This window comes from Camelus bactrianus, chromosome 11 (genome assembly GCF_048773025.1).
Source record: "Camelus bactrianus isolate YW-2024 breed Bactrian camel chromosome 11, ASM4877302v1, whole genome shotgun sequence".
In the NCBI taxonomy this organism is placed as follows: Eukaryota; Metazoa; Chordata; class Mammalia; order Artiodactyla; family Camelidae; genus Camelus; species Camelus bactrianus.
In genome coordinates, this window is record NC_133549.1 from 3,323,704 (window position 1) to 3,395,792 (window position 72,089).

Sequence of the window (72,089 nt, forward strand, 5' to 3'; positions counted from 1 at the left end):
TCCCCATATATATGTATGGAGTGTAGTTTGCAACTGAAAAGGAACTTTGTGTTCCCAACAATCTAGTTGAAGGACGGCTTTCACACACACTTATCTCTCAGAACTGAGCATGTGGAGAGACGTTCGTTCATCTAGCACAAAGGGAACGGGTTGCAGGAGAAACTTTTACTCTAGTTTTTCAGTGTGTTTCCTAGTGCCGGTTTGAAGTTCCTGCAGTTTTCACTGTAAAACCGAGTTGGAGCTAGTACCTCCCCATATATATGTATGGAGTGTAGTTTGCAACTGAAAAGGAACTTTGTGTTCCCAACAATCTAGTTGAAGGACGACTTTCACACACACTTATCTCTCGGAACTGAGCATGTGGAGAGACGTTCGTTCATCTAGCACAAAGGGAACGTGTTGCAGGAGAAACTTTTACTCTGGTTTTTCAGTGTGTTTCCTAGTGCCGGTTTGAAGTTCCTGCAGTTTTCACTGTAAAACCGAGTTGGAGCTAGTACCTCCCCATATATATGTATGGAGTGTAGTTTGCAACTGAAAAGGAACTTTGTGTTCCCAACAATCTAGTTGAAGGACGGCTTTCACACACACTTATCTCTCAGAACTGAGCATGTGGAGAGACGTTCGTTCATCTAGCACAAAGGGAACGGGTTGCAGGAGAAACTTTTACTCTAGTTTCTCAGTGTGTTTCCTAGTGCCGGTTTGAAGTTCCTGCAGTTTTCACTGTAAAACCGAGTTGGAGCTAGTACCTCCCCATATATATGTATGGAGTGTAGTTTGCAACTGAAAAGGAACTTTGTGTTCCCAACAATCTAGTTGAAGGACGGTTTCCACACACACTTATCTCTCAGAACTGAGCATGTGGAGAGACGTTCGTTCATCTAGCACAAAGGGAACGGGTTGCAGGAGAAACTTTTACTCTAGTTTCTCAGTGTGTTTCCTAGTGCCGGTTTGAAGTTCCTGCAGTTTTCACTGTAAAACCGAGTTGGAGCTAGTACCTCCCCATATATATGTATGGAGTGTAGTTTGCAACTGAAAAGGAACTTTGTGTTCCCAACAATCTAGTTGAAGGACGGCTTTCACACACACTTATCTCTCAGAACTGAGCATGTGGAGAGACGTTCGTTCATCTAGCACAAAGGGAACGGGTTGCAGGAGAAACTTTTACTCTAGTTTCTCAGTGTGTTTCCTAGTGCCGGTTTGAAGTTCCTGCAGTTTTCAGTGTAAAACCGAGTTGGAGCTAGTACCTCCCCATATATATGTATGGAGTGTAGTTTGCAACTGAAAAGGAACTTTGTGTTCCCAACAATCTAGTTGAAGGACGGCTTTCACACACACTTATCTCTCAGAACTGAGCATGTGGAGAGACGTTCGTTCATCTAGCACAAAGGGAACGGGTTGCAGGAGAAACTTTTACTCTAGTTTTTCAGTGTGTTTCCTAGTGCCGGTTTGAAGTTCCTGCAGTTTTCACTGTAAAACCGAGTTGGAGCTAGTACCTCCCCATATATATGTATGGAGTTTAGTTTGCAACTGAAAAGGAACTTTGTGTTCCCAACAATCTAGTTGAAGGACGGCTTTCACACACACTTATCTCTCAGAACTGAGCATGTGGACAGACGTTCGTTCATCTAGCACAAAGGGAACGGGTTGCAGGAGAAACTTTTACTCTAGTTTTTCAGTGTGTTTCCTAGTGCCGGTTTGAAGTTCCTGCAGTTTTCACTGTAAAACCGAGTTGGAGCTAGTACCTCCCCATATATATGTATGGAGTGTAGTTTGCAACTGAAAAGGAACTTTGTGTTCCCAACAATCTAGTTGAAGGACGGCTTTCACACACACTTATCTCTCGGAACTGAGCATGTGGAGAGACGTTCGTTCATCTAGCACAAAGGGAACGTGTTGCAGGAGAAACTTTTACTCTGGTTTTTCAGTGTGTTTCCTAGTGCCGGTTTGAAGTTCCTGCAGTTTTCACTGTAAAACCGAGTTGGAGCTAGTACCTCCCCATATATATGTATGGAGTGTAGTTTGCAACTGAAAAGGAACTTTGTGTTCCCAACAATCTAGTTGAAGGACGGCTTTCACACACACTTATCTCTCAGAACTGAGCATGTGGAGAGACGTTCGTTCATCTAGCACAAAGGGAACGGGTTGCAGGAGAAACTTTTACTCTAGTTTCTCAGTGTGTTTCCTAGTGCCGGTTTGAAGTTCCTGCAGTTTTCACTGTAAAACCGAGTTGGAGCTAGTACCTCCCCATATATATGTATGGAGTGTAGTTTGCAACTGAAAAGGAACTTTGTGTTCCCAACAATCTAGTTGAAGGACGGTTTCCACACACACTTATCTCTCAGAACTGAGCATGTGGAGAGACGTTCGTTCATCTAGCACAAAGGGAACGGGTTGCAGGAGAAACTTTTACTCTAGTTTCTCAGTGTGTTTCCTAGTGCCGGTTTGAAGTTCCTGCAGTTTTCACTGTAAAACCGAGTTGGAGCTAGTACCTCCCCATATATATGTATGGAGTGTAGTTTGCAACTGAAAAGGAACTTTGTGTTCCCAACAATCTAGTTGAAGGACGGCTTTCACACACACTTATCTCTCAGAACTGAGCATGTGGAGAGACGTTCGTTCATCTAGCACAAAGGGAACGGGTTGCAGGAGAAACTTTTACTCTAGTTTCTCAGTGTGTTTCCTAGTGCCGGTTTGAAGTTCCTGCAGTTTTCAGTGTAAAACCGAGTTGGAGCTAGTACCTCCCCATATATATGTATGGAGTGTAGTTTGCAACTGAAAAGGAACTTTGTGTTCCCAACAATCTAGTTGAAGGACGGCTTTCACACACACTTATCTCTCAGAACTGAGCATGTGGAGAGACGTTCGTTCATCTAGCACAAAGGGAACGGGTTGCAGGAGAAACTTTTACTCTAGTTTTTCAGTGTGTTTCCTAGTGCCGGTTTGAAGTTCCTGCAGTTTTCACTGTAAAACCGAGTTGGAGCTAGTACCTCCCCATATATATGTATGGAGTTTAGTTTGCAACTGAAAAGGAACTTTGTGTTCCCAACAATCTAGTTGAAGGACGGCTTTCACACACACTTATCTCTCAGAACTGAGCATGTGGACAGACGTTCGTTCATCTAGCTCAAAGGGTACGGGTTGCAGGTGAAACTTTTACTCTAGTTTTTCAGTGTGTTTCCTAGTGCCGGTTTGAAGTTCCTGCAGTTTTCAGTGTAAAACCGAGTTGGAGCTAGTACCTCCCCATATATATGTATGGAGTGTAGTTTGCAACTGAAAAGGAACTTTGTGTTCCCAACAATCTAGTTGAAGGACGGCTTTCACACACACTTATCTCTCAGAACTGAGCATGTGGAGAGACGTTCGTTCATCTAGCACAAAGGGAACGTGTTGCAGGAGAAACTTTTACTCCAGTTTTTCAGTGTGTTTCCTAGTGCCGGTTTGAAGTTCCTGCAGTTTTCACTGTAAAACCGAGTTGGAGCTAGTACCTCCCCATATATATGTATGGAGTGTTGTTTGCAACTGAAAAGGAACTTTGTGTTCCCAACAATCTAGTTGAAGGACGGCTTTCACACACACTTATCTCTCAGAACTGAGCATGTGGAGAGACGTTCGTTCATCTAGCACAAAGGGAACGGGTTGCAGGAGAAACTTTTACTCTAGTTTCTCAGTGTGTTTCCTAGTGCCGGTTTGAAGTTCCTGCAGTTTTCACTGTAAAACCGAGTTGGAGCTAGTACCTCCCCATATATATGTATGGAGTGTAGTTTGCAACTGAAAAGGAACTTTGTGTTCCCAACAATCTAGTTGAAGGACGGCTTTCACACACACTTATCTCTCAGAACTGAGCATGTGGAGAGACGTTCGTTCATCTAGCACAAAGGGAACGGGTTGCAGGAGAAACTTTTACTCTACTTTCTCAGTGTGTTTCCTAGTGCCGGTTTGAAGTTCCTGCAGTTTTCACTGTAAAACCGAGTTGGAGCTAGTACCTCCCCATATATATGTATGGAGTGTAGTTTGCAACTGAAAAGGAACTTTGTGTTCCCAACAATCTAGTTGAAGGACGGCTTTCACACACACTTATCTCTCAGAACTGAGCATGTGGAGAGACGTTCGTTCATCTAGCACAAAGGGAACGGGTTGCAGGAGAAACTTTTACTCTAGTTTCTCAGTGTGTTTCCTAGTGCCGGTTTGAAGTTCCTGCAGTTTTCACTGTAAAACCGAGTTGGAGCTAGTACCTCCCCATATATATGTATGGAGTGTAGTTTGCAACTGAAAAGGAAATTTGTGTTCCCAACAATCTAGTTGAAGGACGGCTTTCACACACACTTATCTCTCAGAACTGAGCATGTGGACAGACGTTCGTTCATCTAGCACAAAGGGTACGGGTTGCAGGTGAAACTTTTACTCTAGTTTTTCAGTGTGTTTCCTAGTGCCGGTTTGAAGTTCCTGCAGTTTTCAGTGTAAAACCGAGTTGGAGCTAGTACCTCCCCATATATATGTATGGAGTGTAGTTTGCAACTGAAAAGGAACTTTGTGTTCCCAACAATCTAGTTGAAGGACGGCTTTCACACACACTTATCTCTCAGAACTGAGCATGTGGAGAGACGTTCGTTCATCTAGCACAAAGGGAACGTGTTGCAGGAGAAAATTTTACTCCAGTTTTTCAGTGTGTTTCCTAGTGCCGGTTTGAAGTTCCTGCAGTTTTCACTGTAAAACCGAGTTGGAGCTAGTACCTCCCCATATATATGTATGGAGTGTTGTTTGCAACTGAAAAGGAACTTTGTGTTCCCAACAATCTAGTTGAAGGACGGCTTTCACACACACTTATCTCTCAGAACTGAGCATGTGGAGAGACGTTCGTTCATCTAGCACAAAGGGAACGGGTTGCAGGAGAAACTTTTATTCTAGTTTTTCAGTGTGTTTCCTAGTGCCGGTTTGAAGTTCCTGCCGTTTTCAGTGTAAAACCGAGTTGGAGCTAGTACCTCCCCATATATATGTATGGAGTGTAGTTTGCAAATGAAAAGGAACTTTGTGTTCCCAACAATCTAGTTGAAGGACGGCTTTCACACACACTTATCTCTCAGAACTGAGCATGTGGAGAGACGTTCGTTCATCTAGCACAAAGGGAACGGGTTGCAGGAGAAACTTTTACTCTAGTTTTTCAGTGTGTTTCCTAGTGCCGGTTTGAAGTTCCTGCAGTTTTCACTGTAAAACCGAGTTGGAGCTAGTACCTCCCCATATATATGTATGGAGTGTAGTTTGCAACTGAAAAGGAACTTTGTGTTCACAACAATCTAGTTGAAGGACGGCTTTCACACACACTTATCTCTCAGAACTGAGCATGTGGAGAGACGTTCGTTCATCTAGCACAAAGGGAACGTGTTTTAGGAGAAACTTTTACTCCAGTTTTTCAGTGTGTTTCCTAGTGCCGGTTTGAAGTTCCTGCAGTTTTCACTGTAAAACCGAGTTGGACCTAGTACCTCCCCATATATATATATGGAGTGTAGTTTGCAACTGAAAAGGAACTTTGTGTTCCCAACAATCTAGTTGAAGGACGGCTTTCACACACACTTATCTCTCAGAACTGAGCATGTGGAGAGACGTTCGTTCATCTAGCACAAAGGGAACGGGTTGCAGGAGAAACTTTTACTCCAGTTTCTCAGTGTGTTTCCTAGTGCCGGTTTGAAGTTCCTGCAGTTTTCACTGTAAAACCGAGTTGGAGCTAGTACCTCCCCATATATATGTATGGAGTGTAGTTTGCAACTGAAAAGGAACTTTGTGTTCCCAACAATCTAGTTGAAGGACGGCTTTCACACACACTTATCTCTCAGAACTGAGCATGTGGAGAGACGTTCGTTCATCTAGCACAAAGGAAACGGGTTGCAGGAGAAACTTTTACTCTAGTTTCTCAGTGTGTTTCCTAGTGCCGGTTTGAAGTTCCTGCAGTTTTCACTGTAAAACCGAGTTGGAGCTAGTACCTCCCCATATATATGTATGGAGTGTAGTTTGCAACTGAAAAGGAACTTTGTGTTCCCAACAATCTAGTTGAAGGACGGCTTTCACACACACTTATCTCTCAGAACTGAGCATGTGGAGAGACGTTCGTTCATCTAGCACAAAGGGAACGGGTTGCAGGAGAAACTTTTACTCTAGTTTTTCAGTGTGTTTCCTAGTGCCGGTTTGAAGTTCCTGCAGTTTTCAGTGTAAAACCGAGTTGGAGCTAGTACCTCCCCATATATATGTATGGAGTGTAGTTTGCAACTGAAAAGGAACTTTGTGTTCCCAACAATCTAGTTGAAGGACGGCTTTCACACACACTTATCTCTCAGAACTGAGCATGTGGAGAGACGTTCGTTCATCTAGCACAAAGGGAACGGGTTGCAGGAGAAACTTTTACTCTAGTTTTTCAGTGTGTTTCCTAGTGCCGGTTTGAAGTTCCTGCAGTTTTCACTGTAAAACCGAGTTGGAGCTAGTACCTCCCCATATATATGTATGGAGTGTAGTTTGCAACTGAAAAGGAACTTTGTGTTCCCAACAATCTAGTTGAAGGACGGCTTTCACACACACTTATCTCTCAGAACTGAGCATGTGGAGAGACGTTCGTTCATCTAGCACAAAGGGAACGGGTTGCAGGAGAAACTTTTACTCTAGTTTTTCAGTGTGTTTCCTAGTGCCGGTTTGAAGTTCCTGCAGTTTTCAGTGTAAAACCGTGTTGGAGCTAGTACCTCCCCATATATATGTATGGAGTGTAGTTTGCAACTGAAAAGGAACTTTGTGTTCCCAACAATCTAGTTGAAGGACGGCTTTCACACACACTTATCTCTCAGAACTGAGCATGTGGAGAGACGTTCGTTCATCTAGCACAAAGGGAACGGGTTGCAGGAGAAACTTTTACTCTAGTTTCTCAGTGTGTTTCCTAGTGCCGGTTTGAAGTTCCTGCAGTTTTCACTGTAAAACCGAGTTGGAGCTAGTACCTCCCCATATATATGTATGGAGTGTAGTTTGCAACTGAAAAGGAACTTTGTGTTCCCAACAATCTAGTTGAAGGACGGCTTTCACACACACTTATCTCTCAGAACTGAGCATGTGGAGAGACGTTCGTTCATCTAGCACAAAGGGAACGTGTTGCAGGAGAAACTTTTACTCCAGTTTTTCAGTGTGTTTCCTAGTGCCGGTTTGAAGTTCCTGCAGTTTTCACTGTAAAACCGAGTTGGAGCTAGTACCTCCCCATATATATGTATGGAGTGTTGTTTGCAACTGAAAAGGAACTTTGTGTTCCCAACAATCTAGTTGAAGGACGGCTTTCACACACACTTATCTCTCAGAACTGAGCATGTGGAGAGACGTTCGTTCATCTAGCACAAAGGGAACGGGTTGCAGGAGAAACTTTTACTCTAGATTTTCAGTGTGTTTCCTAGTGCCGGTTTGAAGTTCCTGCAGTTTTCACTGTAAAACCGAGTTGGAGCTAGTACCTCCCCATATATATGTATGGAGTGTAGTTTGCAACTGAAAAGGAACTTTGTGTTCCCAACAATCTAGTTGAAGGACGGCTTTCACACACACTTATCTCTCAGAACTGAGCATGTGGAGAGACGTTCGTTCATCTAGCACAAAGGGAACGGGTTGCAGGAGAAACTTTTACTCTAGATTTTCAGTGTGTTTCTTAGTGCCGGTTTGAAGTTCCTGCAGTTTTCACTGTAAAACCGAGTTGGAGCTAGTACCTCCCCATATATATGTATGGAGTGTAGTTTGCAACTGAAAAGGAACTTTGTGTTCCCAACAATCTAGTTGAAGGACGGCTTTCACACACACTTATCTCTCAGAACTGAGCATGTGGAGAGACGTTCGTTCATCTAGCACAAAGGGAACGGGTTGCAGGAGAAACTTTTACTCTAGTTTCTCAGTGTGTTTCCTAGTGCCGGTTTGAAGTTCCTGCAGTTTTCACTGTAAAACCGAGTTGGAGCTAGTACCTCCCATATATATGTATGGAGTGTAGTTTGCAACTGAAAAGGAACTTTGTGTTCCCAACAATCTAGTTGAAGGACGGCTTTCACACACACTTATCTCTCAGAACTGAGCATGTGGAGAGACGTTCGTTCATCTAGCACAAAGGGAACGGGTTGCAGGAGAAACTTTTACTCTAGTTTCTCAGTGTGTTTCCTAGTGCCGGTTTGAAGTTCCTGCAGTTTTCACTGTAAAACCGAGTTGGAGCTAGTACCTCCCCATATATATGTATGGAGTGTAGTTTGCAACTGAAAAGGAACTTTGTGTTCCCAACAATCTAGTTGAAGTACGGCTTTCACACACACTTATCTCTCAGAACTGAGCATGTGGAGAGACGTTCGTTCATCTAGCACAAAGGGAACGGGTTGCAGGAGAAACTTTTACTCTAGTTTTTCAGTGTGTTTCCTAGTGCCGGTTTGAAGTTCCTGCAGTTTTCACTGTAAAACCGAGTTGGAGCTAGTACCTCCCCATATATATGTATGGAGTGTAGTTTGCAACTGAAAAGGAACTTTGTGTTCCCAACAATCTAGTTGAAGGACGGCTTTCACACACACTTATCTCTCAGAACTGAGCATGTGGAGAGACGTTCGTTCATCTAGCACAAAGGGAACGGGTTGCAGGAGAAACTTTTACTCTAGTTTCTCAGTGTGTTTCCTAGTGCCGGTTTGAAGTTCCTGCAGTTTTCACTGTAAAACCGAGTTGGAGCTAGTACCTCCCCATATATATATATGGAGTGTAGTTTGCAACTGAAAAGGAACTTTGTGTTCCCAACAATCTAGTTGAAGGACGGCTTTCACACACACTTATCTCTCAGAACTGAGCATGTGGAGAGACGTTCGTTCATCTAGCACAAAGGGAACGGGTTGCAGGAGAAACTTTTACTCCAGTTTCTCAGTGTGTTTCCTAGTGCCGGTTTGAAGTTCCTGCAGTTTTCACTGTAAAACCGAGTTGGAGCTAGTACCTCCCCATATATATGTATGGAGTGTAGTTTGCAACTGAAAAGGAACTTTGTGTTCCCAACAATCTAGTTGAAGGACGGCTTTCACACACACTTATCTCTCAGAACTGAGCATGTGGAGAGACGTTCGTTCATCTAGCACAAAGGGAACGGGTTGCAGGAGAAACTTTTACTCTAGTTTCTCAGTGTGTTTCCTAGTGCCGGTTTGAAGTTCCTGCAGTTTTCACTGTAAAACCGAGTTGGAGCTAGTACCTCCCCATATATATGTATGGAGTGTAGTTTGCAACTGAAAAGGAACTTTGTGTTCCCAACAATCTAGTTGAAGGACGGCTTTCACACACACTTATCTCTCAGAACTGAGCATGTGGAGAGACGTTCGTTCATCTAGCACAAAGGGAACGGGTTGCAGGAGAAACTTTTACTCTAGTTTTTCAGTGTGTTTCCTAGTGCCGGTTTGAAGTTCCTGCAGTTTTCAGTGTAAAACCGAGTTGGAGCTAGTACCTCCCCATATATATGTATGGAGTGTAGTTTGCAACTGAAAAGGAACTTTGTGTTCCCAACAATCTAGTTGAAGGACGGCTTTCACACACACTTATCTCTCAGAACTGAGCATGTGGAGAGACGTTCGTTCATCTAGCACAAAGGGAACGGGTTGCAGGAGAAACTTTTACTCTAGTTTTTCAGTGTGTTTCCTAGTGCCGGTTTGAAGTTCCTGCAGTTTTCACTGTAAAACCGAGATGGAGCTAGTACCTCCCCATATATATGTATGGAGTGTAGTTTGCAACTGAAAAGGAACTTTGTGTTCCCAACAATCTAGTTGAAGGACGGCTTTCACACACACTTATCTCTCAGAACTGAGCATGTGGAGAGACGTTCGTTCATCTAGCACAAAGGGAACGGGTTGCAGGAGAAACTTTTACTCTAGTTTTTCAGTGTGTTTCCTAGTGCCGGTTTGAAGTTCCTGCAGTTTTCAGTGTAAAACCGTGTTGGAGTTAGTACCTCCCCATATATATGTATGGAGTGTAGTTTGCAACTGAAAAGGAACTTTGTGTTCCCAACAATCTAGTTGAAGGACGGCTTTCACACACACTTATCTCTCAGAACTGAGCATGTGGAGAGACGTTCGTTCATCTAGCACAAAGGGAACGGGTTGCAGGAGAAACTTTTACTCCAGTTTTTCAGTGTGTTTCCTAGTGCCGGTTTGAAGTTCCTGCAGTTTTCACTGTAAAACCGAGTTGGAGCTAGTACCTCCCCATATATATGTATGGAGTGTAGTTTGCAACTGAAAAGGAACTTTGTGTTCCCAACAATCTAGTTGAAGGACGGCTTTCACACACACTTATCTCTCAGAACTGAGCATGTGGAGAGACGTTCGTTCATCTAGCACAAAGGGAACGTGTTGCAGGAGAAACTTTTACTCCAGTTTTTCAGTGTGTTTCCTAGTGCCGGTTTGAAGTTCCTGCAGTTTTCACTGTAAAACCGAGTTGGAGCTAGTACCTCCCCATATATATGTATGGAGTGTTGTTTGCAACTGAAAAGGAACTTTGTGTTCCCAACAATCTAGTTGAAGGACGGCTTTCACACACACTTATCTCTCAGAACTGAGCATGTGGAGAGACGTTCGTTCATCTAGCACAAAGGGAACGGGTTGCAGGAGAAACTTTTACTCTAGATTTTCAGTGTGTTTCCTAGTGCCGGTTTGAAGTTCCTGCAGTTTTCACTGTAAAACCGAGTTGGAGCTAGTACCTCCCCATATATATGTATGGAGTGTAGTTTGCAACTGAAAAGGAACTTTGTGTTCCCAACAATCTAGTTGAAGGACGGCTTTCACACACACTTATCTCTCAGAACTGAGCATGTGGAGAGACGTTCGTTCATCTAGCACAAAGGGAACGGGTTGCAGGAGAAACTTTTACTCTAGATTTTCAGTGTGTTTCTTAGTGCCGGTTTGAAGTTCCTGCAGTTTTCACTGTAAAACCGAGTTGGAGCTAGTACCTCCCCATATATATGTATGGAGTGTAGTTTGCAACTGAAAAGGAACTTTGTGTTCCCAACAATCTAGTTGAAGGACGGCTTTCACACACACTTATCTCTCAGAACTGAGCATGTGGAGAGACGTTCGTTCATCTAGCACAAAGGGAACGGGTTGCAGGAGAAACTTTTACTCTAGTTTCTCAGTGTGTTTCCTAGTGCCGGTTTGAAGTTCCTGCAGTTTTCACTGTAAAACCGAGTTGGAGCTAGTACCTCCCCATATATATGTATGGAGTGTAGTTTGCAACTGAAAAGGAACTTTGTGTTCCCAACAATCTAGTTGAAGGACGGCTTTCACACACACTTATCTCTCAGAACTGAGCATGTGGAGAGACGTTCGTTCATCTAGCACAAAGGGAACGGGTTGCAGGAGAAACTTTTACTCTAGTTTCTCAGTGTGTTTCCTAGTGCCGGTTTGAAGTTCCTGCAGTTTTCACTGTAAAACCGAGTTGGAGCTAGTACCTCCCCATATATATGTATGGAGTGTAGTTTGCAACTGAAAAGGAACTTTGTGTTCCCAACAATCTAGTTGAAGGACGGCTTTCACACACACTTATCTCTCAGAACTGAGCATGTGGAGAGACGTTCGTTCATCTAGCACAAAGGGAACGTGTTGCAGGAGAAACTTTTACTCTAGTTTTTCAGTGTGTTTCCTAGTGCCGGTTTGAAGTTCCTGCAGTTTTCACTGTAAAACCGAGTTGGAGCTAGTACCTCCCCATATATATGTATGGAGTGTAGTTTGCAACTGAAAAGGAACTTTGTGTTCCCAACAATCTAGTTGAAGGACGGCTTTCACACACACTTATCTCTCAGAACTGAGCATGTGGAGAGACGTTCGTTCATCTAGCACAAAGGGAACGGGTTGCAGGAGAAACTTTTACTCTAGTTTCTCAGTGTGTTTCCTAGTGCCGGTTTGAAGTTCCTGCAGTTTTCACTGTAAAACCGAGTTGGAGCTAGTACCTCCCCATATATATGTATGGAGTGTAGTTTGCAACTGAAAAGGAACTTTGTGTTCCCAACAATCTAGTTGAAGGACGGCTTTCACACACACTTATCTCTCAGAACTGAGCATGTGGAGAGACGTTCGTTCATCTAGCACAAAGGGAACGGGTTGCAGGAGAAACTTTTACTCTAGTTTCTCAGTGTGTTTCCTAGTGCCGGTTTGAAGTTCCTGCAGTTTTCACTGTAAAACCGAGTTGGAGCTAGTACCTCCCCATATATATGTATGGAGTGTAGTTTGCAACTGAAAAGGAACTTTGTGTTCCCAACAATCTAGTTGAAGGACGGCTTTCACACACACTTATCTCTCAGAACTGAGCATGTGGAGAGACGTTCGTTCATCTAGCACAAAGGGAACGGGTTGCAGGAGAAACTTTTACTCTAGTTTCTCAGTGTGTTTCCTAGTGCCGGTTTGAAGTTCCTGCAGTTTTCACTGTAAAACCGAGTTGGAGCTAGTACCTCCCCATATATATGTATGGAGTGTAGTTTGCAACTGAAAAGGAACTTTGTGTTCCCAACAATCTAGTTGAAGGACGGCTTTCACACACACTTATCTCTCAGAACTGAGCATGTGGAGAGACGTTCGTTCATCTAGCACAAAGGGAACGGGTTGCAGGAGAAACTTTTACTCTAGTTTCTCAGTGTGTTTCCTAGTGCCGGTTTGAAGTTCCTGCAGTTTTCACTGTAAAACCGAGTTGGAGCTAGTACCTCCCCATATATATGTATGGAGTGTTGTTTGCAACTGAAAAGGAACTTTGTGTTCCCAACAATCTAGTTGAAGGACGGCTTTCACACACACTTATCTCTCAGAACTGAGCATGTGGAGAGACGTTCGTTCATCTAGCACAAAGGGAACGGGTCGCAGGAGAAACTTTTACTCTAGTTTTTCAGTGTGTTTCCTAGTGCCGGTTTGAAGTTCCTGCAGTTTTCACTGTAAAACCGAGTTGGAGCTAGTACCTCCCCATATATATGTATGGAGTGTAGTTTGCAACTGAAAAGGAACTTTGTGTTCCCAACAATCTAGTTGAAGGACGGCTTTCACACACACATATCTGTCGGAACTGAGCATGTGGAGAGACGTTCGTTCATCTAGCACAAAGGGAACGGGTTGCAGGAGAAACTTTTACTCTGGTTTTTCAGTGTGTTTCCTAGTGCCGGTTTGAAGTTCCTGCAGTTTTCACTGTAAAACCGAGTTGGAGCTAGTACCTCCCCATATATATGTATGGAGTGTAGTTTGCAACTGAAAAGGAACTTTGTGTTCCCAACAATCTAGTTGAAGGACGGCTTTCACACACACTTATCTCTCAGAACTGAGCATGTGGAGAGACGTCCGTTCATCTAGCACAAAGGGAACGGGTTGCAGGAGAAACTTTTACTCTGGTTTTTCAGTGTGTTTCCTAGTGCCGGTTTGAAGTTCCTGCAGTTTTCACTGTAAAACCGAGTTGGAGCTAGTACCTCCCCATATATATGTATGGAGTGTAGTTTGCAACTGAAAAGGAACTTTGTGTTCCCAACAATCTAGTTGAAGGACGGCTTTCACACACACTTATCTCTCAGAACTGAGCATGTGGAGAGACGTTCGTTCATCTAGCACAAAGGGAACGGGTTGCAGGAGAAACTTTTACTCTAGTTTTTCAGTGTGTTTCCTAGTGCCGGTTTGAAGTTCCTGCAGTTTTCACTGTAAAACCGAGTTGGAGCTAGTACCTCCCCATATATATGTATGGAGTGTAGTTTGCAACTGAAAAGGAACTTTGTGTTCCCAACAATCTAGTTGAAGGACGGCTTTCACACACACTTATCTCTCAGAACTGAGCATGTGGAGAGACGTTCGTTCATCTAGCACAAAGGGAACGGGTTGCAGGAGAAACTTTTACTCTAGTTTCTCAGTGTGTTTCCTAGTGCCGGTTTGAAGTTCCTGCAGTTTTCACTGTAAAACCGAGTTGGAGCTAGTACCTCCCCATATATATGTATGGAGTGTAGTTTGCAACTGAAAAAGAACTTTGTGTTCCCAACAATCTAGTTGAAGGACGGCTTTCACACACACTTATCTCTCAGAACTGAGCAGGTGGAGAGACGTTCGTTCATCTAGCACAAAGGGAACGGGTTGCAGGAGAAACTTTTACTCTAGTTTCTCAGTGTGTTTCCTAGTGCCGGTTTGAAGTTCCTGCAGTTTTCACTGTAAAACCGAGTTGGAGCTAGTACCTCCCCATATATATGTATGGAGTGTAGTTTGCAACTGAAAAGGAACTTTGTGTTCCCAACAATCTAGTTGAAGGACGGCTTTCACACACACTTATCTCTCAGAACTGAGCATGTGGAGAGACGTTCGTTCATCTAGCACAAAGGGAACGGGTTGCAGGAGAAACTTTTACTCTGGTTTTTCAGTGTGTTTCCTAGTGCCGGTTTGAAGTTCCTGCAGTTTTCACTGTAAAACCGAGTTGGAGCTAGTACCTCCCCATATATATGTATGGAGTGTAGTTTGCAACTGAAAAGGAACTTTGTGTTCCCAACAATCTAGTTGAAGGACGGCTTTCACACACACTTATCTCTCAGAACTGAGCATGTGGAGAGACGTTCGTTCATCTAGCACAAAGGGAACGGGTTGCAGGGGAAACTTTTACTCTAGTTTTTCAGTGTGTTTCCTAGTGCCGGTTTGAAGTTCCTGCAGTTTTCACTGTAAAACCGAGTTGGAGCTAGTACCTCCCCATATATATGTATGGAGTGTAGTTTGCAACTGAAAAGGAACTTTGTGTTCCCAACAATCTAGTTGAAGGACGGCTTTCACACACACTTATCTCTCAGAACTGAGCATGTGGAGAGACGTTCGTTCATCTAGCACAAAGGGAACGGGTCGCAGGAGAAACTTTTACTCTAGTTTTTCAGTGTGTTTCCTAGTGCCGGTTTGAAGTTCCTGCAGTTTTCACTGTAAAACCGAGTTGGAGCTAGTACCTCCCCATATATATGTATGGAGTGTAATTTGCAACTGAAAAGGAACTTTGTGTTCCCAACAATCTAGTTGAAGGACGGCTTTCACACACACTTATCTCTCAGAACTGAGCATGTGGAGAGACGTTCGTTCATCTAGCACAAAGGGAACGGGTTGCAGGAGAAACTTTTACTCTAGTTTTTCAGTGTGTTTCCTAGTGCCGGTTTGAAGTTCCTGCGGTTTTCACTGTAAAACCGAGTTGGAGCTAGTACCTCCCCATATATATGTATGGAGTGTAGTTTGCAACTGAAAAGGAACTTTGTGTTCCCAACAATCTAGTTGAAGGACGGCTTTCACACACACTTATCTCTCAGAACTGAGCATGTGGAGAGACGTTCGTTCATCTAGCACAAAGGGAACGGGTTGCAGGAGAAACTTTTACTCTAGTTTCTCAGTGTGTTTCCTAGTGCCGGTTTGAAGTTCCTGCAGTTTTCACTGTAAAACCGAGTTGGAGCTAGTACATCCCCATATATATGTATGGAGTGTAGTTTGCATCTGAAAAGGAACTTTGTGTTCCCAACAATCTAGTTGAAGGACGGCTTTCACACACACTTATCTCTCAGATCTGAGCATGTGGAGAGACGTTCGTTCATCTAGCACAAAGGGAACTGGTTGCAGGGGAAACTTTTACTCTAGTTTTTCAGTGTGTTTCCTAGTGCCGGTTTGAAGTTCCTGCAGTTTTCACTGTAAAACCGAGTTGGAGCTAGTACCTCCCCATATATATGTATGGAGTGTAGTTTGCAACTGAAAAGGAACTTTGTGTTCCCAACAATCTAGTTGAAGGACGGCTTTCACACACACTTATCTCTCAGAACTGAGCATGTGGAGAGACGTCCGTTCATCTAGCACAAAGGGAACGGGTTGCAGGAGAAACTTTTACTCTAGTTTTTCAGTGTGTTTCCTAGTGCCGGTTTGAAGTTCCTGCAGTTTTCACTGTAAAACCGAGTTGGAGCTAGTACCTCCCCATATATATGTATGGAGTGTAGTTTGCAACTGAAAAGGAACTTTGTGTTCCCAACAATCTAGTTGAAGGACGGCTTTCACACACACTTATCTCTCAGAACTGAGCATGTGGAGAGACGTTCGTTCATCTAGCACAAAGGGAACGGGTTGCAGGAGAAACTTTTACTCTGGTTTTTCAGTGTGTTTCCAAGTGCCGGTTTGAAGTTCCTGCAGTTTTCACTGTAAAACCGAGTTGGAACTAGTACCTCCCCATATATATGTATGGAGTGTAGTTTGCAACTGAAAAGGAACTTTGTGTTCCCAACAATCTAGTTGAAGGACGGCTTTCACACACACTTATCTCTCAGAACTGAGCATGTGGAGAGACGTTCGTTCATCTAGCACAAAGGGAACGGGTTGCAGGAGAAACTTTTACTCTAGTTTCTCAGTGTGTTTCCTAGTGCCGGTTTGAAGTTCCTGCAGTTTTCACTGTAAAACCGAGTTGGAGCTAGTACCTCCCCATATATATGTATGGAGTGTAGTTTGCAACTGAAAAGGAACTTTGTGTTCCCAACAATCTAGTTGAAGGACGGCTTTCACACACACTTATCTCTCAGAACTGAGCATTTGGAGAGACGTTCGTTCATCTAGCACAAAGGGAACGGGTTGCAGGAGAAACTTTTACTCTAGTTTTTCAGTGTGTTTCCTAGTGCCGGTTTGAAGTTCCTGCGGTTTTCACTGTAAAACCGAGTTGGAGCTAGTACCTCCCCATATATATGTATGGAGTGTAGTTTGCAACTGAAAAGGAACTTTGTGTTCCCAACAATCTAGTTGAAGGACGGCTTTCACACACACTTATCTCTCAGAACTGAGCATGTGGAGAGACGTTCGTTCATCTAGCACAAAGGGAACGGGTTGCAGGAGAAACTTTTACTCTAGTTTTTCAGTGTGTTTCCTAGTGCCGGTTTGAAGTTCCTGCAGTTTTCACTGTAAAACCGAGTTGGAGCTAGTACCTCCCCATATATATGTATGGAGTGTAGTTTGCATCTGAAAAGGAACTTTGTGTTCCCAACAATCTAGTTGAAGGACGGCTTTCACACACACTTATCTCTCAGAACTGAGCATGTGGAGAGACGTTCGTTCATCTAGCACAAAGGGAACGGGTTGCAGGGGAAACTTTTACTCTAGTTTTTCAGTGTGTTTCCTAGTGCCGGTTTGAAGTTCCTGCAGTTTTCACTGTAAAACCGAGTTGGAGCTAGTACCTCCCCATATATATGTATGGAGTGTAGTTTGCAACTGAAAAGGAACTTTGTGTTCCCAACAATCTAGTTGAAGAACGGCTTTCACACACACTTATCTCTCAGAACTGAGCATGTGGAGAGACGTCCGTTCATCTAGCACAAATGGAACGGGTTGCAGGAGAAACTTTTACTCTAGTTTTTCAGTGTGTTTCCTAGTGCCGGTTTGAAGTTCCTGCAGTTTTCACTGTAAAACCGAGTTGGAGCTAGTACCTCCCCATATATATGTATGGAGTGTAGTTTGCAACTGAAAAGGAACTTTGTGTTCCCAACAATCTAGTTGAAGGACGGCTTTCACACACACTTATCTCTCAGAACTGAGCATGTGGAGAGACGTTCGTTCATCTAGCACAAAGGGAACGGGTTGCAGGAGAAACTTTTACTCTAGTTTCTCAGTGTGTTTCCTAGTGCCGGTTTGAAGTTCCTGCAGTTTTCACTGTAAAACCGAGTTGGAGCTAGTACCTCCCCATATATATTTATGGAGTGTAGTTTGCATCTGAAAAGGAACTTTGTGTTCCCAACAATCTAGTTGAAGGACGGCTTTCACACACACTTATCTCTCAGAACTGAGCATGTGGAGAGACGTTCGTTCATCTAGCACAAAGGGAACGGGTTGCAGGGGAAACTTTTACTCTAGTTTTTCAGTGTGTTTCCTAGTGCCGGTTTGAAGTTCCTGCAGTTTTCACTGTAAAACCGAGTTGGAGCTAGTACCTCCCCATATATATGTATGGAGTGTAGTTTGCAACTGAAAAGGAACTTTGTGTTCCCAACAATCTAGTTGAAGGACGGCTTTCACACACACTTATCTCTCAGAACTGAGCATGTGGAGAGACGTTCGTTCATCTAGCACAAAGGGAACGGGTCGCAGGAGAAACTTTTACTCTGGTTTTTCAGTGTGTTTCCTAGTGCCGGTTTGAAGTTCCTGCAGTTTTCACTGTAAAACCGAGTTGGAGCTAGTACCTCCCCATATATATGTATGGAGTGTAGTTTGCAACTGAAAAGGAACTTTGTGTTCCCAACAATCTAGTTGAAGGACGGCTTTCACACACACTTATCTCTCAGAACTGAGCATGTGGAGAGACGTTCGTTCATCTAGCACAAAGGGAACGGGTTGCAGGAGAAACTTTTACTCTAGTTTCTCAGTGTGTTTCCTAGTGCCGGTTTGAAGTTCCTGCAGTTTTCACTGTAAAACCGAGTTGGAGCTAGTACCTCCCCATATATATGTATGGAGTGTAATTCGCAACTGAAAAGGAACTTTGTGTTCCCAACAATCTAGTTGAAGGACGGCTTTCACACACACTTATCTCTCAGAACTGAGCATGTGGAGAGACGTTCGTTCATCTAGCACAAAGGGAACGGGTTGCAGGAGAAACTTTTACTCTAGTTTTTCAGTGTGTTTCCTAGTGCCGGTTTGAAGTTCCTGCAGTTTTCACTGTAAAACCGAGTTGGAGCTAGTACCTCCCCATATATATGTATGGAGTGTAGTTTGCAACTGAAAAGGAACTTTGTGTTCCCAACAATCTAGTTGAAGGACGGCTTTCACACACACTTATCTCTCAGAACTGAGCATGTGGAGAGACGTTCGTTCATCTAGCACAAAGGGAACGGGTTGCAGGAGAAACTTTTACTCTGGTTTTTCAGTGTGTTTCCAAGTGCCGGTTTGAAGTTCCTGCAGTTTTCACTGTAAAACCGAGTTGGAGCTAGTACCTCCCCATATATATGTATGGAGTGTAGTTTGCAACTGAAAAGGAACTTTGTGTTCCCAACAATCTAGTTGAAGGACGGCTTTCACACACACTTATCTCTCAGAACTGAGCATGTGGAGAGACGTTCGTTCATCTAGCACAAAGGGAACGGGTCGCAGGAGAAACTTTTACTCTAGTTTTTCAGTGTGTTTCCTAGTGCCGGTTTGAAGTTCCTGCAGTTTTCACTGTAAAACCGAGTTGGAGCTAGTACCTCCCCATATATATGTATGGAGTGTAGTTTGCAACTGAAAAGGAACTTTGTGTTCCCAACAATCTAGTTGAAGGACGGCTTTCACACACACTTATCTCTCAGAACTGAGCATGTGGAGAGACGTTCGTTCATCTAGCACAAAGGGAACGGGTCGCAGGAGAAACTTTTACTCTGGTTTTTCAGTGTGTTTCCTAGTGCCGGTTTGAAGTTCCTGCGGTTTTCACTGTAAAACCGAGTTGGAGCTAGTACCTCCCCATATATATGTATGGAGTGTAGTTTGCAACTGAAAAGGAACTTTGTGTTCCCAACAATCTAGTTGAAGGACGGCTTTCACACACACTTATCTCTCAGAACTGAGCATGTGGAGAGACGTTCGTTCATCTAGCACAAAGGGAACGGGTTGCAGGAGAAACTTTTACTCTGGTTTTTCAGTGTGTTTCCAAGTGCCGGTTTGAAGTTCCTGCAGTTTTCACTGTAAAACCGAGTTGGAACTAGTACCTCCCCATATATATGTATGGAGTGTAGTTTGCAACTGAAAAGGAACTTTGTGTTCCCAACAATCTAGTTGAAGGACGGCTTTCACACACACTTATCTCTCAGAACTGAGCATGTGGAGAGACGTCCGTTCATCTAGCACAAAGGGAACGGGTTGCAGGAGAAACTTTTACTCTAGTTTTTCAGTGTGTTTCCTAGTGCCGGTTTGAAGTTCCTGCAGTTTTCACTGTAAAACCGAGTTGGAGCTAGTACCTCCCCATATATATGTATGGAGTGTAGTTTGCAACTGAAAAGGAACTTTGTGTTCCCAACAATCTAGTTGAAGGACGGCTTTCACACACACTTATCTCTCAGAACTGAGCATGTGGAGAGACGTTCGTTCATCTAGCACAAAGGGAACGGGTTGCAGGAGAAACTTTTACTCTGGTTTTTCAGTGTGTTTCCTAGTGCCGGTTTGAAGTTCCTGCAGTTTTCACTGTAAAACCGAGTTGGAGCTAGTACCTCCCCATATATATGTATGGAGTGTAGTTTGCAACTGAAAAGGAACTTTGTGTTCCCAACAATCTAGTTGAAGGACGGCTTTCACACACACTTATCTCTCAGAACTGAGCATGTGGAGAGACGTTCGTTCATCTAGCACAAAGGGAACGGGTTGCAGGAGAAACTTTTACTCTAGTTTTTCAGTGTGTTTCCTAGTGCCGGTTTGAAGTTCCTGCAGTTTTCACTGTAAAACCGAGTTGGAGCTAGTACCTCCCCATATATATGTATGGAGTGTAGTTTGCAACTGAAAAGGAACTTTGTGTTCCCAACAATCTAGTTGAAGGACGGCTTTCACACACACTTATCTCTCAGAACTGAGCATGTGGAGAGACGTTCGTTCATCTAGCACAAAGGGAACGGGTTGCAGGAGAAACTTTTACTCTAGTTTTTCAGTGTGTTTCCTAGTGCCGGTTTGAAGTTCCTGCAGTTTTCACTGTAAAACCGAGTTGGAGCTAGTACCTCCCCATATATATGTATGGAGTGTAGTTTGCAACTGAAAAGGAACTTTGTGTTCCCAACAATCAAGTTGAAGGACGGCTTTCACACACACTTATCTCTCAGAACTGAGCATGTGGAGAGACGTCCGTTCATCTAGCACAAAGGGAACGGGTTGCAGGAGAAACTTTTACTCTAGTTTTTCAGTGTGTTTCCTAGTGCCGGTTTGAAGTTCCTGCAGTTTTCACTGTAAAACCGAGTTGCAGCTAGTACCTCCCCATATATATGTATGGAGTGTAGTTTGCAACTGAAAAGGAACTTTGTGTTCCCAACAATCTAGTTGAAGGACGGCTTTCACACACACTTATCTCTCAGAACTGAGCATGTGGAGAGACGTTCGTTCATCTAGCACAAAGGGAACGGGTTGCAGGAGAAACTTTTACTCTGGTTTTTCAGTGTGTTTCCAAGTGCCGGTTTGAAGTTCCTGCAGTTTTCACTGTAAAACCGAGTTGGAACTAGTACCTCCCCATATATATGTATGGAGTGTAGTTTGCAACTGAAAAGGAACTTTGTGTTCCCAACAATCTAGTTGAAGGACGGCTTTCACACACACTTATCTCTCAGAACTGAGCATGTGGAGAGACGTTCGTTCATCTAGCACAAAGGGAACGGGTTGCAGGAGAAACTTTTACTCTAGTTTCTCAGTGTGTTTCCTAGTGCCGGTTTGAAGTTCCTGCAGTTTTCACTGTAAAACCGAGTTGGAGCTAGTACCTCCCCATATATATGTATGGAGTGTAGTTTGCAACTGAAAAGGAACTTTGTGTTCCCAACAATCTAGTTGAAGGACGGCTTTCACACACACTTATCTCTCAGAACTGAGCATTTGGAGAGACGTTCGTTCATCTAGCACAAAGGGAACGGGTTGCAGGAGAAACTTTTACTCTAGTTTTTCAGTGTGTTTCCTAGTGCCGGTTTGAAGTTCCTGCGGTTTTCACTGTAAAACCGAGTTGGAGCTAGTACCTCCCCATATATATGTATGGAGTGTAGTTTGCAACTGAAAAGGAACTTTGTGTTCCCAACAATCTAGTTGAAGGACGGCTTTCACACACACTTATCTCTCAGAACTGAGCATGTGGAGAGACGTTCGTTCATCTAGCACAAAGGGAACGGGTTGCAGGAGAAACTTTTACTCTGGTTTTTCAGTGTGTTTCCTAGTGCCGGTTTGAAGTTCCTGCAGTTTTCACTGTAAAACCGAGTTGGAGCTAGTACCTCCCCATATATATGTATGGAGTGTAGTTTGCATCTGAAAAGGAACTTTGTGTTCCCAACAATCTAGTTGAAGGACGGCTTTCACACACACTTATCTCTCAGAACTGAGCATGTGGAGAGACGTTCGTTCATCTAGCACAAAGGGAACGGGTTGCAGGGGAAACTTTTACTCTAGTTTTTCAGTGTGTTTCCTAGTGCCGGTTTGAAGTTCCTGCAGTTTTCACTGTAAAACCGAGTTGGAGCTAGTACCTCCCCATATATATGTATGGAGTGTAGTTTGCAACTGAAAAGGAACTTTGTGTTCCCAACAATCTAGTTGAAGGACGGCTTTCACACACACTTATCTCTCAGAACTGAGCATGTGGAGAGACGTCCGTTCATCTAGCACAAAGGGAACGGGTTGCAGGAGAAACTTTTACTCTGGTTTTTCAGTGTGTTTCCAAGTGCCGGTTTGAAGTTCCTGCAGTTTTCACTGTAAAACCGAGTTGGAGCTAGTACCTCCCCATATATATGTATGGAGTGTAGTTTGCAACTGAAAAGGAACTTTGTGTTCCCAACAATCTAGTTGAAGGACGGCTTTCACACACACTTATCTCTCAGAACTGAGCATGTGGAGAGACGTTCGTTCATCTAGCACAAAGGGAACGGGTCGCAGGAGAAACTTTTACTCTAGTTTTTCAGTGTGTTTCCTAGTGCCGGTTTGAAGTTCCTGCAGTTTTCACTGTAAAACCGAGTTGGAGCTAGTACCTCCCCATATATATGTATGGAGTGTAGTTTGCAACTGAAAAGGAACTTTGTGTTCCCAACAATCTAGTTGAAGGACGGCTTTCACACACACTTATCTCTCAGAACTGAGCATGTGGAGAGACGTTCGTTCATCTAGCACAAAGGGAACGGGTTGCAGGAGAAACTTTTACTCTAGTTTTTCAGTGTGTTTCCTAGTGCCGGTTTGAAGTTCCTGCAGTTTTCACTGTAAAACCGAGTTGGAGCTAGTACCTCCCCATATATATGTATGGAGTGTAGTTTGCAACTGAAAAGGAACTTTGTGTTCCCAACAATCTAGTTGAAGGACGGCTTTCACACACACTTATCTCTCAGAACTGAGCATGTGGAGAGACGTTCGTTCATCTAGCACAAAGGGAACGGGTTGCAGGAGAAACTTTTACTCTGGTTTTTCAGTGTGTTTCCAAGTGCCGGTTTGAAGTTCCTGCAGTTTTCACTGTAAAACCGAGTTGGAGCTAGTACCTCCCCATATATATGTATGGAGTGTAGTTTGCAACTGAAAAGGAACTTTGTGTTCCCAACAATCTAGTTGAAGGACGGCTTTCACACACACTTATCTCTCAGAACTGAGCATGTGGAGAGACGTTCGTTCATCTAGCACAAAGGGAACGGGTCGCAGGAGAAACTTTTACTCTAGTTTTTCAGTGTGTTTCCTAGTGCCGGTTTGAAGTTCCTGCAGTTTTCACTGTAAAACCGAGTTGGAGCTAGTACCTCCCCATATATATGTATGGAGTGTAGTTTGCAACTGAAAAGGAACTTTGTGTTCCCAACAATCTAGTTGAAGGACGGCTTTCACACACACTTATCTCTCAGAACTGAGCATGTGGAGAGACGTTCGTTCATCTAGCACAAAGGGAACGGGTCGCAGGAGAAACTTTTACTCTGGTTTTTCAGTGTGTTTCCTAGTGCCGGTTTGAAGTTCCTGCGGTTTTCACTGTAAAACCGAGTTGGAGCTAGTACCTCCCCATATATATGTATGGAGTGTAGTTTGCAACTGAAAAGGAACTTTGTGTTCCCAACAATCTAGTTGAAGGACGGCTTTCACACACACTTATCTCTCAGAACTGAGCATGTGGAGAGACGTTCGTTCATCTAGCACAAAGGGAACGGGTTGCAGGAGAAACTTTTACTCTGGTTTTTCAGTGTGTTTCCAAGTGCCGGTTTGAAGTTCCTGCAGTTTTCACTGTAAAACCGAGTTGGAACTAGTACCTCCCCATATATATGTATGGAGTGTAGTTTGCAACTGAAAAGGAACTTTGTGTTCCCAACAATCTAGTTGAAGGACGGCTTTCACACACACTTATCTCTCAGAACTGAGCATGTGGAGAGACGTTCGTTCATCTAGCACAAAGGGAACGGGTTGCAGGAGAAACTTTTACTCTAGTTTTTCAGTGTGTTTCCTAGTGCCGGTTTGAAGTTCCTGCAGTTTTCACTGTAAAACCGAGTTGGAGCTAGTACCTCCCCATATATATGTATGGAGTGTAGTTTGCAACTGAAAAGGAACTTTGTGTTCCCAACAATCTAGTTGAAGGACGGCTTTCACACACACTTATCTCTCAGAACTGAGCATGTGGAGAGACGTTCGTTCATCTAGCACAAAGGGAACGGGTTGCAGGAGAAACTTTTACTCTGGTTTTTCAGTGTGTTTCCTAGTGCCGGTTTGAAGTTCCTGCAGTTTTCACTGTAAAACCGAGTTGGAGCTAGTACCTCCCCATATATATGTATGGAGTGTAGTTTGCAACTGAAAAGGAACTTTGTGTTCCCAACAATCTAGTTGAAGGACGGCTTTCACACACACTTATCTCTCAGAACTGAGCATGTGGAGAGACGTTCGTTCATCTAGCACAAAGGGAACGGGTTGCAGGAGAAACTTTTACTCTAGTTTTTCAGTGTGTTTCCTAGTGCCGGTTTGAAGTTCCTGCAGTTTTCACTGTAAAACCGAGTTGGAGCTAGTACCTCCCCATATATATGTATGGAGTGTAGTTTGCAACTGAAAAGGAACTTTGTGTTCCCAACAATCTAGTTGAAGGACGGCTTTCACACACACTTATCTCTCAGAACTGAGCATGTGGAGAGACGTTCGTTCATCTAGCACAAAGGGAACGGGTTGCAGGAGAAACTTTTACTCTAGTTTTTCAGTGTGTTTCCTAGTGCCGGTTTGAAGTTCCTGCAGTTTTCACTGTAAAACCGAGTTGGAGCTAGTACCTCCCCATATATATGTATGGAGTGTAGTTTGCAACTGAAAAGGAACTTTGTGTTCCCAACAATCAAGTTGAAGGACGGCTTTCACACACACTTATCTCTCAGAACTGAGCATGTGGAGAGACGTCCGTTCATCTAGCACAAAGGGAACGGGTTGCAGGAGAAACTTTTACTCTAGTTTTTCAGTGTGTTTCCTAGTGCCGGTTTGAAGTTCCTGCAGTTTTCACTGTAAAACCGAGTTGCAGCTAGTACCTCCCCATATATATGTATGGAGTGTAGTTTGCAACTGAAAAGGAACTTTGTGTTCCCAACAATCTAGTTGAAGGACGGCTTTCACACACACTTATCTCTCAGAACTGAGCATGTGGAGAGACGTTCGTTCATCTAGCACAAAGGGAACGGGTTGCAGGAGAAACTTTTACTCTGGTTTTTCAGTGTGTTTCCAAGTGCCGGTTTGAAGTTCCTGCAGTTTTCACTGTAAAACCGAGTTGGAACTAGTACCTCCCCATATATATGTATGGAGTGTAGTTTGCAACTGAAAAGGAACTTTGTGTTCCCAACAATCTAGTTGAAGGACGGCTTTCACACACACTTATCTCTCAGAACTGAGCATGTGGAGAGACGTTCGTTCATCTAGCACAAAGGGAACGGGTTGCAGGAGAAACTTTTACTCTAGTTTCTCAGTGTGTTTCCTAGTGCCGGTTTGAAGTTCCTGCAGTTTTCACTGTAAAACCGAGTTGGAGCTAGTACCTCCCCATATATATGTATGGAGTGTAGTTTGCAACTGAAAAGGAACTTTGTGTTCCCAACAATCTAGTTGAAGGACGGCTTTCACACACACTTATCTCTCAGAACTGAGCATTTGGAGAGACGTTCGTTCATCTAGCACAAAGGGAACGGGTTGCAGGAGAAACTTTTACTCTAGTTTTTCAGTGTGTTTCCTAGTGCCGGTTTGAAGTTCCTGCGGTTTTCACTGTAAAACCGAGTTGGAGCTAGTACCTCCCCATATATATGTATGGAGTGTAGTTTGCAACTGAAAAGGAACTTTGTGTTCCCAACAATCTAGTTGAAGGACGGCTTTCACACACACTTATCTCTCAGAACTGAGCATGTGGAGAGACGTTCGTTCATCTAGCACAAAGGGAACGGGTTGCAGGAGAAACTTTTACTCTGGTTTTTCAGTGTGTTTCCTAGTGCCGGTTTGAAGTTCCTGCAGTTTTCACTGTAAAACCGAGTTGGAGCTAGTACCTCCCCATATATATGTATGGAGTGTAGTTTGCATCTGAAAAGGAACTTTGTGTTCCCAACAATCTAGTTGAAGGACGGCTTTCACACACACTTATCTCTCAGAACTGAGCATGTGGAGAGACGTTCGTTCATCTAGCACAAAGGGAACGGGTTGCAGGGGAAACTTTTACTCTAGTTTTTCAGTGTGTTTCCTAGTGCCGGTTTGAAGTTCCTGCAGTTTTCACTGTAAAACCGAGTTGGAGCTAGTACCTCCCCATATATATGTATGGAGTGTAGTTTGCAACTGAAAAGGAACTTTGTGTTCCCAACAATCTAGTTGAAGGACGGCTTTCACACACACTTATCTCTCAGAACTGAGCATGTGGAGAGACGTCCGTTCATCTAGCACAAATGGAACGGGTTGCAGGAGAAACTTTTACTCTAGTTTTTCAGTGTGTTTCCTAGTGCCGGTTTGAAGTTCCTGCAGTTTTCACTGTAAAACCGAGTTGGAGCTAGTACCTCCCCATATATATGTATGGAGTGTAGTTTGCAACTGAAAAGGAACTTTGTGTTCCCAACAATCTAGTTGAAGGACGGCTTTCACACACACTTATCTCTCAGAACTGAGCATGTGGAGAGACGTTCGTTCATCTAGCACAAAGGGAACGGGTTGCAGGAGAAACTTTTACTCTGGTTTTTCAGTGTGTTTCCTAGTGCCGGTTTGAAGTTCCTGCAGTTTTCACTGTAAAACCGAGTTGGAGCTAGTACCTCCCCATATATATGTATGGAGTGTAGTTTGCAACTGAAAAGGAACTTTGTGTTCCCAACAATCTAGTTGAAGGACGGCTTTCACACACACTTATCTCTCAGAACTGAGCATGTGGAGAGACGTTCGTTCATCTAGCACAAAGGGAACGGGTTGCAGGAGAAACTTTTACTCTAGTTTTTCAGTGTGTTTCCTAGTGCCGGTTTGAAGTTCCTGCGGTTTTCACTGTAAAACCGAGTTGGAGCTAGTACCTCCCCATATATATGTATGGAGTGTAGTTTGCAACTGAAAAGGAACTTTGTGTTCCCAACAATCTAGTTGAAGGACGGCTTTCACACACACTTATCTCTCAGAACTGAGCATGTGGAGAGACGTTCGTTCATCTAGCACAAAGGGAACGGGTTGCAGGAGAAACTTTTACTCTAGTTTTTCAGTGTGTTTCCTAGTGCCGGTTTGAAGTTCCTGCAGTTTTCACTGTAAAACCGAGTTGCAGCTAGTACCTCCCCATATATATGTATGGAGTGTAGTTTGCAACGGAAAAGGAACTTTGTGTTCCCAACAATCTAGTTGAAGGACGGCTTTCACACACACTTATCTCTCAGAACTGAGCATGTGGAGAGACGTTCGTTCATCTAGCACAAAGGGAACGGGTTGCAGGGGAAACTTTTACTCTAGTTTTTCAGTGTGTTTCCTAGTGCCGGTTTGAAGTTCCTGCAGTTTTCACTGTAAAACCGAGTTGGAGCTAGTTCCTCCCCATATATATGTATGGAGTGTAGTTTGCAACTGAAAAGGAACTTTGTGTTCCCAACAATCTAGTTGAAGAACGGCTTTCACACACACTTATCTCTCAGAACTTGAAGTTCCTGCAGTTTTCACTGTAAAACCGAGTTGGAGCTAGTACCTCCCCATATATATGTATGGAGTGTAGTTTGCAACTGAAAAGGAACTTTGTGTTCCCAACAATCTAGTTGAAGGACGGCTTTCACACACACTTATCTCTCAGAACTGAGCATGTGGAGAGACGTTCGTTCATCTAGCACAAAGGGAACGGGTTGCAGGAGAAACTTTTACTCTAGTTTTTCAGTGTGTTTCCTAGTGCCGGTTTGAAGTTCCTGCGGTTTTCACTGTAAAACCGAGTTGGAGCTAGTACCTCCCCATATATATGTATGGAGTGTAGTTTGCAACGGAAAAGGAACTTTGTGTTCCCAACAATCTAGTTGAAGAACGGCTTTCACACACACTTATCTCTCAGAACTGAGCATGTGGAGAGACGTCCGTTCATCTAGCACAAAGGGAACGGGTTGCAGGAGAAACTTTTACTCTAGTTTTTCAGTGTGTTTCCTAGTGCCTGTTTGAAGTTCCTGCAGTTTTCACTGTAAAACCGAGTTGGAGCTAGTACCTCCCCATATATATGTATGGAGTGTAGTTTGCAACTGAAAAGGAACTTTGTGTTCCCAACAATCTAGTTGAAGGACGGCTTTCACACACACTTATCTCTCAGAACTGAGCATGTGGAGAGACGTTCGTTCATCTAGCACAAAGGGAACGGGTTGCAGGAGAAACTTTTACTCTGGTTTTTCAGTGTGTTTCCTAGTGCCGGTTTGAAGTTCCTGCAGTTTTCACTGTAAAACCGAGTTGGAGCTAGTACCTCCCCATATATATGTATGGAGTGTAGTTTGCAACTGAAAAGGAACTTTGTGTTCCCAACAATCTAGTTGAAGGACGGCTTTCACACACACTTATCTCTCAGAACTGAGCATGTGGAGAGACGTTCGTTCATCTAGCACAAAGGGAACGGGTCGCAGGAGAAACTTTTACTCTGGTTTTTCAGTGTGTTTCCTAGTGCCGGTTTGAAGTTCCTGCAGTTTTCACTGTAAAACCGAGTTGGAGCTAGTACCTCCCCATATATATGTATGGAGTGTAGTTTGCAACTGAAAAGGAACTTTGTGTTCCCAACAATCTAGTTGAAGGACGGCTTTCACACACACTTATCTCTCAGAACTGAGCATGTGGAGAGACGTTCGTTCATCTAGCACAAAGGGAACGGGTTGCAGGAGAAACTTTTACTCTAGTTTCTCAGTGTGTTTCCTAGTGCCGGTTTGAAGTTCCTGCAGTTTTCACTGTAAAACAGAGTTGGAGCTAGTACCTCCCCATATATATGTATGGAGTGTAATTCGCAACTGAAAAGGAACTTTGTGTTCCCAACAATCTAGTTGAAGGACGGCTTTCACACACACTTATCTCTCAGAACTGAGCATGTGGAGAGACGTCCGTTCATCTAGCACAAAGGGAACGGGTTGCAGGAGAAACTTTTACTCTAGTTTTTCAGTGTGTTTCCTAGTGCCGGTTTGAAGTTCCTGCAGTTTTCACTGTAAAACCGAGTTGGAGCTAGTACCTCCCCATATATATGTATGGAGTGTAGTTTGCAACTGAAAAGGAACTTTGTGTTCCCAACAATCTAGTTGAAGGACGGCTTTCACACACACTTATCTCTCAGAACTGAGCATGTGGAGAGACGTTCGTTCATCTAGCACAAAGGGAACGGGTTGCAGGAGAAACTTTTACTCTGGTTTTTCAGTGTGTTTCCAAGTGCCGGTTTGAAGTTCCTGCAGTTTTCACTGTAAAACCGAGTTGGAACTAGTACCTCCCCATATATATGTATGGAGTGTAGTTTGCAACTGAAAAGGAACTTTGTGTTCCCAACAATCTAGTTGAAGGACGGCTTTCACACACACTTATCTCTCAGAACTGAGCATGTGGAGAGACGTTCGTTCATCTAGCACAAAGGGAACGGGTTGCAGGAGAAACTTTTACTCTAGTTTCTCAGTGTGTTTCCTAGTGCCGGTTTGAAGTTCCTGCAGTTTTCACTGTAAAACCGAGTTGGAGCTCGTACCTCCCCATATATATGTATGGAGTGTAGTTTGCAACTGAAAAGGAACTTTGTGTTCCCAACAATCTAGTTGAAGGACGGCTTTCACACACACTTATCTCTCAGAACTGAGCATGTGGAGAGACGTTCGTTCATCTAGCACAAAGGGAACGGGTTGCAGGAGAAACTTTTACTCTAGATTTTCAGTGTGTTTCCTAGTGCCGGTTTGAAGTTCCTGCGGTTTTCACTGTAAAACCGAGTTGGAGCTAGTACCTCCCCATATATATGTATGGAGTGTAGTTTGCAACTGAAAAGGAACTTTGTGTTCCCAACAATCTAGTTGAAGGACGGCTTTCACACACACTTATCTCTCAGAACTGAGCATGTGGAGAGACGTTCGTTCATCTAGCACAAAGGGAACGGGTTGCAGGAGAAACTTTTACTCTAGTTTTTCAGTGTGTTTCCTAGTGCCGGTTTGAAGTTCCTGCAGTTTTCACTGTAAAACCGAGTTGGAGCTAGTACCTCCCCATATATATGTATGGAGTGTAGTTTGCAACTGAAAAGGAACTTTGTGTTCCCAACAATCTAGTTGAAGAACGGCTTTCACACACACTTATCTCTCAGAACTGAGCATGTGGAGAGACGTCCGTTCATCTAGCACAAAGGGAACGGGTTGCAGGAGAAACTTTTACTCTAGTTTTTCAGTGTGTTTCCTAGTGCCGGTTTGAAGTTCCTGCAGTTTTCACTGTAAAACCGAGTTGGAGCTAGTACCTCCCCATATATATGTATGGAGTGTAGTTTGCAACTGAAAAGGAACTTTGTGTTCCCAACAATCTAGTTGAAGGACGGCTTTCACACACACTTATCTCTCAGAACTGAGCATGTGGAGAGACGTTCGTTCATCTAGCACAAAGGGAACGGGTTGCAGGAGAAACTTTTACTCTGGTTTTTCAGTGTGTTTCCTAGTGCCGGTTTGAAGTTCCTGCAGTTTTCACTGTAAAACCGAGTTGGAGCTAGTACCTCCCCATATATATGTATGGAGTGTAGTTTGCAACTGAAAAGGAACTTTGTGTTCCCAACAATCTAGTTGAAGGACGGCTTTCACACACACTTATCTCTCAGAACTGAGCATGTGGAGAGACGTTCGTTCATCTAGCACAAAGGGAACGGGTTGCAGGAGAAACTTTTACTCTAGTTTTTCAGTGTGTTTCCTAGTGCCGGTTTGAAGTTCCTGCAGTTTTCACTGTAAAACCGAGTTGGAGCTAGTACCTCCCCATATATATGTATGGAGTGTAGTTTGCAACGGAAAAGGAACTTTGTGTTCCCAACAATCTAGTTGAAGAACGGCTTTCACACACACTTATCTCTCAGAACTGAGCATGTGGAGAGACGTCCGTTCATCTAGCACAAAGGGAACGGGTTGCAGGAGAAACTTTTACTCTAGTTTTTCAGTGTGTTTCCTAGTGCCTGTTTGAAGTTCCTGCAGTTTTCACTGTAAAACCGAGTTGGAGCTAGTACCTCCCCATATATATGTATGGAGTGTAGTTTGCAACTGAAAAGGAACTTTGTGTTCCCAACAATCTAGTTGAAGGACGGCTTTCACACACACTTATCTCTCAGAACTGAGCATGTGGAGAGACGTTCGTTCATCTAGCACAAAGGGAACGGGTTGCAGGAGAAACTTTTACTCTGGTTTTTCAGTGTGTTTCCTAGTGCCGGTTTGAAGTTCCTGCAGTTTTCACTGTAAAACCGAGTTGGAGCTAGTACCTCCCCATATATATGTATGGAGTGTAGTTTGCAACTGAAAAGGAACTTTGTGTTCCCAACAATCTAGTTGAAGGACGGCTTTCACACACACTTATCTCTCAGAACTGAGCATGTGGAGAGACGTTCGTTCATCTAGCACAAAGGGAACGGGTCGCAGGAGAAACTTTTACTCTGGTTTTTCAGTGTGTTTCCTAGTGCCGGTTTGAAGTTCCTGCAGTTTTCACTGTAAAACCGAGTTGGAGCTAGTACCTCCCCATATATATGTATGGAGTGTAGTTTGCAACTGAAAAGGAACTTTGTGTTCCCAACAATCTAGTTGAAGGACGGCTTTCACACACACTTATCTCTCAGAACTGAGCATGTGGAGAGACGTTCGTTCATCTAGCACAAAGGGAACGGGTTGCAGGAGAAACTTTTACTCTAGTTTCTCAGTGTGTTTCCTAGTGCCGGTTTGAAGTTCCTGCAGTTTTCACTGTAAAACAGAGTTGGAGCTAGTACCTCCCCATATATATGTATGGAGTGTAATTCGCAACTGAAAAGGAACTTTGTGTTCCCAACAATCTAGTTGAAGGACGGCTTTCACACACACTTATCTCTCAGAACTGAGCATGTGGAGAGACGTCCGTTCATCTAGCACAAAGGGAACGGGTTGCAGGAGAAACTTTTACTCTAGTTTTTCAGTGTGTTTCCTAGTGCCGGTTTGAAGTTCCTGCAGTTTTCACTGTAAAACCGAGTTGGAGCTAGTACCTCCCCATATATATGTATGGAGTGTAGTTTGCAACTGAAAAGGAACTTTGTGTTCCCAACAATCTAGTTGAAGGACGGCTTTCACACACACTTATCTCTCAGAACTGAGCATGTGGAGAGACGTTCGTTCATCTAGCACAAAGGGAACGGGTTGCAGGAGAAACTTTTACTCTGGTTTTTCAGTGTGTTTCCAAGTGCCGGTTTGAAGTTCCTGCAGTTTTCACTGTAAAACCGAGTTGGAACTAGTACCTCCCCATATATATGTATGGAGTGTAGTTTGCAACTGAAAAGGAACTTTGTGTTCCCAACAATCTAGTTGAAGGACGGCTTTCACACACACTTATCTCTCAGAACTGAGCATGTGGAGAGACGTTCGTTCATCTAGCACAAAGGGAACGGGTTGCAGGAGAAACTTTTACTCTAGTTTCTCAGTGTGTTTCCTAGTGCCGGTTTGAAGTTCCTGCAGTTTTCACTGTAAAACCGAGTTGGAGCTCGTACCTCCCCATATATATGTATGGAGTGTAGTTTGCAACTGAAAAGGAACTTTGTGTTCCCAACAATCTAGTTGAAGGACGGCTTTCACACACACTTATCTCTCAGAACTGAGCATGTGGAGAGACGTTCGTTCATCTAGCACAAAGGGAACGGGTTGCAGGAGAAACTTTTACTCTAGATTTTCAGTGTGTTTCCTAGTGCCGGTTTGAAGTTCCTGCGGTTTTCACTGTAAAACCGAGTTGGAGCTAGTACCTCCCCATATATATGTATGGAGTGTAGTTTGCAACTGAAAAGGAACTTTGTGTTCCCAACAATCTAGTTGAAGGACGGCTTTCACACACACTTATCTCTCAGAACTGAGCATGTGGAGAGACGTTCGTTCATCTAGCACAAAGGGAACGGGTTGCAGGAGAAACTTTTACTCTAGTTTTTCAGTGTGTTTCCTAGTGCCGGTTTGAAGTTCCTGCAGTTTTCACTGTAAAACCGAGTTGGAGCTAGTACCTCCCCATATATATGTATGGAGTGTAGTTTGCAACTGAAAAGGAACTTTGTGTTCCCAACAATCTAGTTGAAGAACGGCTTTCACACACACTTATCTCTCAGAACTGAGCATGTGGAGAGACGTCCGTTCATCTAGCACAAAGGGAACGGGTTGCAGGAGAAACTTTTACTCTAGTTTTTCAGTGTGTTTCCTAGTGCCGGTTTGAAGTTCCTGCAGTTTTCACTGTAAAACCGAGTTGGAGCTAGTACCTCCCCATATATATGTATGGAGTGTAGTTTGCAACTGAAAAGGAACTTTGTGTTCCCAACAATCTAGTTGAAGGACGGCTTTCACACACACTTATCTCTCAGAACTGAGCATGTGGAGAGACGTTCGTTCATCTAGCACAAAGGGAACGGGTTGCAGGAGAAACTTTTACTCTGGTTTTTCAGTGTGTTTCCTAGTGCCGGTTTGAAGTTCCTGCAGTTTTCACTGTAAAACCGAGTTGGAGCTAGTACCTCCCCATATATATGTATGGAGTGTAGTTTGCAACTGAAAAGGAACTTTGTGTTCCCAACAATCTAGTTGAAGGACGGCTTTCACACACACTTATCTCTCAGAACTGAGCATGTGGAGAGACGTTCGTTCATCTAGCACAAAGGGAACGGGTTGCAGGAGAAACTTTTACTCTAGTTTTTCAGTGTGTTTCCTAGTGCCGGTTTGAAGTTCCTGCAGTTTTCACTGTAAAACCGAGTTGGAGCTAGTACCTCCCCATATATATGTATGGAGTGTAGTTTGCAACTGAAAAGGAACTTTGTGTTCCCAACAATCTAGTTGAAGGACGGCTTTCACACACACTTATCTCTCAGAACTGAGCATGTGGAGAGACGTTCGTTCATCTAGCACAAAGGGAACGGGTTGCAGGAGAAACTTTTACTCTAGTTTTTCAGTGTGTTTCCTAGTGCCGGTTTGAAGTTCCTGCAGTTTTCACTGTAAAACCGAGTTGGAGCTAGTACCTCCCCATATATATGTATGGAGTGTAGTTTGCAACTGAAAAGGAACTTTGTGTTCCCAACAATCTAGTTGAAGGACGGCTTTCACACACACTTATCTCTCAGAACTGAGCATGTGGAGAGACGTTCGTTCATCTAGCACAAAGGGAACGGGTTGCAGGAGAAACTTTTACTCTAGTTTTTCAGTGTGTTTCCTAGTGCCGGTTTGAAGTTCCTGCAGTTTTCACTGTAAAACCGAGTTGCAGCTAGTACCTCCCCATATATATGTATGGAGTGTAGTTTGCAACGGAAAAGGAACTTTGTGTTCCCAACAATCTAGTTGAAGGACGGCTTTCACACACACTTATCTCTCAGAACTGAGCATGTGGAGAGACGTTCGTTCATCTAGCACAAAGGGAACGGGTTGCAGGAGAAACTTTTACTCTAGTTTTTCAGTGTGTTTCCTAGTGCCGGTTTGAAGTTCCTGCAGTTTTCAGTGTAAAACCGAGTTGGAGCTAGTACCTCCCCATATATATGTATGGAGTGTAGTTTGCAACTGAAAAGGAACTTTGTGTTCCCAACAATCTAGTTGAAGAACGGCTTTCACACACACTTATCTCTCAGAACTGAGCATGTGGAGAGACGTCCGTTCATCTAGCACAAAGGGAACGGGTTGCAGGAGAAACTTTTACTCTAGTTTTTCAGTGTGTTTCCTAGTGCCGGTTTGAAGTTCCTGCAGTTTTCACTGTAAAACTGAGTTGGAGCTAGTACCTCCCCATATATATGTATGGAGTGTAGTTTGCAACTGAAAAGGAACTTTGTGTTCCCAACAATCTAGTTGAAGGACGGCTTTCACACACACTTATCTCTCAGAACTGAGCATGTGGAGAGACGTTCGTTCATCTAGCACAAAGGGAACGGGTTGCAGGAGAAACTTTTACTCTGGTTTTTCAGTGTGTTTCCTAGTGCCGGTTTGAAGTTCCTGCAGTTTTCACTGTAAAACCGAGTTGGAGCTAGTACCTCCCCATATATATGTATGGAGTGTAGTTTGCAACTGAAAAGGAACTTTGTGTTCCCAACAATCTAGTTGAAGGACGGCTTTCACACACACTTATCTCTCAGAACTGAGCATGTGGAGAGACGTTCGTTCATCTAGCACAAAGGGAACGGGTTGCAGGAGAAACTTTTACTCTAGTTTTTCAGTGTGTTTCCTAGTGCCGGTTTGAAGTTCCTGCAGTTTTCACTGTAAAACCGAGTTGGAGCTAGTACCTCCCCATATATATGTATGGAGTGTAGTTTGCAACTGAAAAGGAACTTTGTGTTCCCAACAATCTAGTTGAAGGACGGCTTTCACACACACTTATCTCTCAGAACTGAGCATGTGGAGAGACGTTCGTTCATCTAGCACAAAGGGAACGGGTTGCAGGAGAAACTTTTACTCTAGTTTTTCAGTGTGTTTCCTAGTGCCGGTTTGAAGTTCCTGCAGTTTTCACTGTAAAACCGAGTTGGAGCTAGTACCTCCCCATATATATGTATGGAGTGTAGTTTGCAACTGAAAAGGAACTTTGTGTTCCCAACAATCTAGTTGAAGGACGGCTTTCACACACACTTATCTCTCAGAACTGAGCATGTGGAGAGACGTTCGTTCATCTAGCACAAAGGGAACGGGTTGCAGGAGAAACTTTTACTCTAGTTTTTCAGTGTGTTTCCTAGTGCCGGTTTGAAGTTCCTGCAGTTTTCACTGTAAAACCGAGTTGCAGCTAGTACCTCCCCATATATATGTATGGAGTGTAGTTTGCAACGGAAAAGGAACTTTGTGTTCCCAACAATCTAGTTGAAGGACGGCTTTCACACACACTTATCTCTCAGAACTGAGCATGTGGAGAGACGTTCGTTCATCTAGCACAAAGGGAACGGGTTGCAGGAGAAACTTTTACTCTAGTTTTTCAGTGTGTTTCCTAGTGCCGGTTTGAAGTTCCTGCATTTTTCAGTGTAAACCGAGTTGGAGCTAGTTCCTCCCCATATATATGTATGGAGTGTAGTTTGCAACTGAAAAGGAACTTTGTGTTCCCAACAATCTAGTTGAAGGACGGCTTTCACACACACTTATCTCTCAGAACTGAGCATGTGGAGAGACGTTCGTTCATCTAGCACAAAGGGAACGGGTTGCAGGAGAAACTTTTACTCTAGTTTTTCAGTGTGTTTCCTAGTGCCGGTTTGAAGTTCCTGCAGTTTTCACTGTAAAACCGAGTTGGAGCTAGTACCTCCCCATATATATGTATGGAGTGTAGTTTGCATCTGAAAAGGAACTTTGTGTTCCCAACAATCTAGTTGAAGGACGGCTTTCACACACACTTATCTCTCAGAACTGAGCATGTGGAGAGACGTTCGTTCATCTAGCACAAAGGGAACGGGTTGCAGGGGAAACTTTTACTCTAGTTTTTCAGTGTGTTTCCTAGTGCCGGTTTGAAGTTCCTGCAGTTTTCACTGTAAAACCGAGTTGGAGCTAGTACCTCCCCATATATATGTATGGAGTGTAGTTTGCAACTGAAAAGGAACTTTGTGTTCCCAACAATCTAGTTGAAGGACGGCTTTCACACACACTTATCTCTCAGAACTGAGCATGTGGAGAGACGTTCGTTCATCTAGCACAAAGGGAACGGGTCGCAGGAGAAACTTTTACTCTGGTTTTTCAGTGTGTTTCCTAGTGCCGGTTTGAAGTTCCTGCAGTTTTCACTGTAAAACCGAGTTGGAGCTAGTACCTCCCCATATATATGTATGGAGTGTAGTTTGCAACTGAAAAGGAACTTTGTGTTCCCAACAATCTAGTTGAAGGACGGCTTTCACACACACTTATCTCTCAGAACTGAGCATGTGGAGAGACGTTCGTTCATCTAGCACAAAGGGAACGGGTTGCAGGAGAAACTTTTACTCTAGTTTCTCAGTGTGTTTCCTAGTGCCGGTTTGAAGTTCCTGCAGTTTTCACTGTAAAACCGAGTTGGAGCTAGTACCTCCCCATATATATGTATGGAGTGTAATTCGCAACTGAAAAGGAACTTTGTGTTCCCAACAATCTAGTTGAAGGACGGCTTTCACACACACTTATCTCTCAGAACTGAGCATGTGGAGAGACGTCCGTTCATCTAGCACAAAGGGAACGGGTTGCAGGAGAAACTTTTACTCTAGTTTTTCAGTGTGTTTCCTAGTGCCGGTTTGAAGTTCCTGCAGTTTTCACTGTAAAACCGAGTTGGAGCTAGTACCTCCCCATATATATGTATGGAGTGTAGTTTGCAACTGAAAAGGAACTTTGTGTTCCCAACAATCTAGTTGAAGGACGGCTTTCACACACACTTATCTCTCAGAACTGAGCATGTGGAGAGACGTTCGTTCATCTAGCACAAAGGGAACGGGTTGCAGGAGAAACTTTTACTCTAGTTTCTCAGTGTGTTTCCAAGTGCCGGTTTGAAGTTCCTGCAGTTTTCACTGTAAAACCGAGTTGGAACTAGTACCTCCCCATATATATGTATGGAGTGTAGTTTGCAACTGAAAAGGAACTTTGTGTTCCCAACAATCTAGTTGAAGGACGGCTTTCACACACACTTATCTCTCAGAACTGAGCATGTGGAGATACGTTCGTTCATCTAGCACAAAGGGAACGGGTTGCAGGAGAAACTTTTACTCTAGTTTCTCAGTGTGTTTCCTAGTGCCGGTTTGAAGTTCCTGCAGTTTTCACTGTAAAACCGAGTTGGAGCTCGTACCTCCCCATATATATGTATGGAGTGTAGTTTGCAACTGAAAAGGAACTTTGTGTTCCCAACAATCTAGTTGAAGGACGGCTTTCACACACACTTATCTCTCAGAACTGAGCATGTGGAGAGACGTTCGTTCATCTAGCACAAAGGGAACGGGTTGCAGGTGAAACTTTTACTCTAGTTTTTCAGTGTGTTTCCTAGTGCTGGTTTGAAGTTCCTGCGGTTTTCACTGTAAAACCGAGTTGGAGCTAGTACCTCCCCATATATATGTATGGAGTGTAGTTTGCAACTGAAAAGGAACTTTGTGTTCCCAACAATCTAGTTGAAGGACGGCTTTCACACACACTTATCTCTCAGAACTGAGCATGTGGAGAGACGTTCGTTCATCTAGCACAAAGGGAACGGGTTGCAGGAGAAACTTTTACTCTAGTTTTTCAGTGTGTTTCCTAGTGCCGGTTTGAAGTTCCTGCAGTTTTCACTGTAAAACCGAGTTGGAGCTAGTACCTCCCCATATATATGTATGGAGTGTAGTTTGCATCTGAAAAGGAACTTTGTGTTCCCAACAATCTAGTTGAAGGACGGCTTTCACACACACTTATCTCTCAGAACTGAGCATGTGGAGAGACGTTCGTTCATCTAGCACAAAGGGAACGGGTTGCAGGGGAAACTTTTACTCTAGTTTTTCAGTGTGTTTCCTAGTGCCGGTTTGAAGTTCCTGCAGTTTTCACTGTAAAACCGAGTTGGAGCTAGTACCTCCCCATATATATGTATGGAGTGTAGTTTGCAACTGAAAAGGAACTTTGTGTTCCCAACAATCTAGTTGAAGAACGGCTTTCACACACACTTATCTCTCAGAACTGAGCATGTGGAGAGACGTCCGTTCATCTAGCACAAAGGGAACGGGTTGCAGGAGAAACTTTTACTCTAGTTTTTCAGTGTGTTTCCTAGTGCCGGTTTGAAGTTCCTGCAGTTTTCACTGTAAAACCGAGTTGGAGCTAGTACCTCCCCATATATATGTATGGAGTGTAGTTTGCAACTGAAAAGGAACTTTGTGTTCCCAACAATCTAGTTGAAGGACGGCTTTCACACACACTTATCTCTCAGAACTGAGCATGTGGAGAGACGTTCGTTCATCTAGCACAAAGGGAACGGGTTGCAGGAGAAACTTTTACTCTGGTTTTTCAGTGTGTTTCCTAGTGCCGGTTTGAAGTTCCTGCAGTTTTCACTGTAAAACCGAGTTGGAGCTAGTACCTCCCCATATATATGTATGGAGTGTAGTTTGCAACTGAAAAGGAACTTTGTGTTCCCAACAATCTAGTTGAAGGACGGCTTTCACACACACTTATCTCTCAGAACTGAGCATGTGGAGAGACGTTCGTTCATCTAGCACAAAGGGAACGGGTTGCAGGAGAAACTTTTACTCTAGTTTTTCAGTGTGTTTCCTAGTGCCGGTTTGAAGTTCCTGCAGTTTTCAGTGTAAAACCGAGTTGGAGCTAGTACCTCCCCATATATATGTATGGAGTGTAGTTTGCAACTGAAAAGGAACTTTGTGTTCCCAACAATCTAGTTGAAGGACGGCTTTCACACACACTTATCTCTCAGAACTGAGCATGTGGAGAGACGTTCGTTCATCTAGCACAAAGGAACGGGTTGCAGGAGAAACTTTTACTCTAGTTTTTCAGTGTGTTTCCTAGTGCCGGTTTGAAGTTCCTGCAGTTTTCAGTGTAAAACCGAGTTGGAGCTAGTACCTCCCCATATATATGTATGGAGTGTAGTTTGCAACTGAAAAGGAACTTTGTGTTCCCAACAATCTAGTTGAAGAACGGCTTTCACACACACTTATCTCTCAGAACTGAGCATGTGGAGAGACGTCCGTTCATCTAGCACAAAGGGAACGGGTTGCAGGAGAAACTTTTACTCTAGTTTTTCAGTGTGTTTCCTAGTGCCGGTTTGAAGTTCCTGCAGTTTTCACTGTAAAACCGAGTTGCAGCTAGTACCTCCCCATATATATGTATGGAGTGTAGTTTGCAACGGAAAAGGAACTTTGTGTTCCCAACAATCTAGTTGAAGGACGGCTTTCACACACACTTATCTCTCAGAACTGAGCATGTGGAGAGACGTTCGTTCATCTAGCACAAAGGGAACGGGTTGCAGGAGAAACTTTTACTCTAGTTTTTCAGTGTGTTTCCTAGTGCCGGTTTGAAGTTCCTGCATTTTTCAGTGTAAACCGAGTTGGAGCTAGTTCCTCCCCATATATATGTATGGAGTGTAGTTTGCAACTGAAAAGGAACTTTGTGTTCCCAACAATCTAGTTGAAGGACGGCTTTCACACACACTTATCTCTCAGAACTGAGCATGTGGAGAGACGTTCGTTCATCTAGCACAAAGGGAACGGGTTGCAGGAGAAACTTTTACTCTAGTTTTTCAGTGTGTTTCCTAGTGCCGGTTTGAAGTTCCTGCAGTTTTCACTGTAAAACCGAGTTGGAGCTAGTACCTCCCCATATATATGTATGGAGTGTAGTTTGCAACTGAAAAGGAACTTTGTGTTCCCAACAATCTAGTTGAAGGACGGCTTTCACACACACTTATCTCTCAGAACTGAGCATGTGGAGAGACGTTCGTTCATCTAGCACAAAGGGAACGGGTTGCAGGAGAAACTTTTACTCTAGTTTCTCAGTGTGTTTCCTAGTGCCGGTTTGAAGTTCCTGCATTTTTCAGTGTAAAACCGAGTTGGAGCTAGTTCCTCCCCATATATATGTATGGAGTGTAGTTTGCAACTGAAAAGGATCTTTGTGTTCCCAACAATCTAGTTGAAGGACGGCTTTCACACACACTTATCTCTCAGAACTGAGCATGTGGAGAGACGTTCGTTCATCTAGCACAAAGGGAACGGGTTGCAGGAGAAACTTTTACTCTGGTTTTTCAGTGTGTTTCCTAGTGCCGGTTTGAATTTCCTGCAGTTTTCACTGTAAAACCGAGTTGGAGCTAGTACCTCCCCATATATATGTATGGAGTGTAGTTTGCAACTGAAAAGGAACTTTGTGTTCTCAACAATCTAGTTGAAGGACGGCTTTCACACACACTTATCTCTCAGAACTGAGCATGTGGAGAGACGTTCGTTCATCTAGCACAAAGGGAACGGGTTGCAGGAGAAACTTTTACTCTAGTTTTTCAGTGTGTTTCCTAGTGCCGGTTTGAAGTTCCTGCAGTTTTCACTGTAAAACCGAGTTGGAGCTAGTACCTCCCCATATATATGTATGGAGTGTAGTTTGCAACTGAAAAGGAACTTTGTGTTCCCAACAATCTAGTTGAAGGACGGCTTTCACACACACTTATCTCTCAGAACTGAGCATGTGGAGAGACGTTCGTTCATCTAGCACAAAGGGAACGGGTTGCAGGAGAAACTTTTACTCTAGTTTTTCAGTGTGTTTCCTAGTGCCGGTTTGAAGTTCCTGCAGTTTTCACTGTAAAACCGAGTTGGAGCTAGTACCTCCCCATATATATGTATGGAGTGTAGTTTGCAACTGAAAAGGAACTTTGTGTTCCCAACAATCTAGTTGAAGAACGGCTTTCACACACACTTATCTCTCAGAACTGAGCATGTGGAGAGACGTCCGTTCATCTAGCACAAAGGGAACGGGTTGCAGGAGAAACTTTTACTCTAGTTTTTCAGTGTGTTTCCTAGTGCCGGTTTGAAGTTCCTGCAGTTTTCACTGTAAAACCGATTTGCAGCTAGTACCTCCCCATATATATGTATGGAGTGTAGTTTGCAACGGAAAAGGAACTTTGTGTTCCCAACAATCTAGTTGAAGGACGGCTTTCACACACACTTATCTCTCAGAACTGAGCATGTGGAGAGACGTTCGTTCATCTAGCACAAAGGGAACGGGTTGCAGGAGAAACTTTTACTCTAGTTATTCAGTGTGTTTCCTAGTGCCGGTTTGAAGTTCCTGCATTTTTCAGTGTAAACCGAGTTGGAGCTAGTTCCTCCCCATATATATGTATGGAGTGTAGTTTGCAACTGAAAAGGAACTTTGTGTTCCCAACAATCTAGTTGAAGGACGGCTTTCACACACACTTATCTCTCAGAACTGAGCATGTGGAGAGACGTTCGTTCATCTAGCACAAAGGGAACGGGTTGCAGGAGAAACTTTTACTCTAGTTTTTCAGTGTGTTTCCTAGTGCCGGTTTGAAGTTCCTGCAGTTTTCACTGTAAAACCGAGTTGGAGCTAGTACCTCCCCATATATATGTATGGAGTGTAGTTTGCAACTGAAAAGGAACTTTGTGTTCCCAACAATCTAGTTGAAGGACGGCTTTCACACACACTTATCTCTCAGAACTGAGCATGTGGAGAGACGTTCGTTCATCTAGCACAAAGGGAACGGGTTGCAGGAGAAACTTTTACTCTGGTTTTTCAGTGTGTTTCCTAGTGCCGGTTTGAAGTTCCTGCATTTTTCAGTGTAAAACCGAGTTGGAGCTAGTACCTCCCCATATATATGTATGGAGTGTAGTTTGCAACTGAAAAGGATCTTTGTGTTCCCAACAATCTAGTTGAAGGACAGCTTTCACACACACTTATCTCTCAGAACTGAGCATGTGGAGAGACGTTCGTTCATCTAGCACAAAGGGAACGGGTTGCAGGAGAAACTTTTACTCTGGTTTTTCAGTGTGTTTCCTAGTGCCGGTTTGAAGTTCCTGCAGTTTTCACTGTAAAACCGAGTTGGAGCTAGTACCTCCCCATATATATGTATGGAGTGTAGTTTGCAACTGAAAAGGAACTTTGTGTTCTCAACAATCTAGTTGAAGGACGGCTTTCACACACACTTATCTCTCAGAACTGAGCATGTGGAGAGACGTTCGTTCATCTAGCACAAAGGGAACGGGTTGCAGGAGAAACTTTTACTCTAGTTTTTCAGTGTGTTTCCTAGTGCCGGTTTGAAGTTCCTGCAGTTTTCACTGTAAAACCGAGTTGGAGCTAGTACCTCCCCATATATATGTATGGAGTGTAGTTTGCAACTGAAAAGGAACTTTGTGTTCCCAACAATCTAGTTGAAGGACGGCTTTCACACACACTTATCTCTCAGAACTGAGCATGTGGAGAGACGTTCGTTCATCTAGCACAAAGGGAACGGGTTGCAGGAGAAACTTTTACTCTAGTTTTTCAGTGTGTTTCCTAGTGCCGGTTTGAAGTTCCTGCAGTTTTCACTGTAAAACCGAGTTGGAGCTAGTACCTCCCCATATATATGTATGGAGTGTAGTTTGCAACTGAAAAGGAACTTTGTGTTCCCAACAATCTAGTTGAAGGACGGCTTTCAAACACACTTATCTCTCAGAACTGAGCATGTGGAGAGACGTTCGTTCATCTAGCACAAAGGGAACGGGTTGCAGGAGAAACTTTTACTCTAGTTTTTCAGTGTGTTTCCTAGTGCCGGTTTGAAGTTCCTGCAGTTTTCAGTGTAAAACCGAGTTGGAGCTAGTACCTCCCCATATATATGTATGGAGTGTAGTTTGCAACTGAAAAGGAACTTTGTGTTCCCAACAATCTAGTTGAAGGACGGCTTTCACACACACTTATCTCTCAGAACTGAGCATGTGGAGAGACGTTCGTTCATCTAGCACAAAGGGAACGGGTTGCAGGAGAAACTTTTACTCTAGTTTTTCAGTGTGTTTCCTAGTGCCGGTTTGAAGTTCCTGCAGTTTTCAGTGTAAAACCGAGTTGGAGCTAGTACCTCCCCATATATATGTATGGATTGTAGTTTGCAACTGAAAAGGAACTTTGTGTTCCCAACAATCTAGTTGAAGGACGGCTTTCACACACACTTATCTCTCAGAACTGAGCATGTGGAGAGACGTTCGTTCATCTAGCACAAAGGGAACGGGTTGCAGGAGAAACTTTTACTCTAGTTTTTCAGTGTGTTTCCTAGTGCCGGTTTGATGTTCCTGCAGTTTTCACTGTAAAACCGAGTTGGAGCTAGTACCTCCCCATATATATGTATGGAGTGTAGTTTGCAACTGAAAAGGAACTTTGTGTTCCCAACAATCTAGTTGAAGGACGGCTTTCACACACACTTATCTCTCAGAACTGAGCATGTGGAGAGACGTTCGTTCATCTAGCACAAAGGGAACGGGTTGCAGGAGAAACTTTTACTCTAGTTTTTCAGTGTGTTTCCTAGTGCCGGTTTGAAGTTCCTGCATTTTTCAGTGTAAAACCGAGTTGGAGCTAGTTCCTCCCCATATATATGTATGGAGTGTAGTTTGCAACTGAAAAGGAACTTTGTGTTCCCAACAATCTAGTTGAAGGACGGCTTTCACACACACTTATCTCTCAGAACTGAGCATGTGGAGAGACGTTCGTTCATCTAGCACAAAGGGAACGGGTTGCAGGAGAAACTTTTACTCTAGTTTTTCAGTGTGTTTCCTAGTGCCGGTTTGAAGTTCCTGCAGTTTTCAGTGTAAAACCGAGTTGGAGCTAGTACCTCCCCATATATATGTATGGAGTGTAGTTTGCAACTGAAAAGGAACTTTGTGTTCCCAACAATCTAGTTGAAGGACGGCTTTCACACACACTTATCTCTCAGAACTGAGCATGTGGAGAGACGTTCGTTCATCTAGCACAAAGGGAACGGGTTGTAGGAGAAACTTTTACTCTAGTTTTTCAGTGTGTTTCCTAGTGCCGGTTTGAAGTTCCTGCAGTTTTCAGTGTAAAACCGAGTTGCAGCTAGTACCTCCCCATATATATGTATGGAGTGTAGTTTGCAACGGAAAAGGAACTTTGTGTTCCCAACAATCTAGTTGAAGGACGGCTTTCACACACACTTATCTCTCAGAACTGAGCATGTGGAGAGACGTTCGTTCATCTAGCACAAAGGGAACGGGTTGCAGGAGAAACTTTTACTCTAGTTTTTCAGTGTGTTTCCTAGTGCCGGTTTGAAGTTCCTGCATTTTTCAGTGTAAACCGAGTTGGAGCTAGTTCCTCCCCATATATATGTATGGAGTGTAGTTTGCAACTGAAAAGGAACTTTGTGTTCCCAACAATCTAGTTGAAGGACGGCTTTCACACACACTTATCTCTCAGAACTGAGCATGTGGAGAGACGTTCGTTCATCTAGCACAAAGGGAACGGGTTGCAGGAGAAACTTTTACTCTGGTTTTTCAGTGTGTTTCCTAGTGCCGGTTTGAAGTTCCTGCAGTTTTCACTGTAAAACCGAGTTGGAGCTAGTACCTCCCCATATATATGTATGGAGTGTAGTTTGCAACTGAAAAGGAACTTTGTGTTCCCAACAATCTAGTTGAAGGACGGCTTTCACACACACTTATCTCTCAGAACTGAGCATGTGGAGAGACGTTCGTTCATCTAGCACAAAGGGAACGGGTTGCAGGAGAAACTTTTACTCTGGTTTTTCAGTGTGTTTCCTAGTGCCGGTTTGAAGTTCCTGCAGTTTTCAGTGTAAAACCGAGTTGGAGCTAGTACCTCCCCATATATATGTATGGAGTGTAGTTTGCAACTGAAAAGGATCTTTGTGTTCCCAACAATCTAGTTGAAGGACGGCTTTCACACACACTTATCTCTCAGAACTGAGCATGTGGAGAGACGTTCGTTCATCTAGCACAAAGGGAACGGGTTGCAGGAGAAACTTTTACTCTGGTTTTTCAGTGTGTTTCCTAGTGCCGGTTTGAAGTTCCTGCAGTTTTCACTGTAAAACCGAGTTGGAGCTAGTACCTCCCCATATATATGTATGGAGTGTAGTTTGCAACTGAAAAGGAACTTTGTGTTCCCAACAATCTAGTTGAAGGACGGCTTTCACACACACTTATCTCTCAGAACTGAGCATGTGGAGAGACGTTCGTTCATCTAGCACAAAGGGAACGGGTTGCAGGAGAAACTTTTACTCTAGTTTTTCAGTGTGTTTCCTAGTGCCGGTTTGAAGTTCCTGCAGTTTTCACTGTAAAACCGAGTTGGAGCTAGTACCTCCCCATATATATGTATGGAGTGTAGTTTGCAACTGAAAAGGAACTTTGTGTTCCCAACAATCTAGTTGAAGGACGGCTTTCACACACACTTATCTCTCAGAACTGAGCATGTGGAGAGACGTTCGTTCATCTAGCACAAAGGGAACGGGTTGCAGGAGAAACTTTTACTCTAGTTTTTCAGTGTGTTTCCTAGTGCCGGTTTGAAGTTCCTGCAGTTTTCACTGTAAAACCGAGTTGGAGCTAGTACCTCCCCATATATATGTATGGAGTGTAGTTTGAAACTGAAAAGGAACTTTGTGTTCCCAACAATCTAGTTGAAGGACGGCTTTCACACACACTTATCTCTCAGAACTGAGCATGTGGAGAGACGTTCGTTCATCTAGCACAAAGGGAACGGGTTGCAGGAGAAACTTTTACTCTAGTTTTTCAGTGTGTTTCCTAGTGCCGGTTTGAAGTTCCTGCAGTTTTCACTGTAAAACCGAGTTGGAACTAGTACCTCCCCATATATATGTATGGAGTGTAGTTTGCAACTGAAAAGGAACTTTGTGTTCCCAACAATCTAGTTGAAGGACGGCTTTCACACACACTTATCTCTCAGAACTGAGCATGTGGAGAGACGTTCGTTCATCTAGCACAAAGGGAACGGGTTGCAGGAGAAACTTTTACTCTAGTTTTTCAGTGTGTTTCCTAGTGCCGGTTTGAAGTTCCTGCAGTTTTCAGTGTAAAACCGAGTTGGAGCTAGTACCTCCCCATATATATGTATGGAGTGTAGTTTGCAACTGAAAAGGAACTTTGTGTTCCCAACAATCTAGTTGAAGGACGGCTTTCACACACACTTATCTCTCAGAACTGAGCATGTGGAGAGACGTTCGTTCATCTAGCACAAAGGGAACGGGTTGCAGGAGAAACTTTTACTGTAGTTTTTCAGTGTGTTTCCTAGTGCCGGTTTGAAGTTCCTGCAGTTTTCACTGTAAAACCGAGTTGGAGCTAGTACCTCCCCATATATATGTATGGAGTGTAGTTTGCAACTGAAAAGGAACTTTGTGTTCCCAACAATCTAGTTGAAGGACGGCTTTCACACACACTTATCTCTCAGAACTGAGCATGTGGAGAGACGTTCGTTCATCTAGCACAAAGGGAACGGGTTGCAGGAGAAAATTTACTCTAGTTTTTCAGTGTGTTTCCTAGTGCCGGTTTGAAGTTCCTGCATTTTTCAGTGTAAAACCGAGTTGGAGCTAGTTCCTCCCCATATATATGTATGGAGTGTAGTTTGCAACTGAAAAGGAACTTTGTGTTCCCAACAATCTAGTTGAAGGACGGCTTTCACACACACTTATCTCTCAGAACTGAGCATGTGGAGAGACGTTCGTTCATCTAGCACAAAGGGAACGGGTTGCAGGAGAAACTTTTACTCTAGTTTTTCAGTGTGTTTCCTAGTGCCGGTTTGAAGTTCCTGCAGTTTTCAGTGTAAAACCGAGTTGGAGCTAGTACCTCCCCATATATATGTATGGAGTGTAGTTTGCAACTGAAAAGGAACTTTGTGTTCCCAACAATCTAGTTGAAGGACGGCTTTCACACACACTTATCTCTCAGAACTGAGCATGTGGAGAGACGTTCGTTCATCTAGCACAAAGGGAACGGGTTGCAGGAGAAACTTTTACTCTGGTTTTTCAGTGTGTTTCCTAGTGCCGGTTTGAAGTTCCTGCAGTTTTCAGTGTAATACCGAGTTGGAGCTAGTACCTCCCCATATATATGTATGGAGTGTAGTTTGCAACTGAAAAGGAACTTTGTGTTCCCAACAATCTAGTTGAAGGACGGCTTTCACACACACTTATCTCTCAGAACTGAGCATGTGGAGAGACGTTCGTTCATCTAGCACAAAGGGAACGGGTTGCAGGAGAAACTTTTACTCTAGTTTTTCAGTGTGTTTCCTAGTGCCGGTTTGAAGTTCCTGCAGTTTTCAGTGTAAAACCGAGTTGGAGCTAGTACCTCCCCATATATATGTATGGAGTGTAGTTTGCAACTGAAAAGGAACTTTGTGTTCCCAACAATCTAGTTGAAGGACGGCTTTCACACACACTTATCTCTCAGAACTGAGCATGTGGAGAGACGTTCGTTCATCTAGCACAAAGGGAACGGGTTGCAGGAGAAACTTTTACTCTGGTTTTTCAGTGTGTTTCCTAGTGCCGGTTTGAAGTTCCTGCAGTTTTCAGTGTAAAACCGAGTTGGAGCTAGTACCTCCCCATATATATGTATGGAGTGTAGTTTGCAACTGAAAAGGATCTTTGTGTTCCCAACAATCTAGTTGAAGGACGGCTTTCACACACACTTATCTCTCAGAACTGAGCATGTGGAGAGACGTTCGTTCATCTAGCACAAAGGGAACGGGTTGCAGGAGAAACTTTTACTCTGGTTTTTCAGTGTGTTTCCTAGTGCCGGTTTGAAGTTCCTGCAGTTTTCACTGTAAAACCGAGTTGGAGCTAGTACCTCCCCATATATATGTATGGAGTGTAGTTTGCAACTGAAAAGGAACTTTGTGTTCCCAACAATCTAGTTGAAGGACGGCTTTCACACACACTTATCTCTCAGAACTGAGCATGTGGAGAGACGTTCGTTCATCTAGCACAAAGGGAACGGGTTGCAGGAGAAACTTTTACTCTAGTTTTTCAGTGTGTTTCCTAGTGCCGGTTTGAAGTTCCTGCAGTTTTCACTGTAAAACCGAGTTGGAGCTAGTACCTCCCCATATATATGTATGGAGTGTAGTTTGCAACTGAAAAGGAACTTTGTGTTCCCAACAATCTAGTTGAAGGACGGCTTTCACACACACTTATCTCTCAGAACTGAGCATGTGGAGAGACGTTCGTTCATCTAGCACAAAGGGAACGGGTTGCAGGAGAAACTTTTACTCTAGTTTTTCAGTGTGTTTCCTAGTGCCGGTTTGAAGTTCCTGCAGTTTTCACTGTAAAACCGAGTTGGAGCTAGTACCTCCCCATATATATGTATGGAGTGTAGTTTGAAACTGAAAAGGAACTTTGTGTTCCCAACAATCTAGTTGAAGGACGGCTTTCACACACACTTATCTCTCAGAACTGAGCATGTGGAGAGACGTTCGTTCATCTAGCACAAAGGGAACGGGTTGCAGGAGAAACTTTTACTCTAGTTTTTCAGTGTGTTTCCTAGTGCCGGTTTGAAGTTCCTGCAGTTTTCACTGTAAAACCGAGTTGGAACTAGTACCTCCCCATATATATGTATGGAGTGTAGTTTGCAACTGAAAAGGAACTTTGTGTTCCCAACAATCTAGTTGAAGGACGGCTTTCACACACACTTATCTCTCAGAACTGAGCATGTGGAGAGACGTTCGTTCATCTAGCACAAAGGGAACGGGTTGCAGGAGAAACTTTTACTCTAGTTTTTCAGTGTGTTTCCTAGTGCCGGTTTGAAGTTCCTGCAGTTTTCAGTGTAAAACCGAGTTGGAGCTAGTACCTCCCCATATATATGTATGGAGTGTAGTTTGCAACTGAAAAGGAACTTTGTGTTCCCAACAATCTAGTTGAAGGACGGCTTTCACACACACTTATCTCTCAGAACTGAGCATGTGGAGAGACGTTCGTTCATCTAGCACAAAGGGAACGGGTTGCAGGAGAAACTTTTACTGTAGTTTTTCAGTGTGTTTCCTAGTGCCGGTTTGAAGTTCCTGCAGTTTTCACTGTAAAACCGAGTTGGAGCTAGTACCTCCCCATATATATGTATGGAGTGTAGTTTGCAACTGAAAAGGAACTTTGTGTTCCCAACAATCTAGTTGAAGGACGGCTTTCACACACACTTATCTCTCAGAACTGAGCATGTGGAGAGACGTTCGTTCATCTAGCACAAAGGGAACGGGTTGCAGGAGAAAATTTACTCTAGTTTTTCAGTGTGTTTCCTAGTGCCGGTTTGAAGTTCCTGCATTTTTCAGTGTAAAACCGAGTTGGAGCTAGTTCCTCCCCATATATATGTATGGAGTGTAGTTTGCAACTGAAAAGGAACTTTGTGTTCCCAACAATCTAGTTGAAGGACGGCTTTCACACACACTTATCTCTCAGAACTGAGCATGTGGAGAGACGTTCGTTCATCTAGCACAAAGGGAACGGGTTGCAGGAGAAACTTTTACTCTAGTTTTTCAGTGTGTTTCCTAGTGCCGGTTTGAAGTTCCTGCAGTTTTCAGTGTAAAACCGAGTTGGAGCTAGTACCTCCCCATATATATGTATGGAGTGTAGTTTGCAACTGAAAAGGAACTTTGTGTTCCCAACAATCTAGTTGAAGGACGGCTTTCACACACACTTATCTCTCAGAACTGAGCATGTGGAGAGACGTTCGTTCATCTAGCACAAAGGGAACGGGTTGCAGGAGAAACTTTTACTCTGGTTTTTCAGTGTGTTTCCTAGTGCCGGTTTGAAGTTCCTGCAGTTTTCAGTGTAATACCGAGTTGGAGCTAGTACCTCCCCATATATATGTATGGAGTGTAGTTTGCAACTGAAAAGGAACTTTGTGTTCCCAACAATCTAGTTGAAGGACGGCTTTCACACACACTTATCTCTCAGAACTGAGCATGTGGAGAGACGTTCGTTCATCTAGCACAAAGGGAACGGGTTGCAGGAGAAACTTTTACTCTAGTTTTTCAGTGTGTTTCCTAGTGCCGGTTTGAAGTTCCTGCAGTTTTCAGTGTAAAACCGAGTTGGAGCTAGTACCTCCCCATATATATGTATGGAGTGTAGTTTGCAACTGAAAAGGAACTTTGTGTTCCCAACAATCTAGTTGAAGGACGGCTTTCACACACACTTATCTCTCAGAACTGAGCATGTGGAGAGACGTTCGTTCATCTAGCACAAAGGGAACGGGTTGCAGGAGAAACTTTTACTCTGGTTTTTCAGTGTGTTTCCTAGTGCCGGTTTGAAGTTCCTGCAGTTTTCAGTGTAATACCGAGTTGGAGCTAGTACCTCCCCATATATATGTATGGAGTGTAGTTTGCAACTGAAAAGGAACTTTGTGTTCCCAACAATCTAGTTGAAGGACGGCTTTCACACACACTTATCTCTCAGAACTGAGCATGTGGAGAGACGTTCGTTCATCTAGCACAAAGGGAACGGGTTGCAGGAGAAACTTTTACTCTAGTTTTTCAGTGTGTTTCCTAGTGCCGGTTTGAAGTTCCTGCAGTTTTCAGTGTAAAACCGAGTTGGAGCTAGTACCTCCCCATATATATGTATGGAGTGTAGTTTGCAACTGAAAAGGAACTTTGTGTTCCCAACAATCTAGTTGAAGGACGGCTTTCACACACACTTATCTCTCAGAACTGAGCATGTGGAGAGACGTTCGTTCATCTAGCACAAAGGGAACGGGTTGCAGGAGAAACTTTTACTCTGGTTTTTCAGTGTGTTTCCTAGTGCCGGTTTGAAGTTCCTGCAGTTTTCAGTGTAATACCGAGTTGGAGCTAGTACCTCCCCATATATATGTATGGAGTGTAGTTTGCAACTGAAAAGGAACTTTGTGTTCCCAACAATCTAGTTGAAGGACGGCTTTCACACACACTTATCTCTCAGAACTGAGCATGTGGAGAGACGTTCGTTCATCTAGCACAAAGGGAACGGGTTGCAGGAGAAACTTTTACTCTGGTTTTTCAGTGTGTTTCCTAGTGCCGGTTTGAAGTTCCTGCAGTTTTCACTGTAAAACCGAGTTGGAGCTAGTACCTCCCCATATATATGTATGGAGTGTAGTTTGCAACTGAAAAGGAACTTTGTGTTCCCAACAATCTAGTTGAAGGACGGCTTTCACACACACTTATCTCTCAGAACTGAGCATGTGGAGAGACGTTCGTTCATCTAGCACAAAGGGAACGGGTTGCAGGAGAAACTTTTACTCTAGTTTTTCAGTGTGTTTCCTAGTGCCGGTTTGAAGTTCCTGCAGTTTTCAGTGTAAAACCGAGTTGGAGCTAGTACCTCCCCATATATATGTATGGAGTGTAGTTTGCAACTGAAAAGGAACTTTGTGTTCCCAACAATCTAGTTGAAGGACGGCTTTCACACACACTTATCTCTCAGAACTGAGCATGTGGAGAGACGTTCGTTCATCTAGCACAAAGGGAACGGGTTGCAGGAGAAACTTTTACTCTAGTTTTTCAGTGTGTTTCCTAGTGCCGGTTTGAAGTTCCTGCAGTTTTCACTGTAAAACCGAGTTGGAGCTAGTACCTCCCCATATATATGTATGGAGTGTAGTTTGCAACTGAAAAGGAACTTTGTGTTCCCAACAATCTAGTTGAAGGACGGCTTTCACACACACTTATCTCTCAGAACTGAGCATGTGGACAGACGTTCGTTCATCTAGCACAAAGGGAACGGGTTGCAGGAGAAACTTTTACTCTAGTTTTTCAGTGTGTTTCCTAGTGCCGGTTTGAAGTTCCTGCAGTTTTCAGTGTAAAACCGAGTTGGAGCTAGTACCTCCCCATATATATGTATGGAGTGTAGTTTGCAACTGAAAAGGAACTTTGTGTTCCCAACAATCTAGTTGAAGGACGGCTTTCACACACACTTATCTCTCAGAACTGAGCATGTGGAGAGACGTTCGTTCATCTAGCACAAAGGGAACGGGTTGCAGGAGAAACTTTTACTCTAGTTTCTCAGTGTGTTTCCTAGTGCCGGTTTGAAGTTCCTGCAGTTTTCACTGTAAAACCGAGTTGGAGCTAGTACCTCCCCATATATATGTATGGAGTGTAGTTTGCAACTGAAAAGGAACTTTGTGTTCCCAACAATCTAGTTGAAGGACGGCTTTCACACACACTTATCTCTCAGAACTGAGCATGTGGAGAGACGTTCGTTCATCTAGCACAAAGGGAACGGGTTGCAGGAGAAACTTTTACTCTAGTTTTTCAGTGTGTTTCCTAGTGCCGGTTTGAAGTTCCTGCAGTTTTCAGTGCAAAACCGAGTTGGAGCTAGTTCCTCCCCATATATATGTATGGAGTGTAGTTTGCAACTGAAAAGGAACTTTGTGTTCCCAACAATCTAGTTGAAGGACGGCTTTCACACACACTTATCTCTCAGAACTGAGCATGTGGAGAGACGTTCGTTCATCTAGCACAAAGGGAACGGGTTGCAGGAGAAACTTTTACTCTAGTTTTTCAGTGTGTTTCCTAGTGCCGGTTTGAAGTTCCTGCAGTTTTCAGTGTAAAACCGAGTTGGAGCTAGTACCTCCCCATATATATGTATGGAGTGTAGTTTGCAACTGAAAAGGAACTTTGTGTTCCCAACAATCTAGTTGAAGGACGGCTTTCACACACACTTATCTCTCAGAACTGAGCATGTGGAGAGACGTTCGTTCATCTAGCACAAAGGGAACGGGTTGCAGGAGAAACTTTTACTCTGGTTTTTCAGTGTGTTTCCTAGTGCCGGTTTGAAGTTCCTGCAGTTTTCAGTGTAAAACCGTGTTGGAGCTAGTACCTCCCCATATATATGTATGGAGTGTAGTTTGCAACTGAAAAGGAACTTTGTGTTCCCAACAATCTAGTTGAAGGACGGCTTTCACACACACTTATCTCTCAGAACTGAGCATGTGGAGAGACGTTCGTTCATCTAGCACAAAGGGAACGGGTTGCAGGAGAAACTTTTACTCTAGTTTTTCAGTGTGTTTCCTAGTGCCGGTTTGAAGTTCCTGCAGTTTTCAGTGTAAAACCGAGTTGGAGCTAGTACCTCCCCATATATATGTATGGAGTGTAGTTTGCAACTGAAAAGGAACTTTGTGTTCCCAACAATCTAGTTGAAGGACGGCTTTCACACACACTTATCTCTCAGAACTGAGCATGTGGAGAGACGTTCGTTCATCTAGCACAAAGGGAACGGGTTGCAGGAGAAACTTTTACTCTAGTTTTTCAGTGTGTTTCCTAGTGCCGGTTTGAAGTTCCTGCAGTTTTCAGTGTAAAACCGAGTTGGAGCTAGTACCTCCCCATATATATGTATGGAGTGTAGTTTGCAACTGAAAAGGAACTTTGTGTTCCCAACAATCTAGTTGAAGGACGGCTTTCACACACACTTATCTCTCAGAACGGAGCATGTGGAGAGACGTTCGTTCATCAAGCACAAAGGGAACGGGTTGCAGGAGAAACTTTTACTCTAGTTTTTCAGTGTGTTTCCTAGTGCCGGTTTGAAGTTCCTGCAGTTTTCAGTGTAAACCGAGTTGGAGCTAGTTCCTCCCCATATATATGTATGGAGTGTAGTTTGCAACTGAAAAGGAACTTTGTGTTCCCAACAATCTAGTTGAAGGACGGCTTTCACACACACTTATCTCTCAGAACTGAGCATGTGGAGAGACGTTCGTTCATCTAGCACAAAGGGAACGGGTTGCAGGAGAAACTTTTACTCTAGTTTTTCAGTGTGTTTCCTAGTGCCGGTTTGAAGTTCCTGCAGTTTTCACTGTAAAACCGAGTTGGAGCTAGTACCTCCCCATATATATGTATGGAGTGTAGTTTGCAACGGAAAAGGAACTTTGTGTTCCCAACAATCTAGTTGAAGGACGGCTTTCACACACACTTATCTCTCAGAACTGAGCATGTGGAGAGACGTTCGTTCATCTAGCACAAAGGGAACGGGTTGCAGGAGAAACTTTTACTCTGGTTTTTCAGTGTGTTTCCTAGTGCCGGTTTGAAGTTCCTGCAGTTTTCACTGTAAAACCGAGTTGGAGCTAGTACCTCCCCATATATATGTATGGAGTGTAGTTTGCAACTGAAAAGGAACTTTGTGTTCCCAACAATCTAGTTGAAGGACGGCTTTCACACACACTTATCTCTCAGAACTGAGCATGTGGAGAGACGTTCGTTCATCTAGCACAAAGGGAACGGGTTGCAGGAGAAACTTTTACTCTAGTTTTTCAGTGTGTTTCCTAGTGCCGGTTTGAAGTTCCTGCAGTTTTCAGTGTAAAACCGAGTTGGAGCTAGTACCTCCCCATATATATGTATGGAGTGTAGTTTGCAACTGAAAAGGAACTTTGTGTTCCCAACAATCTAGTTGAAGGACGGCTTTCACACACACTTATCTCTCAGAACTGAGCATGTGGAGAGACGTTCGTTCATCTAGCACAAAGGGAACGGGTTGCAGGAGAAACTTTTACTCTGGTTTTTCAGTGTGTTTCCTAGTGCCGGTTTGAAGTTCCTGCAGTTTTCACTGTAAAACCGAGTTGGAGCTAGTACCTCCCCTTATATATGTATGGAGTGTAGTTTGCAACGGAAAAGGAACTTTGTGTTCCCAACAATCTAGTTGAAGGACGGCTTTCACACACACTTATCTCTCAGAACTGAGCATGTGGAGAGAAGTTCGTTCATCTAGCACAAAGGGAACGGGTTGCAGGAGAAACTTTTACTCTGGTTTTTCAGTGTGTTTCCTAGTGCCGGTTTGAAGTTCCTGCAGTTTTCACTGTAAAACCGAGTTGGAGCTAGTACCTCCCCATATATATGTATGGAGTGTAGTTTGCAACTGAAAAGGAACTTTGTGTTCCCAACAATCTAGTTGAAGGACGGCTTTCACACACACTTATCTCTCAGAACTGAGCATGTGGAGAGACGTTCGTTCATCTAGCACAAAGGGAACGGGTTGCAGGAGAAACTTTTACTCTGGTTTTTCAGTGTGTTTCCTAGTGCCGGTTTGAAGTTCCTGCAGTTTTCACTGTAAAACCGAGTTGGAGCTAGTACCTCCCCATATATATGTATGGAGTGTAGTTTGCAACTGAAAAGGAACTTTGTGTTCCCAACAATCTAGTTGAAGGACGGCTTTCACACACACTTATCTCTCAGAACTGAGCATGTGGAGAGACGTTCGTTCATCTAGCACAAAGGGAACGGGTTGCAGGAGAAACTTTTACTCTAGTTTTTCAGTGTGTTTCCTAGTGCCGGTTTGAAGTTCCTGCAGTTTTCACTGTAAAACCGAGTTGGAGCTAGTACCTCCCCATATATATGTATGGAGTGTAGTTTGCAACTGAAAAGGAACTTTGTGTTCCCAACAATCTAGTTGAAGGACGGCTTTCACACGCACTTATCTCTCAGAACTGAGCATGTGGAGAGACGTTCGTTCATCTAGCACAAAGGGAACGGGTTGCAGGAGAAACTTTTACTCTAGTTTTTCAGTGTGTTTCCTAGTGCCGGTTTGAAGTTCCTGCAGTTTTCAGTGTAAAACCGAGTTGGAGCTAGTACCTCCCCATATATATGTATGGAGTGTAGTTTGCAACTGAAAAGGAACTTTGTGTTCCCAACAATCTAGTTGAAGGACGGCTTTCACACACACTTATCTCTCAGAACTGAGCATGTGGAGAGACGTTCGTTCATCTAGCACAAAGGGAACGGGTTGCAGGAGAAACTTTTACTCTAGTTTTTCAGTGTGTTTCCTAGTGCCGGTTTGAAGTTCCTGCAGTTTTCAGTGTAAAACCGAGTTGGAGCTAGTACCTCCCCATATATATGTATGGAGTGTAGTTTGCAACTGAAAAGGAACTTTGTGTTCCCAACAATCTAGTTGAAGGACGGCTTTCACACACACTTATCTCTCAGAACTGAGCATGTGGAGAGACGTTCGTTCATCTAGCACAAAGGGAACGGGTTGCAGGAGAAACTTTTACTCTAGTTTTTCAGTGTGTTTCCTAGTGCCGGTTTGAAGTTCCTGCAGTTTTCAGTGTAAAACCGAGTTGGAGCTAGTACCTCCCCATATATATGTATGGAGTGTAGTTTGCAACTGAAAAGGAACTTTGTGTTCCCAACAATCTAGTTGAAGGACGGCTTTCACACACACTTATCTCTCAGAACTGAGCATGTGGAGAGACGTTCGTTCATCTAGCACAAAGGGAATGGGTTGCAGGAGAAACTTTTACTCTAGTTTTTCAGTGTGTTTCCTAGTGCCGGTTTGAAGTTCCTGCAGTTTTCACTGTAAAACCGAGTTGGAGCTAGTACCTCCCCATATATATGTATGGAGTGTAGTTTGCAACGGCAAAGGAACTTTGTGTTCCCAACAATCTAGTTGAAGGACGGCTTTCACACACACTTATCTCTCAGAACTGAGCATGTGGAGAGACGTTCGTTCATCTAGCACAAAGGGAACGGGTTGCAGGAGAAACTTTTACTCTGGTTTTTCAGTGTGTTTCCTAGTGCCGGTTTGAAGTTCCTGCAGTTTTCAGTGTAAAACCGAGTTGGAGCTAGTACCTCCCCATATATATGTATGGAGTGTAGTTTGCAACTGAAAAGGAACTTTGTGTTCCCAACAATCTAGTTGAAGGACGGCTTTCACACACACTTATCTCTCAGAACTGAGCATGTGGAGAGACGTTCGTTCATCTAGCACAAAGGGAACGGGTCGCAGGAGAAACTTTTACTCTAGTTTTTCAGTGTGTTTCCTAGTGCCGGTTTGAAGTTCCTGCAGTTTTCACTGTAAAACCGAGTTGGAGCTAGTACCTCCCCATATATATGTATGGAGTGTAGTTTGCAACTGAAAAGGAACTTTGTGTTCCCAACAATCTAGTTGAAGGACGGCTTTCACACACACTTATCTCTCAGAACTGAGCATGTGGAGAGACGTTCGTTCATCTAGCACAAAGGGAACGGGTCGCAGGAGAAACTTTTACTCTAGTTTTTCAGTGTGTTTCCTAGTGCCGGTTTGAAGTTCCTGCAGTTTTCAGTGTAAAACCGAGTTGGAGCTAGTACCTCCCCATATATATGTATGGAGTGTAGTTTGCAACGGAAAAGGAACTTTGTGTTCCCAACAATCTAGTTGAAGGACGGCTTTCACACACACTTATCTCTCAGAACTGAGCATGTGGACAGACGTTCGTTCATCTAGCACAAAGGGAACGGGTTGCAGGAGAAACTTTTACTCTGGTTTTTCAGTGTGTTTCCTAGTGCCGGTTTGAAGTTCCTGCAGTTTTCACTGTAAAACCGAGTTGGAGCTAGTACCTCCCCATATATATGTATGGAGTGTAGTTTGCAACTGAAAAGGAACTTTGTGTTCCCAACAATCTAGTTGAAGGACGGCTTTCACACACACTTATCTCTCAGAACTGAGCATGTGGAGAGACGTTCGTTCATCTAGCACAAAGGGAACGGGTTGCAGGAGAAACTTTTACTCTAGTTTTTCAGTGTGTTTCCTAGTGCCGGTTTCAAGTTCCTGCAGTTTTCAGTGTAAAACCGAGTTGGAGCTAGTACCTCCCCATATATATGTATGGAGTGTAGTTTGCAACTGAAAAGGAACTTTGTGTTCCCAACAATCTAGTTGAAGGACGGCTTTCACACACACTTATCTCTCATAACTGAGCATGTGGAGAGACGTTCGTTCATCTAGCACAAAGGGAACGGGTTGCAGGAGAAACTTTTAGTCTAGTTTTTCAGTGTGTTTCCTAGTGCCGGTTTGAAGTTCCTGCAGTTTTCAGTGTAAAACCGAGTTGGAGCTAGTACCTCCCCATATATATGTATGGAGTGTAGTTTGCAACGGAAAAGGAACTTTGTGTTCCCAACAATCTAGTTGAAGGACGGCTTTCACACACACTTATCTCTCAGAACTGAGCATGTGGAGAGACGTTCGTTCATCTAGCACAAAGGGAACGGGTTGCAGGAGAAACTTTTACTCTAGTTTTTCAGTGTGTTTCCTAGTGCCGGTTTGAAGTTCCTGCAGTTTTCACTGTAAAACCGAGTTGGAGCTAGTACCTCCCCATATATATGTATGGAGTGTAGTTTGCAACTGAAAAGGAACTTTGTGTTCCCAACAATCTAGTTGAAGGACGGCTTTCACACACACTTATCTCTCAGAACTGAGCATGTGGAGAGACGTTCGTTCATCTAGCACAAAGGGAAAGGGTTGCAGGAGAAACTTTTACTCTGGTTTTTCAGTGTGTTTCCTAGTGCCGGTTTGAAGTTCCTGCAGTTTTCAGTGTAAAACCGAGTTGGAGCTAGTACCTCCCCATATATATGTATGGAGTGTAGTTTGCAACTGAAAAGGAACTTTGTGTTCCCAACAATCTAGTTGAAGGACGGCTTTCACACACACTTATCTCTCAGAACTGAGCATGTGGAGAGACGTTCGTTCATCTAGCACAAAGGGAACGGGTTGCAGGAGAAACTTTTACTCTAGTTTTTCAGTGTGTTTCCTAGTGCCGGTTTGAAGTTCCTGCAGTTTTCAGTGTAAAACCGAGTTGGAGCTAGTACCTCCCCATATATATGTATGGAGTGTAGTTTGCAACTGAAAAGGAACTTTGTGTTCCCAACAATCTAGTTGAAGGACGGCTTTCACACACACTTATCTCTCAGAACTGAGCATGTGGAGAGACGTTCGTTCATCTAGCACAAAGGGAACGGGTTGCAGGAGAAACTTTTACTCTGGTTTTTCAGTGTGTTTCCTAGTGCCGGTTTGAAGTTCCTGCAGTTTTCAGTGTAAAACCGTGTTGGAGCTAGTACCTCCCCATATATATGTATGGAGTGTAGTTTGCAACTGAAAAGGAACTTTGTGTTCCCAACAATCTAGTTGAAGGACGGCTTTCACACACACTTATCTCTCAGAACTGAGCATGTGGAGAGACGTTCGTTCATCTAGCACAAAGGGAACGGGTTGCAGGAGAAACTTTTACTCTAGTTTTTCAGTGTGTTTCCTAGTGCCGGTTTGAAGTTCCTGCAGTTTTCAGTGTAAAACCGAGTTGGAGCTAGTACCTCCCCATATATATGTATGGAGTGTAGTTTGCAACTGAAAAGGAACTTTGTGTTCCCAACAATCTAGTTGAAGGACGGCTTTCACACACACTTATCTCTCAGAACTGAGCATGTGGAGAGACGTTCGTTCATCTAGCACAAAGGGAACGGGTTGCAGGAGAAACTTTTACTCTAGTTTTTCAGTGTGTTTCCTAGTGCCGGTTTGAAGTTCCTGCAGTTTTCAGTGTAAAACCGAGTTGGAGCTAGTACCTCCCCATATATATGTATGGAGTGTAGTTTGCAACTGAAAAGGAACTTTGTGTTCCCAACAATCTAGTTGAAGGACGGCTTTCACACACACTTATCTCTCAGAACGGAGCATGTGGAGAGACGTTCGTTCATCAAGCACAAAGGGAACGGGTTGCAGGAGAAACTTTTACTCTAGTTTTTCAGTGTGTTTCCTAGTGCCGGTTTGAAGTTCCTGCAGTTTTCAGTGTAAACCGAGTTGGAGCTAGTTCCTCCCCATATATATGTATGGAGTGTAGTTTGCAACTGAAAAGGAACTTTGTGTTCCCAACAATCTAGTTGAAGGACGGCTTTCACACACACTTATCTCTCAGAACTGAGCATGTGGAGAGACGTTCGTTCATCTAGCACAAAGGGAACGGGTTGCAGGAGAAACTTTTACTCTAGTTTTTCAGTGTGTTTCCTAGTGCCGGTTTGAAGTTCCTGCAGTTTTCACTGTAAAACCGAGTTGGAGCTAGTACCTCCCCATATATATGTATGGAGTGTAGTTTGCAACGGAAAAGGAACTTTGTGTTCCCAACAATCTAGTTGAAGGACGGCTTTCACACACACTTATCTCTCAGAACTGAGCATGTGGAGAGACGTTCGTTCATCTAGCACAAAGGGAACGGGTTGCAGGAGAAACTTTTACTCTGGTTTTTCAGTGTGTTTCCTAGTGCCGGTTTGAAGTTCCTGCAGTTTTCACTGTAAAACCGAGTTGGAGCTAGTACCTCCCCATATATATGTATGGAGTGTAGTTTGCAACTGAAAAGGAACTTTGTGTTCCCAACAATCTAGTTGAAGGACGGCTTTCACACACACTTATCTCTCAGAACTGAGCATGTGGAGAGACGTTCGTTCATCTAGCACAAAGGGAACGGGTTGCAGGAGAAACTTTTACTCTAGTTTTTCAGTGTGTTTCCTAGTGCCGGTTTGAAGTTCCTGCAGTTTTCAGTGTAAAACCGAGTTGGAGCTAGTACCTCCCCATATATATGTATGGAGTGTAGTTTGCAACTGAAAAGGAACTTTGTGTTCCCAACAATCTAGTTGAAGGACGGCTTTCACACACACTTATCTCTCAGAACTGAGCATGTGGAGAGACGTTCGTTCATCTAGCACAAAGGGAACGGGTTGCAGGAGAAACTTTTACTCTGGTTTTTCAGTGTGTTTCCTAGTGCCGGTTTGAAGTTCCTGCAGTTTTCACTGTAAAACCGAGTTGGAGCTAGTACCTCCCCTTATATATGTATGGAGTGTAGTTTGCAACGGAAAAGGAACTTTGTGTTCCCAACAATCTAGTTGAAGGACGGCTTTCACACACACTTATCTCTCAGAACTGAGCATGTGGAGAGAAGTTCGTTCATCTAGCACAAAGGGAACGGGTTGCAGGAGAAACTTTTACTCTGGTTTTTCAGTGTGTTTCCTAGTGCCGGTTTGAAGTTCCTGCAGTTTTCACTGTAAAACCGAGTTGGAGCTAGTACCTCCCCATATATATGTATGGAGTGTAGTTTGCAACTGAAAAGGAACTTTGTGTTCCCAACAATCTAGTTGAAGGACGGCTTTCACACACACTTATCTCTCAGAACTGAGCATGTGGAGAGACGTTCGTTCATCTAGCACAAAGGGAACGGGTTGCAGGAGAAACTTTTACTCTGGTTTTTCAGTGTGTTTCCTAGTGCCGGTTTGAAGTTCCTGCAGTTTTCACTGTAAAACCGAGTTGGAGCTAGTACCTCCCCATATATATGTATGGAGTGTAGTTTGCAACTGAAAAGGAACTTTGTGTTCCCAACAATCTAGTTGAAGGACGGCTTTCACACACACTTATCTCTCAGAACTGAGCATGTGGAGAGACGTTCGTTCATCTAGCACAAAGGGAACGGGTTGCAGGAGAAACTTTTACTCTAGTTTTTCAGTGTGTTTCCTAGTGCCGGTTTGAAGTTCCTGCAGTTTTCACTGTAAAACCGAGTTGGAGCTAGTACCTCCCCATATATATGTATGGAGTGTAGTTTGCAACTGAAAAGGAACTTTGTGTTCCCAACAATCTAGTTGAAGGACGGCTTTCACACACACTTATCTCTCAGAACTGAGCATGTGGAGAGACGTTCGTTCATCTAGCACAAAGGGAACGGGTTGCAGGAGAAACTTTTACTCTAGTTTTTCAGTGTGTTTCCTAGTGCCGGTTTGAAGTTCCTGCAGTTTTCAGTGTAAAACCGAGTTGGAGCTAGTACCTCCCCATATATATGTATGGAGTGTAGTTTGCAACTGAAAAGGAACTTTGTGTTCCCAACAATCTAGTTGAAGGACGGCTTTCACACACACTTATCTCTCAGAACTGAGCATGTGGAGAGACGTTCGTTCATCTAGCACAAAGGGAACGGGTTGCAGGAGAAACTTTTACTCTAGTTTTTCAGTGTGTTTCCTAGTGCCGGTTTGAAGTTCCTGCAGTTTTCAGTGTAAAACCGAGTTGGAGCTAGTACCTCCCCATATATATGTATGGAGTGTAGTTTGCAACTGAAAAGGAACTTTGTGTTCCCAACAATCTAGTTGAAGGACGGCTTTCACACACACTTATCTCTCAGAACTGAGCATGTGGAGAGACGTTCGTTCATCTAGCACAAAGGGAACGGGTTGCAGGAGAAACTTTTACTCTAGTTTTTCAGTGTGTTTCCTAGTGCCGGTTTGAAGTTCCTGCAGTTTTCAGTGTAAAACCGAGTTGGAGCTAGTACCTCCCCATATATATGTATGGAGTGTAGTTTGCAACTGAAAAGGAACTTTGTGTTCCCAACAATCTAGTTGAAGGACGGCTTTCACACACACTTATCTCTCAGAACTGAGCATGTGGAGAGACGTTCGTTCATCTAGCACAAAGGGAATGGGTTGCAGGAGAAACTTTTACTCTAGTTTTTCAGTGTGTTTCCTAGTGCCGGTTTGAAGTTCCTGCAGTTTTCACTGTAAAACCGAGTTGGAGCTAGTACCTCCCCATATATATGTATGGAGTGTAGTTTGCAACGGCAAAGGAACTTTGTGTTCCCAACAATCTAGTTGAAGGACGGCTTTCACACACACTTATCTCTCAGAACTGAGCATGTGGAGAGACGTTCGTTCATCTAGCACAAAGGGAACGGGTTGCAGGAGAAACTTTTACTCTGGTTTTTCAGTGTGTTTCCTAGTGCCGGTTTGAAGTTCCTGCAGTTTTCAGTGTAAAACCGAGTTGGAGCTAGTACCTCCCCATATATATGTATGGAGTGTAGTTTGCAACTGAAAAGGAACTTTGTGTTCCCAACAATCTAGTTGAAGGACGGCTTTCACACACACTTATCTCTCAGAACTGAGCATGTGGAGAGACGTTCGTTCATCTAGCACAAAGGGAACGGGTCGCAGGAGAAACTTTTACTCTAGTTTTTCAGTGTGTTTCCTAGTGCCGGTTTGAAGTTCCTGCAGTTTTCACTGTAAAACCGAGTTGGAGCTAGTACCTCCCCATATATATGTATGGAGTGTAGTTTGCAACTGAAAAGGAACTTTGTGTTCCCAACAATCTAGTTGAAGGACGGCTTTCACACACACTTATCTCTCAGAACTGAGCATGTGGAGAGACGTTCGTTCATCTAGCACAAAGGGAACGGGTCGCAGGAGAAACTTTTACTCTAGTTTTTCAGTGTGTTTCCTAGTGCCGGTTTGAAGTTCCTGCAGTTTTCAGTGTAAAACCGAGTTGGAGCTAGTACCTCCCCATATATATGTATGGAGTGTAGTTTGCAACGGAAAAGGAACTTTGTGTTCCCAACAATCTAGTTGAAGGACGGCTTTCACACACACTTATCTCTCAGAACTGAGCATGTGGACAGACGTTCGTTCATCTAGCACAAAGGGAACGGGTTGCAGGAGAAACTTTTACTCTGGTTTTTCAGTGTGTTTCCTAGTGCCGGTTTGAAGTTCCTGCAGTTTTCACTGTAAAACCGAGTTGGAGCTAGTACCTCCCCATATATATGTATGGAGTGTAGTTTGCAACTGAAAAGGAACTTTGTGTTCCCAACAATCTAGTTGAAGGACGGCTTTCACACACACTTATCTCTCAGAACTGAGCATGTGGAGAGACGTTCGTTCATCTAGCACAAAGGGAACGGGTTGCAGGAGAAACTTTTACTCTAGTTTTTCAGTGTGTTTCCTAGTGCCGGTTTCAAGTTCCTGCAGTTTTCAGTGTAAAACCGAGTTGGAGCTAGTACCTCCCCATATATATGTATGGAGTGTAGTTTGCAACTGAAAAGGAACTTTGTGTTCCCAACAATCTAGTTGAAGGACGGCTTTCACACACACTTATCTCTCATAACTGAGCATGTGGAGAGACGTTCGTTCATCTAGCACAAAGGGAACGGGTTGCAGGAGAAACTTTTAGTCTAGTTTTTCAGTGTGTTTCCTAGTGCCGGTTTGAAGTTCCTGCAGTTTTCACTGTAAAACCGAGTTGGAGCTAGTACCTCCCCATATATATGTATGGAGTGTAGTTTGCAACGGAAAAGGAACTTTGTGTTCCCAACAATCTAGTTGAAGGACGGCTTTCACACACACTTATCTCTCAGAACTGAGCATGTGGAGAGACGTTCGTTCATCTAGCACAAAGGGAACGGGTTGCAGGAGAAACTTTTACTCTAGTTTTTCAGTGTGTTTCCTAGTGCCGGTTTGAAGTTCCTGCAGTTTTCACTGTAAAACCGAGTTGGAGCTAGTACCTCCCCATATATATGTATGGAGTGTAGTTTGCAACTGAAAAGGAACTTTGTGTTCCCAACAATCTAGTTGAAGGACGGCTTTCACACACACTTATCTCTCAGAACTGAGCATGTGGAGAGACGTTCGTTCATCTAGCACAAAGGGAAAGGGTTGCAGGAGAAACTTTTACTCTGGTTTTTCAGTGTGTTTCCTAGTGCCGGTTTGAAGTTCCTGCAGTTTTCAGTGTAAAACCGAGTTGGAGCTAGTACCTCCCCATATATATGTATGGAGTGTAGTTTGCAACTGAAAAGGAACTTTGTGTTCCCAACAATCTAGTTGAAGGACGGCTTTCACACACACTTATCTCTCAGAACTGAGCATGTGGAGAGACGTTCGTTCATCTAGCACAAAGGGAACGGGTTGCAGGAGAAACTTTTACTCTAGTTTTTCAGTGTGTTTCCTAGTGCCGGTTTGAAGTTCCTGCAGTTTTCAGTGTAAAACCGAGTTGGAGCTAGTACCTCCCCATATATATGTATGGAGTGTAGTTTGCAACTGAAAAGGAACTTTGTGTTCCCAACAATCTAGTTGAAGGACGGCTTTCACACACACTTATCTCTCAGAACTGAGCATGTGGAGAGACGTTCGTTCATCTAGCACAAAGGGAACGGGTTGCAGGAGAAACTTTTACTCTGGTTTTTCAGTGTGTTTCCTAGTGCCGGTTTGAAGTTCCTGCAGTTTTCAGTGTAAAACCGTGTTGGAGCTAGTACCTCCCCATATATATGTATGGAGTGTAGTTTGCAACTGAAAAGGAACTTTGTGTTCCCAACAATCTAGTTGAAGGACGGCTTTCACACACACTTATCTCTCAGAACTGAGCATGTGGAGAGACGTTCGTTCATCTAGCACAAAGGGAACGGGTTGCAGGAGAAACTTTTACTCTAGTTTTTCAGTGTGTTTCCTAGTGCCGGTTTGAAGTTCCTGCAGTTTTCAGTGTAAAACCGAGTTGGAGCTAGTACCTCCCCATATATATGTATGGAGTGTAGTTTGCAACTGAAAAGGAAGTTTGTGTTCCCAACAATCTAGTTGAAGGACGGCTTTCACACACACTTATCTCTCAGAACTGAGCAGGTGGAGAGACGTTCGTTCATCTAGCACAAAGGGAACGGGTTGCAGGAGAAACTTTTACTCTAGTTTTTCAGTGTGTTTCCTAGTGCCGGTTTGAAGTTCCTGCAGTTTTCACTGTAAAACCGAGTTGGAGCTAGTACCTCCCCATATATATGTATGGAGTGTAGTTTGCAACTGAAAAGGAACTTTGTGTTCCCAACAATCTAGTTGAAGGACGGCTTTCACACACACTTATCTCTCAGAACTGAGCATGTGGAGAGATGTTCGTTCATCTAGCACAAAGGGAACGGGTTGCAGGAGAAACTTTTACTCTAGTTTCTCAGTGTGTTTCCTAGTGCCGGTTTGAAGTTCCTGCAGTTTTCACTGTAAAACCGAGTTGGAGCTAGTACCTCCCCATATATATGTATGGAGTGTAGTTTGTAACTGAAAAGGAACTTTGTGTTCCCAACAATCTAGTTGAAGAACGGCTTTCACACACACTTATCTCTCAGAACTGAGCATGTGGAGAGACGTTCGTTCATCTAGCACAAAGGGAACGGGTTGCAGGAGATACTTTTACTCTAGTTTTTCAGTGTGTTTCCTAGTGCCGGTTTGAAGTTCCTGCAGTTTTCACTGTAAAACCGAGTTGGAGCTAGTACCTCCCCATATATATATATGGAATGTAGTTTGCAACTGAAAAGGAACTTTGTGTTCCCAACAATCTAGTTGAAGGACGGCTTTCACACACACTTATCTCTCAGAACTGAGCATGTGGAGAGACGTTCGTTCATCTAGCACAAAGGGAACGGGTTGCAGGAGAAACTTTTACTCTAGTTTTTCAGTGTGTTTCCTAGTGCCGGTTTGAAGTTCCTGCAGTTTTCACTGTAAAACCGAGTTGGAGCTAGTACCTCCCCATATATATGTATGGAGTGTAGTTTGCAACTGAAAAGGAACTTTGTGTTCCCAACAATCTAGTTGAAGGACGGCTTTCACACACCCTTATCTCTCAGAACTGAGCATGTGGAGAGACGTTCGTTCATCTAGCACAAAGGGAACGGGTTGCAGGAGAAACTTTTACTCTAGTTTTTCAGTGTGTTTCCTAGTGCCGGTTTGAAGTTCCTGCAGTTTTCACTGTAAAACCGAGTTGGAGCTAGTACCTCACCATATATATGTATGGAGTGTAGTTTGCAACTGAAAAGGAACTTTGTGTTCCCAACAATCTAGTTGAAGGACGGCTTTCACACACACTTATCTCTCAGAATTGAGCAGGTGGAGAGACGTTCGTTCATCTAGCACAAAGGGAACGGGTTGCAGGAGAAACTTTTACTCTAGTTTCTCAGTGTGTTTCCTAGTGCCGGTTTGAAGTTCCTGCAGTTTTCACTGTAAAACCGAGTTGGAGCTAGTACCTCCCCATATATATGTATGGAGTGTAGTTTGCAACTGAAAAGGAACTTTGTGTTCCCAACAATCTAGTTGAAGGACGGCTTTCACACACACTTATCTCTCAGAACTGAGCATGTGGATAGACGTTCGTTCATCTAGCACAAAGGGAACGGGTTGCAGGAGAAACTTTTACTCTAGTTTCTCAGTGTGTTTCCTAGTGCCGGTTTGAAGTTCCTGCAGTTTTCACTGTAAAACCGAGTTGGAGCTAGTACCTCCCCATATATATGTATGGATTGTAGTTTGCAACTGAAAAGGAACTTTGTGTTCCCAACAATCTAGTTGAAGGACGGCTTTCACACACACTTATCTCTCAGAACTGAGCATTTGGAGAGACGTTCGTTCATCTAGCACAAAGGGAACGGGTTGCAGGAGAAACTTTTACTCTAGTTTTTCAGTGTGTTTCCTAGTGCCGGTTTGAAGTTCCTGCAGTTTTCACTGTAAAACCGAGTTGGAGCTAGTACCTCCCCATATATATGTATGGAGTGTAGTTTGCAACTGAAAAGGAACTTTGTGTTCCCAACAATCTAGTTGAAGGACGGCTTTCACACACACTTATCTCTCAGAACTGAGCATGTGGAGAGACGTTCGTTCATCTAGCACAAAGGGAACGGGTTGCAGGAGAAACTTTTACTCTAGTTTCTCAGTGTGTTTCCTAGTGCCGGTTTGAAGTTCCTGCAGTTTTCACTGTAAAACCGAGTTGGAGCTAGTACCTCCCCATATATATGTATGGAATGTAGTTTGCAACTGAAAAGGAACTTTGTGTTCCCAACAATCTAGTTGAAGGACGGCTTTCACACACACTTATCTCTCAGAACTGAGCATGTGGAGAGACGTTCGTTCATCTAGCACAAAGGGAACGGGTTGCAGGAGAAACTTTTACTCTAGTTTTTCAGTGTGTTTCCTAGTGCCGGTTTGAAGTTCCTGCAGTTTTCACTGTAAAACCGAGTTGGAGCTAGTACCTCCCCATATATATGTATGGAGTGTAGTTTGCAACTGAAAAGGAACTTTGTGTTCCCAACAATCTAGTTGAAGGACGGCTTTCACACACACTTATCTCTCAGAACTGAGCATGTGGAGAGACGTTCGTTCATCTAGCACAAAGGGAACGGGTTGCAGGAGAAACTTTTACTCTGGTTTTTCAGTGTGTTTCCTAGTGCCGGTTTGAAGTTCCTGCAGTTTTCACTGTAAAACCGAGTTGGAGCTAGTACCTCCCCATATATATGTATGGAGTGTAGTTTGCAACTGAAAAGGAACTTTGTGTTCCCAACAATCTAGTTGAAGGACGGCTTTCACACACACTTATCTCTCAGAACTGAGCAGGTGGAGAGACGTTCGTTCATCTAGCACAAAGGGAACGGGTTGCAGGAGAAACTTTTACTCTAGTTTTTCAGTGTGTTTCCTAGTGCCGGTTTGAAGTTCCTGCAGTTTTCACTGTAAAACCGAGTTGGAGCTAGTACCTCCCCATATATATGTATGGAGTGTAGTTTGCAACTGAAAAGGAACTTTGTGTTCCCAACAATCTAGTTGAAGGACGGCTTTCACACACACTTATCTCTCAGAACTGAGCATGTGGAGAGATGTTCGTTCATCTAGCACAAAGGGAACGGGTTGCAGGAGAAACTTTTACTCTAGTTTTTCAGTGTGTTTCCTAGTGCCGGTTTGAAGTTCCTGCAGTTTTCACTGTAAAACCGAGTTGGAGCTAGTACCTCCCCATATATATGTATGGAGTGTAGTTTGTAACTGAAAAGGAACTTTGTGTTCCCAACAATCTAGTTGAAGGACGGCTTTCACACACACTTATCTCTCAGAACTGAGCAGGTGGAGAGACGTTCGTTCATCTAGCACAAAGGGAACGGGTTGCAGGAGAAACTTTTACTCTAGTTTTTCAGTGTGTTTCCTAGTGCCGGTTTGAAGTTCCTGCAGTTTTCACTGTAAAACCGAGTTGGAGCTAGTACCTCCCCATATATATGTATGGAATGTAGTTTGCAACTGAAAAGGAACTTTGTGTTCCCAACAATCTAGTTGAAGGACGGCTTTCACACACACTTATCTCTCAGAACTGAGCATGTGGAGAGACGTTCGTTCATCTAGCACAAAGGGAACGGGTTGCAGGAGAAACTTTTACTCTAGTTTTTCAGTGTGTTTCCTAGTGCCGGTTTGAAGTTCCTGCAGTTTTCACTGTAAAACCAAGTTGGAGCTAGTACCTCCCCATATATATGTATGGAGTGTAGTTTGCAACTGAAAAGGAACTTTGTGTTCCCAACAATCTAGTTGAAGGACGGCTTTCACACACCCTTATCTCTCAGAACTGAGCATGTGGAGAGACGTTCGTTCATCTAGCACAAAGGGAACGGGTTGCAGGAGAAACTTTTACTCTAGTTTTTCAGTGTGTTTCCTAGTGCCGGTTTGAAGTTCCTGCAGTTTTCACTGTAAAACCGAGTTGGAGCTAGTACCTCCCCATATATATGTATGGAGTGTAGTTTGCAACTGAAAAGGAACTTTGTGTTCCCAACAATCTAGTTGAAGGACGGCTTTCACACACACTTATCTCTCAGAACTGAGCATGTGGATAGACGTTCGTTCATCTAGCACAAAGGGAACGGGTTGCAGGAGAAACTTTTACTCTAGTTTCTCAGTGTGTTTCCTAGTGCCGGTTTGAAGTTCCTGCAGTTTTCACTGTAAAACCGAGTTGGAGCTAGTACCTCCCCATATATATGTATGGAGTGTAGTTTGCAACTGAAAAGGAACTTTGTGTTCCCAACAATCTAGTTGAAGGACGGCTTTCACACACACTTATCTCTCAGAACTGAGCATGTGGAGAGACGTTCGTTCATCTAGCACAAAGGGAACGGGTTGCAGGAGAAACTTTTACTCTAGTTTCTCAGTGTGTTTCCTAGTGCCGGTTTGAAGTTCCTGCAGTTTTCACTGTAAAACCGAGTTGGAGCTAGTACCTCCCCATATATATGTATGGAGTGTAGTTTGCAACTGAAAAGGAACTTTGTGTTCCCAACAATCTAGTTGAAGGACGGCTTTCACACACACTTATCTCTCAGAACTGAGCATGTGGAGAGACGTTCGTTCATCTAGCACAAAGGGAACGGGTTGCAGGAGAAACTTTTACTCTAGTTTCTCAGTGTGTTTCCTAGTGCCGGTTTGAAGTTCCTGCAGTTTTCACTGTAAAACCGAGTTGGAGCTAGTACCTCCCCATATATATGTATGGATTGTAGTTTGCAACTGAAAAGGAACTTTGTGTTCCCAACAATCTAGTTGAAGGACGGCTTTCACACACACTTATCTCTCAGAACTGAGCATTTGGAGAGACGTTCGTTCATCTAGCACAAAGGGAACGGGTTGCAGGAGAAACTTTTACTCTAGTTTTTCAGTGTGTTTCCTAGTGCCGGTTTGAAGTTCCTGCAGTTTTCACTGTAAAACCGAGTTGGAGCTAGTACCTCCCCATATATATGTATGGAGTGTAGTTTGCAACTGAAAAGGAACTTTGTGTTCCCAACAATCTAGTTGAAGGACGGCTTTCACACACACTTATCTCTCAGAACTGAGTATGTGGAGAGACGTTCGTTCATCTAGCACAAAGGGAACGGGTTGCAGGAGAAACTTTTACTCTAGTTTCTCAGTGTGTTTCCTAGTGCCGGTTTGAAGTTCCTGCAGTTTTCACTGTAAAACCGAGTTGGAGCTAGTACCTCCCCATATATATGTATGGAGTGTAGTTTGCAACTGAAAAGGAACTTTGTGTTCCCAACAATCTAGTTGAAGGACGGCTTTCACACACACTTATCTCTCAGAACTGAGCATGTGGAGAGACGTTCGTTCATCTAACACAAAGGGAACGGGTTGCAGGAGAAACTTTTACTCTAGTTTTTCAGTGTGTTTCCTAGTGCCGGTTTGAAGTTCCTGCAGTTTTCACTGTAAAACCGAGTTGGAGCTAGTACCCCCCATATATATGTATGGAGTGTAGTTTGCAACTGAAAAGGAACTTTGTGTTCCCAACAATCTAGTTGAAGGACGGCTTTCACACACACTTATCTCTCAGAACTGAGCATGTGGAGAGACGTTCGTTCATCTAGCACAAAGGGAACGGGTTGCAGGAGAAACTTTTACTCTAGTTTCTCAGTGTGTTTCCTAGTGCCGGTTTGAAGTTCCTGCAGTTTTCACTGTAAAACCGAGTTGGAGCTAGTACCTCCCCATATATATGTATGGAGTGTAGTTTGCAACTGAAAAGGAACTTTGTGTTCCCAACAATCTAGTTGAAGGACGGCTTTCACACACACTTATCTCTCAGAACTGAGCAGGTGGAGAGACGTTCGTTCATCTAGCACAAAGGGAACGGGTTGCAGGAGAAACTTTTACTCTAGTTTCTCAGTGTGTTTCCTAGTGCCGGTTTGAAGTTCCTGCAGTTTTCACTGTAAAACCGAGTTGGAGCTAGTACCTCCCCATATATATGTATGGAGTGTAGTTTGCAACTGAAAAGGAACTTTGTGTTCCCAACAATCTAGTTGAAGGACGGCTTTCACACACACTTATCTCTCAGAACTGAGCATGTGGAGAGACGTTCGTTCATCTAGCACAAAGGGAACGGGTTGAAGGAGAAACTTTTACTCTAGATTTTCAGTGTGTTTCCTAGTGCCGGTATGAAGTTCCTGCAGTTTTCACTGTAAAACCGAGTTGGAGCTAGTACCTCCCCATATATATGTATGGAGTGTAGTTTGCAACTGAAAAGGAACTTTGTGTTCCCAACAATCTAGTTGAAGGACGGCTTTCACACACACTTATCTCTCAGAACTGAGCATGTGGAGAGACGTTCGTTCATCTAGCACAAAGGGAACGGGTTGCAGGAGAAACTTTTACTCTAGTTTCTCAGTGTGTTTCCTAGTGCCGGTTTGAAGTTCCTGCAGTTTTCACTGTAAAACCGAGT